Source organism: Engystomops pustulosus, chromosome 6 (genome assembly GCF_040894005.1).
Source record: "Engystomops pustulosus chromosome 6, aEngPut4.maternal, whole genome shotgun sequence".
NCBI lineage: Eukaryota > Metazoa > Chordata > Amphibia > Anura > Leptodactylidae > Engystomops > Engystomops pustulosus.
This window is the reverse complement of record NC_092416.1, coordinates 25,090,086-25,162,174: the sequence shown is the minus strand read 5'-3', so window position 1 is coordinate 25,162,174 and position 72,089 is coordinate 25,090,086. Positions and strand designations below refer to the sequence as shown.

Below are 72,089 nucleotides of genomic sequence, written 5' to 3'. Positions count from 1 at the left end.
AAATCTATTCATCCAGCTTTTCCGCAATCCTGAATAGTACATTTTACTAGAATAATTCCCTAGCACCCAAAAAAGGCAGACTGGCAATTAAGTCCTGAGAAGCTGATGATATGGTGGCCATATTGTTTGTCACCCAACTTTTCCACAACCCTAAACAACCAATCTATGTAGCTCTTATGCAAATCTTTGTAAAATACAGAATATTGGAGAGCTGGGTGTGCAAAGCAGTGAATGTTGAAACCCCTTAAATCATATACAGAGACGGACACCCAGCTGTTCCACCACCCTGAATGGTGCAGCAATAATACAGTGAAGAAGAAGATAGCCTGGCCATATAGTCTGGAAAAACAATATTGTTTGTCACCCACGTTCTTCCACAATACTAATTGGCCAATCAAATTAGAAACTGTTGTTCACCCAGCTTTTCCACAACTCTGAAAGGCTAATTTATATAGATACATCCAGGGGCGGACTGGGAATTTAAAATGGCCCTGGAAAAAACTGTAAAAGTGGCCCCATTTTATGGGCGGGGTCAAAACAACTGGGTGTGGTCAGATAATGTGGGTGGGGTTATAACAGACAAATTGTTGGTAGATGGCCTTAACGCAAAACAAGAACATCTTTTACTAGTAAGTGAATCTGATGTGCAAAGAATGTGACCTGTCGATCAGTAAATGATGCAAACACACGACCCGGTAAGCCTTATATACCTTTCCCCTATGTACAGGAATATAACTACTATAATACTGCCCCCTATGTACAAGAATATAACTACTATAATACTGCCCCCTATATACAAGAATATAACTACTATAATACTGCCCCCTATGTACAAGAATATAACTACTATAATACGGCCCCCTATGTACAAGAATATAACTACTATAATACTGCCCCCTATGTACAAGAATATAACTACTATAATACTGCCCCCTATGTACAAGAATATAACTACTATAATACTGCCCCCTATGTACAAGAATATAACTACTATAATACTGCCCCCCCTATGTACAGGAATATAACTACAGGCGGTCCCCTACTTAAGGACACCCGACTTACAGACAACCCATAGTTACAGACGGACCCCTCTGCCCACTGTGACCTCTGGTGAAGCTCTCTGGATGCTTTACTATAGTCCCAGACTGCAATGATCAGCTGTAAGGTGTCTGTAATGAAGCTTTATTGATAATTCTTGGTCCAATTACACCAAAAATTTTGAAACTCCAATTGTCACTGGGGCAAAAGAAAATTTTTTTTCTAGAACTTCCATTATAAAATATACAGTTTCGACTTACATACAAATTCAACTTAAGAACAAACCTCCAGACCCTATCTTGTATGTAACCTGGGGACTGCCTGTACTATAATACAGCTCCCTATGTACAAGAATATAACTACTATAATACTGCCCCCTATGTACAAGAATATAACTACTATAATACTGCCCCCCATATGTACAGGAATATAACTACTATAATACTGCCCCCTATGTACAAGAATATAACTACTATAATACTGCCCCTATGTACAAGAATATAACTACTATAATACTGCCCCCTATGTACAAGAATATAACTACTATAATACTGCCCCTATGTACAAGAATATAACTACTATAATACTGCCCCTATGTACAAGAATATAACTACTATAATACTGCCCCCTATGTACAAGAATATAACTACTATAATACTGCCCCCCATATGTACAGGAATATAACTACTATAATACTGCCCCCTATGTACAAGAATATAACTACTATAATACTGCCCCCTATGTACAAGAATATAACTACTATAATACTGCCCCTATGTACAAGAATATAACTACTATAATACTGCCCCCTATGTATAAGAATATAACTACTATAATACTGCCTCCTATGTACAAGAATATAACTACTATAATACTACATATATACACAGAAGCGAACATGCAAAAAATCAGTGTTTATCATATACAGCTATAGAAAACACATGAGAGATCCTCCTCACCTATTGCATCCAGTGACATCAGGTGACGTCTCCTCTGATTGTACTCGTTCCTCATCTTTTCCATTAGTTCCACCATCACCTTGTCTCTTCCTCCAGGTACACAGCTTTCCTGCAGAGTTTACCACACAGATGTCTTATGTTCTGCACTTTCCCATTGTCCCTTCTTCTGCTACCACCAATACTGTGCCCCAAATACTGTAATAGAGCCCCCTACAATATTAGTACCACACAAATAGTGCCCCATAATGTAAGGATAATGTATTTCTTCTTTCTCACCTTTAACCTCCTTAACCCCCCACTTCCACCTCACTATTGATAGAGCTCCGACTATGACCCAGGTGTAATAATAATGGCCCCGGCCTACCCCAGTCATAAAATTAATGCCCCCAGCCTGCCCCAGACACAGAATCAATGCCACAGACTGCCCCAGACATAAATTGAATGGCCCCAGCCTTCCCCAGACATAAATTGAATGGCCCCAGCCTTCCCCAGTCATAAAATTAATGCCCCCAGCCTACCCCAGACATAGAATTTATGCCCCCAGCCCGCCCCAGACATATAATTAATGGCCCCAGCCTACCCCACACATAGAATTAATGGCCCCAGCCTGCCCCAGACATAGAATTAATGGCCCCAGCCTGCCCCAGAAATAGAACTAATGGCCCCAGCCTGCCCCAGACATAGAATTAATGGCCCCAGCCTGCCCCAGAAATAGAACTAATGGCCCCAGCCTGCCCCAGAAATAGAACTAATGGCCCCAGCCTGCCCCAGACATAGAATTAATGGCCCCAGCCTACCCCAGACATAGAATTAATGGCCCCAGCCTATCCCAGACATAGAATTAATGGCCCCAGCCTACCCCAGACATAGAGCTAATGGCCCCAGCCCGCCCCAGACATAGAATTAATGGCACCCGCCTGCCCCAGACATAGAATTAATACCCCCAGCCTACCCCAGACATAGAATAATGGCCCCAACCTGCCCCAGACATAGAATAATGCCCCCCCCCCCCGCCCCAGACATATAATTAATGCCCCCGCCAGCCCAAGATATACAATAATGCCCCCACCATATAATTGATGCCCCTTGCCAGCCCCAGATGTAGAATTAATGCCCCCTGCTAGTCCTAGATATACAATAATGCCCCCCCCCCGCCCCAGACATATAATTTATGCCCCTGCCCCAGACATATAATTTATGCCCCTGCCCCAGACATATAATTTATGCCCCTTGCCAGCCCTAGATATACAATAATGCCCCCTGCCCCAGACATATAATTAATGCCCCCCCCGCCCCAGACATATAATTTATGCCCCCTACCAACCCCAGATATAGAATAATGCCCTCCCCCCGCCCCAGACATATAATGTATGCCCCCTGCCAGCCCTAGATATACAATAATGCCCCCTGCCCCAGACATATAATTAATGCCCCGCCCCAGACATATAATTTATGCCCCCTACCAGCCCCAGATATAGAATAATGCCCTCCCCCCGCCCCAGACATATAATGTATGCCCCCTGCCAGCCCTCAGGCCCCCCCCCCCTGCCCCAGACCTATAATTTATGCCCCCTGCCAGCCTTAATGCACTCCCCTCCCGCCCCAGAAATAATTATTGTCCCCATTCTATCATTAAAAACAAAACAAAACAAAACATCATACTCACCCTTTTAAGCACAGGTTTCTTCCCTCGGTCTTCTGTGGCTTGGTGAAGAGGCGCGGGATAGTGACGTCACTGCTCCGCGCCTCCACACCAAGCCGCGGAGCTGCAGGGAGGGCCGGACAGCTGACATGGTAAGTGCCAGCCTCCTCCACGCTACACAGGTCGCGCAATTACGTCAATTGCGCGACCTGTGTAGCTGCCCGTTATACACAGACGCAGAAGCAGCGGTGCTGCGCTGCGTCTGTGTACTAATCAATAGTACCTGCATCGAACGATCGTACGATGCAGGTACTGTAGATTAGATGAAAAGTTGTAGGGAGGGAGTGCGGACCGGCCCCGCACCAGCTCCGGACCGGCCCAGGACCGACCGGCCCACCGGGAAAATTCCCGGTGGGTACAATGGCCAGTCCGCCCCTGGATACATCTTACTGCATCCATAACTCAGAAAAAGACAGATTAAGGAGTGTAGGAAAACTGGGTGACAACTTTTGCAGAAGGCCAACTTTTTAACTCAGCTTTCCCAGTTTTTGGAAAGGAAAACCTACATAGTTTTAAATCCTCTGATACTTTATCACTGCAGAATGTTTAGAGATCTAGGAAAGTTGGGTGACAACTCCAGTAGAAGCTGTAATGATCATATTATTTGGCAACCAGCTTTCCCACTGCCCCAAGTGGCCAATTTACTTGGCTATGAACTGTTCCAGCAAATACATCACTGTAGAATTAAGTATATGGTAAAGCTGGGGCTTTAAAGGGAACCTGTCACCAGGGTTGACCCCAACTAAACTACTAGCCCCTATTAGGTAGGGGATGAAATGTCCTAAAATTTCCTCTTTTATGTGAAAACTCATCTGTTTCCTAAAAAAAACATCTCCCCCAATATCACCTGAATATGACTTTTCTCATCCTATTTGAGATGAGTCAAGTTTACTGGTTGCAGAGGTAGCGTAACTTCAGAAGACCCTAACTTTTGTTCTATGGAACCTAGAAACATGCTTCTTGTGTCATGTAAAAGATAAGAATCTCATCTTTCAGCTCACAACAGGCTGGAAATAGGCAAAGACTAGATCTTTACCTGAAGCTCACATTTCTAGCTATGGTCCACATTCATTAAAGTCTTTGCACCTGTTTTCTGTCTGACTTTGCACGGAGAAGAACGTGTAAACTGCTTGTACATGTAGTTATAAAGTGTTTGCGCCAGTTTTGTGTCGTGGCTGCTCTTTGTCCGACAAGACAGAAAAAATGTGCACCTAAAGTGATGTGCTAGTGATTAGTCGGACCGTGCGCCACATTTATTACTGATGTGCGTCACAATTCTGCAGCATGAACAAAGTGCACCAGAAAAAAATGGTGCCAACACTTTCCAAGCAGTGCAGGGGGTACCAGAACGGGCAGCACAATTCATGAATCTGGCGCCCCCTGCACACTCCACAGGCAAACTGCACATAGAACAGTTTGTACTGTTTTTGATAAATGTGGGCCACTCTCTTTAGCTGCCTATATTTCTGGTTCTGTAGCTCACGAAAGCATAAGCCTGAAATGATATGAAAGATAAAATCCTTATCTTTAATATGACACCATATGCAGTTTTCTAGGTGCTACAGAACAGAAGAAAAGGGTTTCTAAAGCGATCTACCTGTAATCACTAAACTTGACTCATCTCATGTAAAAATTAAATGAGAAGAGTCATATTTGCCTGACTTTGGAGGAGAATTTTTATATGTAAAAGGGTGAGAGGGAATTCTAGAAAGGACATTTCATCCCCTACCTGAGTGGATAGCAGTGTAGTGGGGTAAATTCAAGTGACAGGTTTTCTCTAAGACCCCCCCAAAACTTCCCACAGGGCTAGTCACCCAGCTTTTATTCTACTCTGAGTGGCTGTAATCTAATCTTCCTGATGCCCTGTTGCTGCAGAAGTAGACTGATTGATAATGCAGGAGTCTGGGAAAGCTGGGTGTTACCCTTTATAGAAAGTGTGATGATGGCTATATGGGGCCAAAAAACTGTAGAGTTGTAGAGTGTAACCCAACTTTACTATTATCCTGATTTACAAACTTAGCAAAATAACTTGTCTGGGAGTCAGGGAACATCATCCAGCAACTTTTCCAAATTGTAATTGTGACTTGTTTGCTATGAGTCGCCCCGGTGGTCCTGAGGAGGTGGCTCTGGCTTATCACATGGAGGACCAGATGCACATATAGGATATCGTAGGACAATACCAATAGTAAATGACAGAGGGGGGGCCCGGCACAATGCAGGACGTGGGGGCAAGGGCCACGCAGGAAGTGGCTCTCAGAACTGGGTGTTATGACAGCAGGGAGGAAGTCACTGCTGGCACTTTGTGGATGATGGGTCTTCAGGAGCTGAGATCTAACAATCTACAATCAGGAGCTCGCCATTATTCACAAACACAATGGCCGCAGGGGAGGGGGTCAGGGCCGCTGGGCTCGGGGGTGTATATCACAAACATTACATATATACATTACATATAACATATACTGTCAACATGAAGGGTTGTCACATTTTCTGTATGGCAGCGTTATGTAGACACTATATGACGGTATAATGTAGGCTGTATTGGGTGAAATTATTGACAATATACATCAGTATATGGCGGCATTATTTATACAGTATATACAATGTAGGCGAGTATGTTTGCATTAAATTATGGCGACATTATGTAAATATTATATATGGAAGCATTATATGAAAATTGTATATGGCGGTATTATATGAATATTGTATATGGCGGCATTATGTGAATATTATATATGGAAGCATTATATGAAAATTGTATATGGCGGCATTATATGAATATTATATATGGAAGCATTATATGAAAATTGTATATGGCGGCATTATATTAATATTGTATATGGCGGCATTATATGAATATTATATATGGAAGCATTATATGAAAATTGTATATGGCGGCATTATATAAGTATTATATATGGCGGCATTATGTTAATATTGTATGTGGCGGCATTATATAAACATTTTATATGGCGGCATTATGCGAAAATTGTATATGGCGGCATTATATAAATATTATATATGGCGGCATTATGTTAATATTGTATATGGCGGCATTGTATAAATATTATATATGGCAGCATTATGTGAATATTGTATATGGCGGCATTATATAAATATTGTATATGGCGGCATTAATTGAATATTGTATATGGCGGCATTATATGAATATTGTATATGGCGGCATTATGTGAAACACTGTACATCCCCATACTACTGCACTTGTTTTGCGCCTTTAATGACCATGCAACTTGTCTATTTTATCATCAATACTTTCTACAAATTATACCTTTTTTATTTATCTATCGCTATAGCTGTATGGGGTCTTGGTTTTTGCAGTACAAATTGTAGTTTTTAATAGCACAATTTCTGAGTTCATCACATGTCCTAGTGATTAACTTTTATTAACCCATTTTGCACGCTATATTTTAAAAAGCCAAATTGGACATTTTTTTTAAAATAAAATTTTGCTACATTTATCGTGCAACATGAATCACATACAATCTTTTTTTTTTACTGGGTCAATAAAAATGCAGCGATTTTATAATCAGAGATTTTAATTTTTTTTAAAAGAAATGAAAACCTTGCATTGTCAACTTTCAAGAGTAACTTTTGACAATCTCTGTCAATTTAGCCATATGAGGACTTGTTTTTTGCATAAAGACCTGTAGTTTTCATTTGTACAATGTAGTTAAAAAAAAAGCTTTTTGTTCATTTTTAATATAACAGTTTGTGAAATGGATAATGTCAAAATGTAGCGCCATGGGCATCCTGCAATCACTGCCAGTTGGGACAGAGGGAACCCCCAAGTGTTTAACCCCTTAAACACTGTTTAACCCCTTAAACACTGCAGTCATACACAGATCAGAGCTTTTCTGATCCTTGATGTTAGCATCGCTGCTCGGTTGTGATAACAGTCAGGATCGGCTGCTGGAAGACCCAAAATCCTGCAATCTTCTTCTGAATTGTCACCATTGAAAGGTGGTCCCCCAAAAGACAACCATAGAATCCTCATACAGTGGTCAGTAATGGGATCTGTCAGGTTGATGTAAACACGGTGTATGGTAGTAGTTTGTAGGTGGTATAGAGTACAGGCGGTCCCCTACTTAAGAACACCCAACTTACAGACGACCCCTAGTTACAAACGGACCTCCGGATGTTGGTAATCTACGGTACTTTAGTCTTAGGCTACAATATTCAGCTATAACAGTTATCACATGTGTCTGCAATTAAGATTTATTGTTAAACCTTGTTCTTATGACAATCCAACATTTTTCAAATCCAATTGTCACAGAGAACAAAAAACATTTCACTGAGGTCACAATTATAAAATATACAGGTCCGACTTACATACAAATTCATCTTAAGAACAAACCTACAGAACCTATTTTGTATGTAACCCGGGGACTGCCTGTAATATGTGAACTCTAGTACAGTATAATACAGATACTCTTTGTAAATATTATGAAGTCAACAAAGGGGCAGAAAGTATTTCTCTGTATAGGAGGAAATGATCTGTAATAACAGCGCATCAGCTGAGGCCGTCTGTGCAGGTGGTCATTTATCACAATAAAACTCAGAGATCATTGCACAAAGATGGCAGAAGAATATCAGCCGTTTACCACAGCTGCAAAACCACAAGCAGCAAGTCACACACAATTTCCACATATTACAGCAGCACATAATGTAATGTACAGCAAGAGAGACCTAAAGAGTATACAGTCACCATATATATTCTTGTATATATGCAGTATTATACTAGTTATATTCTTGTACATAGGGGGCAGTATTATAGTAGTTATATTCTTATACATAGGGGGCAGTATTATAGTAGTTATATTCTGGTACATAGGGGGCAGTATTATAGTAGTTATATTCTTGTACATAGGGGGCAGTATTATAGTAGTTATATTCTTGTACATAGGGGACACTATTATAGTAGTTATATTCTTGTACATAGGGGGCAGTATTATAGTAGTTATATTCCTGTACATAGGGGCAGTATTATAGTAGTTATATTCCTGTACATAGGGGGCAGTATTATAGTAGTTATATTCTTGTACATAGGGGGCAGTATTATAGTAGTTATATTCTTGTACATAGGGGGCAGTATTATAGTAGTTATATTCTTGTACATAGGGGGCAGTATTATAGTAGTTATATTATTGTACATAGAGGGCAGTATTATAGTAGTTATATTCTTGTACATAGGGGACAGTATTATAGTAGTTATATTCTTGTACATAGGAGGTAGTATTATAGTAGTTATATTCTTGTACATAGGGGGCAGTATTATAGTAGTTATATTCCTGTACATAGGGGGCAGTATTATAGTAGTTATATTCTTGTACATAGGAAGCAGTATTATAGTAGTTATATTCCTGTACATAGGGGGCAGTATTATAGTAGTTATATTCCTGTACATAGGGGCAGTATTATAGTAGTTATATTCTTGTACATAGGGGGCAGTATTATAGTAGTTATATTATTGTACATAGAGGGCAGTATTATAGTAGTTATATTCTTGTACATAGGGGGCAGTATTATAGTAGTTATATTCTTGTACATAGGGGGCAGTATTATAGTAGTTATATTCTTGTACATAGGGGCAGTATTATAGTAGTTATATTCTTGTACATAGGGGGCAGTATTATAGTAGTTATATTATTGTACATAGAGGGCAGTATTATAGTAGTTATATTCTTGTACATAGGGGGCAGTATTATAGTAGTTATATTCTTGTACATAGGGGGCAGTATTATAGTAGTTATATTCTTGTACATAGGGGGCAGTATTATAGTAGTTATATTCTTGTACATAGGGGGCAGTATTATAGTAGTTATATTCCTGTACATAGGGGCAGTATAATAGTAGTTATATTCTTGTATATAGGGGGCAGTATTATAGTAGTTATATTCCTGTACATAGGGAGCAGTATTATAGTAGTTATATTCTTGTACATAGGGGGCAGTATTATAGTAGTTATATTCTTGTACATAGGGGGCAGTATTATAGTAGTTATATTCTTGTACATAGGGGGCAGTATTATAGTAGTTATATTCTTGTACATAGGGGGCAGTATTATAGTAGTTATATTCCTGTACATAGGGGGCAGTATTATAGTAGTTATATTCTTGTACATAGGGGCAGTATTATAGTAGTTATATTCCTGTACATAGGGGGCAGTATTATAGTAGTTATATTCTTGTACATAGGGGGCAGTATTATAGTAGTTATATTCTTGTACATAGGGGGCAGTATTATAGTAGTTATATTCTTGTACATAGGGGGCAGTATTATAGTAGTTATATTCTTGTACATAGGGGGCAGTATTATAGTAGTTATATTCTTGTACTTAGGGGGCAGTATTATAGTAGTTATATTCCTGTACATAGGGGCAGTATTATAGTAGTTATATTCTTGTACATAGGGGCAGTATTATAGTAGTTATATTCCTGTACATAGGGGGCAGTATTATAGTAGTTATATTCTTGTACATAGGGGGCAGTATTATAGTAGTTATATTCTTGTACATAGGGGGCAGTATTATAGTAGTTATATTACTGTACATAGGGGCAGTATTATAGTAGTTATATTCTTGTACATAGGGGCAGTATTATAGTAGTTATATTCCTGTACATAGGGGGCAGTATTATAGTAGTTATATTCTTGTACATAGGGGGCAGTATTATAGTAGTTATATTCTTGTACATAGGGGGCAGTATTATAGTAGTTATATTCTTGTACATAGGGGGCAGTATTATAGTAGTTATATTCTTGTACATAGGGGGCAGTATTACAGTAGTTATATTCTTGTACATAGGGGGCAGTATTATAGTAGTTATATTCTTGTACATAGGGGGCAGTATTATAGTAGTTATATTCTTGTACTTAGGGGGCAGTATTATAGTAGTTATATTCCTGTACATAGGGGCAGTATTATAGTAGTTATATTCTTGTACATAGGGGGCAGTATTTTAGTAGTTATATTCTTGTACATAGGGGTCAGTATTATAGTAGTTATATTCTTGTACATAGGGGGCAGTATTACAGTAGTTATATTCTTGTACATAGGGGGCAGTATTATAGTAGTTATATTCTTGTACATAGGGGGCAGTATTATAGTAGTTATATTCTTGTACATAGGGGGCAGTATTTTAGTAGTTATATTCTTGTACATAGGGGGCAGTATTATAGTAGTTATATTCTTGTACATAGGGGGCAGTATTATAGTAGTTATATCCCTATACATAGGGGGCAGTATTATAGTAGTGCTACTGGTAGAGTATTACAGGAGTATACATTTAGCATGTTCCCCTCTATCTGTCTTTCTCTTCACACATCATTGTATCATGTGTAAGTCTGTAAACACAGCAGGATTATGTAACAGTGAATTTCAACACCAGGCAGGATTGTGTCACCTGCAATGTGACCTAAGTACTAATGTAGAATTTCAATCTAGGATGCTGTAAGTTAAACACTGTATGTAAGCTTATTATGTGAGAATATTTGTGGTAACTTGCTCAATAACCCCAACTGTTCTTAGCACTTAGTTAGTGGCTTTTAAAGGAAAGTGCTGTGGGTTAATCTTTTTGGGGATTAGAAATCCATGTTTTTAAGTGACTTAAAATGCTGAAGCTACTTAAAAAAAAAGACATAGTTAGAGTCCCAGGATGGGAAATACAACCCTCCAAATACAAATAGGATTAAATGTTAGCTCCACAATAATGTCTAGTAAAACAGTGCCCCTAGTGGCCACTCAAACCACCAACACCTGCTTAATTACTGCATTTAGGGCATAATCTGCATATTAGGAGAGTTTTCACCAAAATGTGTAAGAATCCTCTTATATTTCCATATAGAATATTAAAGGTAGAGCGTCTAGTTAATACAAATCTGTGCTACTGTCTAATAGGTAGATGTACTAAGCACCTGCCTTCATTTACATAGTAAAACTGGACTACACTAATATGTGACAGTCTGCACCCAACATGAGCCAAAATGAAAGTGCAGAATTCTGGTGTAAAGTGATCGTACCAATGGACAGTTTAAAGGGAACCTGTCATCAGGAGCCCCTTATCTGCCTCCCCCAATGTCACCATAGAGAATAGTGTGACATTTTTTATAGAGTTTTTATAGTAAAACTAGCTTTTTCCGCGCTCTGCAATTTCCGTCAGCTCCATAGAGATTAATGGAGGAGAACGGTCATGCGTGGTCGTCTGCTCCATTAGTCTGAGGAGCAGCAAGGGGTCGGTCCGGTCTCTCGTTTTTGCGATCTGTAGGGGTCTTAGCACTGATACCCCCCCCCCCCCCCTCTGATCAGCTTCATGGGAAAACCCCTTTAAGAAATCCAACAGGTGGATTGAGGGCAAGTCTCTCTCTCTCCTGTGCTGTTTGTTACACAGCTGTGAGTGTTAACTCTTCCTGCTCTCTCTCTCTGGCTGTAGTATGCTTTGCAATATTTTCAAAGACCAAGCTAAAAGTGAAGGGGTTAATCCTTCCTTCTCAAGGCTGTTTAAACAAACACAAGGAGATTAGATGTGAGCTCATGCAGCCTGCATAGACACACACTGTACAGGCAGGAATACGCATCTCTATGGGAGGGTGAACCTTGATTTTTTTTAGGCTTTTTTAACTTAGACTACATCACTCGAACGTGTGATTTCTCCAGTCTTTTATTGCAGTCCTGTATGAGTGGGTATTAATCCGTATATACATGACCTTTGTGCATGTATGGCACTGTATCCGTATAAAATACGTTGGGCTGGCAAATGATGGATGGCTGACTATTGGCTGACAGAATGCTCCTCCCACTGGTTCTGGATACTGCACGTATATACAGCAGCATACAGTGCACAACCGTATACAGCCTGTATGCAACCCGTATTTTGACTTCTATGGGGCGTACGGACGCAAAAATATGGTACAGAACAGTGCACTATACGGCCATTCAGTGGAAGGCTGTATTGCTCATTGAAAAGAATGGGGATGTGTGGTACCTGTGTATACCTAAATAATGGTTACGCTTTAAAGATTCACCAAATGTGTAACTACTATGGTAGCAGGAAAATCCGCTGCTCCGGGATCCTACGACTACAGAAGTAAGGTACAGGTATTTACTATCAAAGGGAAAGTGCACCATGACATCACTGTTTACATTATTTTCATACTGTGACATCACTGTGTGTATTATCCCTGTACTGTGACATCACTGTGTGTATTATCCCTGTTCTGTGACATCACTGTGTGTATTATCCCTGTACTGTGACATCACTGTGTGTATTATCCCTGTACTGTGACATCACTGTGTGTATTATCCCTGTACTGTGACATCACTGTGTATTATTCCTGTGCTGTGACATCATTGTGTGTATTATCCCTGTACTGTGACATCACTGTGTGTACTATCCCTGTACTATGACATCACTGTGTGTATTATCCCTGTACTGTGACATCACTGTGTGTATTATCCCTGTACTGTGACTTCACTGTGTGTATTATCCCTGTACTGTGACATCACTGTGTGTATTATCCCTGTACTGTGACATCACTGTGTGTATTATCCCTGTACTGTGACATCACTGTGTGTATTATCTCTGTACTGTGACATCACTGTGTGTATTATCTCTGTACTGTGGTATCACTGTGTATTATCCCTGTACTGTGACATCACTGTGTGTATTATCCCTGTACTGTGACATCACTGTGTGTATTATCCCTGTACTGTGACATCACTGTGTGTATTATCCCTGTACTGTGACATCACTGTGTGTATTATCCCTGTACTGTGACATCACTGTGTGTATTATCCCTGTACTGTGACATCACTGTGTATTATTCCTGTGCTGTGACATCATTGTGTGTATTATCCCTGTACTGTGACATCACTGTGTGTACTATCCCTGTACTATGACATCACTGTGTGTATTATCCCTGTACTGTGACATCACTGTGTGTATTATCCCTGTACTGTGACTTCACTGTGTGTATTATCCCTGTACTGTGACATCACTGTGTGTATTATCCCTGTACTGTGACTTCACTGTGTGTATTATCCCTGTACTGTGACTTCACTGTGTGTATTATCCCTGTACTGTGACATCACTGTGTGTATTATCTCTGTACTGTGACATCACTGTGTGTATTATCTCTGTACTGTGGTATCACTGTGTATTATCCCTGTACTGTGACATCACTGTGTGTATTATCCCTGTACTGTGACATCACTGTGTGTATTATCCCTGTACTGTGACATCACTGTGTGTATTATCCCTGTACTATGACTTCACTGTGTGTATTATCCCTGTACTGTGACATCACTGTGTGTATTATCCCTGTACTGTGACATCACTGTGTGTGTTATCTCTGTACTGTGACATCACTGTGTGTGTTATCTCTGTACTGTGACATCACTGTGTGTATTATCTCTGCACTGTGACATCACTGTGTGTATTATCTCTGTGCTGTGACATCACTGTGTGTATTATCTCTGTGCTGTGACATCACTGTGTGTATTATCCCTGTACTGTGACATCACTGTGTGTATTATCCTTGTACTGTGACATCACTGTGTGTATTTATCCTTGTACTGTGACATCACTATGTGTATTATGTCTGTACTGTGACATCACTATGTGTATTATGTCTGTACTGTCACATCACTGTGTGTATAATCTCTGCACTGTGACATCACTGTGTGTATTATCTCTGTACTGTGACATCACTGTGTGTATTATTCCTGTGCTGTGACATCACTGTGTGTATTATCCCTGTGCTGTGACATCACTGTGTGTATTATCCCTGTGCTGTGACATCACTGTGTGTATTATCCCTGTGCTGTGACATCACTGTGTGTATTATCCCTGTGCTGTGACATCACTGTGTGTATTATCTCTGTACTGTGACATCACTGTGTATTATCCCTGTACTGTGACATCACTGTGTGTATTATCCCTGTACTGTGACATCACTGTATGTATTATCCCTGTACTGTGACATCACTGTATGTATTATCTCTGCACTGTGACATCACTGTGTGTATTATCTCTGTGCTGTGACATTACTGTGTGTATTATCTCTGTAATGTGACATCACTGTATGTATTATCCCTGTACTGTGACATCACTGTGTGTATTACCCCTGTACTATGACATCACTGTGTGTATTACCCCTGTACTATGACATCACTGTGTGTATTATCCCTGTACTGTGACATCACTGTGTGTATTATCCTTGTACTGTGACATCACTGTGTGTATTATCCCTGTGCTGTGACATCACTGTGTGTATTATCCCTGTACTGTAACATCACTGTGTGTATTATCCCTGTACTGTGACATCACTGTGTTTATTATCCTTGTACTGTGACAACACTGTGTGTATTATCCTTGTACTGTGACATCACTATGTGTATTATGTCTGTACTGTCACATCACTGTGTGTGTTATCTCTGTACTGTGACATCACTGTGTGTATTATCCCTGTACTGTGACATCACTGTGTGTGTTATCTCTGTACTGTGACATCACTGTGTGTATTATCTCTGCACTGTGACATCACTGTGTGTATTATCTCTGTGCTGTGACATCACTGTGTGTATTATCCCTGTACTGTGACATCACTGTGTGTATTATCCTTGTACTGTGACATCACTGTGTGTATTATCCTTGTACTGTGACATCACTATGTGTATTATGTCTGTACTGTGACATCACTGTGTGTATTATCCCTGTACTGTCACATCACTGTGTATCTCTGTAGTATGTATATTATGTCTGTACTGTGACATCACTGTGTGTCTGTACTGTGACATCACTGTGTGTATTATCCCTGTACTGTAACATCACTGTGTGTATTATCCCTGTACTGTGACATCACTGTGTTTATTATCCTTGTACTGTGACAACACTGTGTGTATTATCCTTGTACTGTGACATCACTATGTGTATTATGTCTGTACTGTCACATCACTGTGTGTGTTATCTCTGTACTGTGACATCACTGTGTGTATTATCCCTGTACTGTGACATCACTGTGTGTGTTATCTCTGTACTGTGACATCACTGTGTGTATTATCCCTGTACTGTGACATCACTGTGTGTATTATCCTTGTACTGTGACATCACTGTGTGTATTATCCTTGTACTGTGACATCACTATGTGTATTATGTCTGTACTGTGACATCACTGTGTGTATTATCCCTGTACTGTGACATCACTGTATGTATTATCCCTGTACTGTGACATCACTGTGTGTATTATCCCTGTACTGTCACATCACTGTGTATCTCTGTAGTATGTATATTATGTCTGTACTGTGACATCACTGTGTGTCTGTACTGTGACATCACTGTGTGTATTATGTCTGTACTGTGACATCGCAGTGTATTTTCGCAGCAATAGTAAATTTGCATTGTGTGTTGCTGTATCTGGCAGTTTATGTCACCGCTGCTTCCTGGTTACTATTATTGTAAGGAAATATCTTTTTTAATTCTTTACAGATATTGTACATTTTGTATCTGCCAGCAGTGTAGACAGCCCTCTGAGTGGAGCACATGCTTATTGGGCCTGATATGAAAATGAATGTCTCCATTCAATGACAATAAGCAGAGATCTCAGACATGGTTGAGGACTGATCACATCTGTACTGGCATAAGAAGTCGGTTATTTCTGTGTCTCATCCTGAGCCTCCTGGTTCATAAGTAGAATTCTAGAACTACATATAGACTGACAGAGAGAGAGAGAGAGCTAAGCTGCAACCACTCTCTCTGCTCCCCTAAAGCTGCACCCCTCTGTGCAGACTATTCCACTAATGGGAACTGGTTCCTGCAGACCCTCGCACCCCCAGCCCATCCCCCTCCGAGTCACTGCTGCGGCTTTAGCTGTAGATGTAGATATAGCGGTTTAAGTAACAAAGAGACTTATCTTCATCTGTGATACCCTGAACCAAATGTCATCTAACCATGGAAACTGTGAGTCACCCCCAAACAGAGGCGGGGGGTGGGGGGCCGAATAGCACGGAGGCACCCAGAACTAATTGGGTCATTAGATGTTACTAGGGGTATATGACAGGCAGCAGTGTGCAAACATAATATTAGAATCTGTGTATTATTGGTAATAGATGTATCAAGTACTCATGGTTTACTAATCGTACCACTACTGTATCACTATTAATAGTAGGTATAAGCTGGTTAATTGATTATTTAATTAAGAATTGTTAATAGTAGCAACACTAATAGAAGTAGAATGTTGGATTAGTGTAAGTAGTGGTAAGTAAGGAAGTGTAAGGCTAAGTTCACACTGCAGTTCAAACCTCCCTTCCTTAATATCGGAACGCAACGTATCAGTTAAAAACAGTAACTTATCAGAACAGTAAAGTGTCAATTAAAAATGTCATTGTCATCAATGTTCATTTTATGTCATCCCTTATGTTCACTTAGGTAGGTATCAGTTATCCATGTGTTTTTTTTTTCCAACAGACACTGAAGCCATCGTCATTTTTCCGTCCAGAAAACGCATATATAACGGATACCTGCCTAAACATAACGGATGACATAAAATTTACATTAATGTCAATGGGATTTTTAATTGATACGTTAAAGTTCCGCTTTTAAAATTTCTAATTACAGGAGGTTAGAAGGGTAGTGTGAACTTAGCCTTAAGTAGTAGTAATAGTGAAAGCCCCGCCCAGAACTGGCAGGAGTGGCCTTGGATGTGACAGTGGGTGTGGCTTGCACTGTGTTTATTCTGAGTATTCCTATCCAATTTGGGATTTAATAAAATTCCAGATTATGTAAATAGGATTCTTTTTTTAAGGAGTAATTGTAGTATTATGGTTTCTGCATGTAGTAATTCTTAGAAGTACCAGTAACAAATAATATGATTAATGACAGTATAATTATCAGTGGTATGAATAAAAGAAACATAGAATTACAGTACAATGTAATATAACCACTTCTGTGCCTTTTTATTCCTTATTTTTTATATGTTTGCACCATAAAGTACATCAGAATTTGTAGTAACAATGTGATTATTAACAGTAGTAGTATAAGTAGTTTTGTTTAATTAAAATTTTCCAAATTCCAACACTGTTCCAACAACAAATTTGTGTACATTAGTAGCATAATTATTAGTTTTAGTAGTAACATGATTGTTAACAATGGTGTAATAGTACTACATTAGTAATAGTAGCCATTCTATTAGTAGGAGTAGTAGTAATAAGACTATTTTAGTAGTGTTTGTGGTAGTAATAATATGATTATTCACATTATTAGTATACACATTATTAGTAGTAGTTGTATTAATATGACATTAGTACATTACATTAGTAGTAGCAGCCATATTATTAGAATTAGTATTAATAATAATACTTTTAGTAGTATTAGTGGTAGTATCAGCATCAGTAGTATTAGTACTAGAAGAGATTGCAACAGTAGTAAATATTATAAGTAGTAGTAATCAGTGGGAATAACAGAAGTATAATTACTAGCAGCAGTGATATTATTAGAATTCTGTTTATCACCACTATTACTGCCACTTATATGTGTAGCAGCTGTTATGCCTCTGTATAACGTATTTAAAAATATATTTACATAAAAATATATTAATACCAGTAGTAATATAATATCAGTAGCTCCATTGCCATTGGTTAAGTAATACCATTTATAATATGAGTAAAATTAGTATCAATAGTAAAATGAGTATTATTAGTGCTATAATTATCATAATATTTAAAATGGTAATATTGTAAAATTTGTAGTAATATAAGTATTTTTTGTATATTGATTTAAGTGTAGTTTAAAATAGATTATCAGCAGTATTATTATTAACATTATTATATGTAGTAATGTGAGTAGTAGTAAATGTAGTATTGTGTGGGTATTATTATAAATATGAGTAGTAGTAATAGAGTATTATCAGTAGTAATAATAACAAAATGAAAAGTATCTTCAATGGCATAAGTAGTAGTAGTAACATGAGTATTATCATTTGGTGCCCTATCCAAATGGGTATTAGTGCCATTAATAGTTGTAGTAACATCAGAAGTAGCTTTGAAAAATAATGTTTAATCTTAGAAGCAATAATATATTATTATTAGTACAATAATTAGTATTATAATTAGTATTACTAATATTAATAAGTATTATTAATATATAATTACTATTATTATTTTTGTGTTGTTATAATTTTGAGTAAAATTATTATTTTAAGAAGTAGTAATATGATTAGAAGTTGATTATCAGTAGTACAAATATAAGCATCGTCAGTATTATTAGTAATGAGTATTATCAGTACTATTACTATTTTTACAGTCAGTAGTTGTAGTAATATGAGTATGTTCAGTAATAGTAGTAAAATGAGTGTTATAAGAAGTAGTGATATTATTTCCAGTAGTAGCAATATGAGTATTGGTAGTACTATGAGTCATATGAGTATATTCAGTGGTATTAATATGGTAATCAGTGATAGTCCTATCAATATGAGTAATATTACTATTAGTATTTGTTGTACAATGAGTATGTTCAGTAGTAGTAATATATGCATATGATCAATAGTATTAATATGATAATCAGTAGTAGCTATATTTTTGCATTAGTAGTAATAATATGAGTATTATTACCATTAGCCCAGAGACTGTAGAAGTTAAGGGTCCCAACCCCCCCATACACCTGCAGACCCCATCCCTCCTGCCTGTTGAGCTGCGGGCAGCTGATGTAGGACCCTCCATTACCCCTTTCCTTCCCCAGCACCCTCCACCCCATCCTTGTGGGGTCTCTCCTTTCCACCTGCTGGCAGAAGTTTTGGTGAAGTCTCTCCCTGGCTTCTCCTCTGCTTTCTCCTTCTTCTGAGCTGCTGGTTCAGGACTGAAGTTTTGCAGCTGAAGTTTCATTTTTTTCATGAACATCTGTCACCAAGAAGGAAACCAAAGTGACATCACTTCCCCAAAAAGAGGGGACACAGTGAGAGAGCAGCAGCAACAGCCTCACACCCAGCCTGGTCCCAGCTCTGCTGCACAAGCTCACCTGGACATGGCCTCCTCCTGAGGCTCCTCAGCCCCACACCTGGTGACATGGACTGCACCATCAAGGTAGGTGATGCTGGGGCTGCAGGGGGGCCCCCAGGAGCCGGACACCAGAGACTGCAGCCACCCCCTTCCTTCTTCCCCTCTGACACTCAGCCCTGGAGCCCCCACTCTTTCCTTTTGGTACCAGATTTCCTCTTCCTTTAGTGGTTCATGTCTCAGCTTAAATAACAACCAGCAAAACCTCCAGATCTAGAGCTCAGAGCTGGGACCTGGGAGCAGGATGGGGGGACCCACAACAGACACATGGGGGGTCAACATGAAAGGGGGGCTGCATCTACCACCTGCTGCCACTGGACGAGAAGGGAGCGAAAGTCCAGGGGGATCAGGATCCTGGGGGCAAACAGGTGGGTGATAGGAGGATCAGGGATGGAGGAGGCCAGAGATCAGGACACCAGGTGAGTCACAGGACACCTCCACCCCTTACATGGAGGTCTACAGGGAGGGGTCACATATGGAGCTACACTGATCTTATTATCATGACTTCATACATTGCATGTTATATTCTATTATTTTCCTTATATTATATTGCATAATATTTAATTCTATATTATATGATACTATATCCTGTTTTATTGTTGCATAAATGTGTCTATATTTTCTAAAGATTTTTTAGTGTCAATTATTAAAAATATAATAATAATAATAATAATAATAATAATAATAATAAAACAAAGAATATATATATATAAAATTCCTAACAGCATAAACGGAATAAAGAATATGAAGGAATAATAATAGTGTTACTACTACTATTACCAATTATAATAATTATTATTTTTATTATTATTATTCAAGCAATTAATTCCATAATATGAAATAATTTTATATACAGATTATAGTATAGTAAGGTATATAACAAAAAGTATTAATATTCGAATTTGAGAATAATACTAAATATTGAAAAAGGAAGAACTTGTCATTTTTGCTATCATTTCATATATGTTTGTTTATAGATATAAATAGATGGATGTAATAATATACATAAACAATAATATACTACATGTCTATCGATATTCAGAATATTTGTGTGTATAGTACATTACACCCACACATATAAAACAGACATAAAGAAACATAGATATAAAGTAGATAGATAGTAGATAGATAGAACATATATACACGTGTTCAGTATATTCTCAGATTCTTCTGCATTTGTATCAGTTTTACACTTGTTTTTGCCTTTCCTTCTTTCTATATATTTTATGTATTTTGATTTCTTTTATTATTATTATACTGCAGTTTTCTCTATGTTGAATCGTCTTTACATAAGAGCAGGTTTTTTCATGGTTTGTTAGAATTTGTGGATGAAGCTGTAATATTTTTGGTTACATTAAAAGATTAGCAATCTAAAAGTTTATCTACAAATTAGTGATGATGATGGCGGCGGATACAATCTCTATGAGCTTCGGGTGCATTTATTGGATCATTTTTATCTTACTATATTATATATTTGTATATTTATATTTTAATTCAGTTCAATAATTTGGTTACGTGCATATATTTATTTGATACAATTAATTAACTACATATACAGTATCTACACGTTATATTTGTTATTACTGTTTTTCTATGAATAATATATACCATTTCTTATAAAAAAAATTGCATATGTATTTTCTACTTAAATCTACTCAATTTTTTTTTAAACAAAACGTTTTCTACCTATTCCATTATTTTGATTAATCTTCATTTCCCGTCATTTTATCATTTTTATTTGTTTTACTTTTTATACATTTATTCTATTCGATGATTTTTATTCATAGTCACAGTTTCTTCAAGTTTTGATGATTTCATTTTATTTTTTCATATATTTGATCATGTGTTTATTCATCTTCTTTTCGGTAAATGTATCTGTATAGTTTATTATTTTAACCTTTTATTCATTTATCGATGTTTGTAGATGGGGACAAAACAATCTTATTGTACCATTTAATAGAAAAACCGACCTCTTTATCAGCCATAATGACGGATATATTCAACATTCTTTGCTGGGGTAAAACTACACCCCTGGCAGGGCATGTTGAGAGTTGTAGTTACTCCTCAACTAGAGAGGCCACTAGGGTATATTTGATAGATATGAGATAGATAGATAGATAGATAGATAGATAGATAGATAGATAGATAGATAGATAGATAGATAGATAGGTATGAGATAGATAGGTATGAGATAGATAGATAGATAGATAGGAGATATATGTTACATATAGTAAAAGCATAAAGGAAACTTGATGCAATATATCTATATCTGATCCACATTTCTGCGGTGATTTTTGGGGTCACTGCTGGTTCGGGTTGGGGCTTGTTTAAGAGAAAATGCTACTTAGTAACAGTTTTTTGCCAAGTTTGTAGTATGAGGAAGCTGCTATTTCCGCAAAGTGCAGCAAGTTCTGAAAGGGAGGGGTTAACCCTTTAGGGGCAGAAGTGGATCATACAGATGTGTGTGTCATAAAATCATACAACAGATACAACTGTAGTTTTACCTTTTACCTACCTGGACTGGTGCCGAATGACAAACTCAGCACTGCTACATAACTATATTGCATATTAATGCTGAAAGATGTGGAGGCATTAGACAAACTCAGCACTGCTACATCTCCATTTTATATATCTATTTTTAGAGAATGTATTCAACACATATATCTGTTTATTCAATTTCTACAGGTGCAGATGTAGCAGTAAAGACTTTGTCATTTATCTTTTTGGAACTGTGTCTCAAAACTACTAACTACTACTAAAATAGATTTACATGTGTAGCAGAGCTGATCGTGTCTTTGAGCTTTGTAGATTTGTATCAACAATATATGTGCTCTGATATTTTGAGTATTGTCACATGAAAGACTCAACCCAGCTACATATCTAGGTATATGATGCAGTGATGTATATAACGATATATAACACTCTTAGCATGGGTTGTGTTACAGGACACACTCAGCAGAGCTACATCACTCAATAATTGATGCAGTGCTGTGTTTATCCATTTACAATTTGCTGATATCTTGGATTATGTCACAGAACACACTCAGCCCAACTACATTACTGTAATTAATGCAGTGCTGTGTATAACCATATATAAAGTGCTGATATCTTTGGGTGTATCACAGAACACACTCAGCTCAGCTACATTACTATGTAATTAATGCAGTGCTGTGTATAACCATATATAAAGTGCTGATATCTTTGGGTTGTATCACAGAACACACTCAGCTCAGCTACATCACTATGTAATTGATGCAGTGCTGTGTATAACCATATATAAAGTGCTGATATCTTTGGGTGTATCACAGAACACACTCAGCTCAGCTACATTACTATGTAATTAATGCAGTGCTGTGTATAACCATATATAAAGTGCTGATATCTTTGGGTTGTATCACAGGACACACTCAGCTCATCTGTATCACAGGACACACTCAGCTCAGCTATATCACTATGTAATGGATGTACTATACATATGAAGAAGCTCTATATCAAGTGCCACAACATGGAGCAGGTGTACGTCCTATGTAGTAAGTCAAACATGGCGGTTATGTACAAGATGGCGCCAATTTGTCCATAGATATCTATTTACAACCCCCGCACTGTGGCCGCTTTCGGTAGTGCTGCCCCAGATGTTGTAGTGTTATACGTTGGAGTTGGGGTTGTGTAACCTCAGCGCCGCGATCACACAACCTCCTCCCATTTACTGAAACTGCTTACTCAAGACTGCGACGTTAACCCTTCTGCTGCTGCAGGGCAGTATATACAAGTAACAAGGTCGGTGTTGGTGCACGCGGAGAGACGAATAAACGCCAAATATCAGTACGAAAGTAATATCCCGCCACTCACTTCTCTTCTATTTGCTGAAGTGTTTTAATCGCTGTTCACATAATATATACAGAACGCGTTTCGGCTTATACCTAGCTGCAGTTGATAAAGGCTTAAGCATAAGCCGAAACGCGTTGATGCGTATAAGCCGAAACACGTTCTGTATATATTGTGTGAACAGCTATTAAAACACTTTAGCAAATAGAAGAATAGTGAGTGGTGGGATATTTTTTCGGGCAGTATATACCGAAATTTAGATGGAGCTGCACAGAAAACTGTGTGATCCGTTCATATTCATCCCCCTGAGTCAGTACTTTGCAGGACCACCTTAAGCTGCTGTTTGTTGGATGTCTCTAGTAGCTTTGCACATCTAGAGGCTGGATTTCTTCCCAGTTCTTCTTTGCAGCATCGCTCTAGCTCAGTCATATTGGTTGGAGAACTTTTGTGAACGGCAGTTTTCCTTGTCGCGTCACAGATTCTCATTTACTGTGCAAACCTGACTCCCAAGAAGGAGGAGGAGCCTCGAGGAGTCATGGGCGGAGCCAACTCTTTCCCTGCCAATGATTGGCACTGGTCAGTGCTATTTAGTGGACTCAATTGTACCTCCTTTTTCATATTTTACTAGACATGTAGTAGATGACTTGATCTCCCCTGAGACGCACACAGATTATGCAGCGCTGCACAGAGCTTGCCAAATCGGTCCCAACGGGACTAACAATCTAATCAACCTACAAGTATGTTTTGGAGTGTGGGAGGAAACCGGAGGACCTGGAGGAAACCCACACAAACACAGAGAGAACATACAAACTTTTTGCAGATGTTGACCTGGGATTTGAACCCATGTCCCCAGCGCTGCAAGGCTGTAATGCTAACCACTGAGCCACCGTGCTGCCGAATCATTGTAGAATGAAGACCTCTATATCTAGTTTAGAACACTTAAGCAGCAAAGAAATATCCCAGTTATCATAATCATTTGCTATAATGTCGTAGTCCGGGGCATAGAGGGCTTACAATTGTAACAAGTCCTCAGCTGTGAGAAGTATTAGGTTTCGCAGCTTCTTCTCATTCACTGACAGGGAGCAGAGATCTGAGAAATGTTATAGTCTTTTAATGAAGACTATTGCTTTGATATTGCTGGTTAGAATCCTGACTGAGTATTTGCTGTGCTCCGCAGGGGCGGGGCCATAGGTGGTAACGTTATTCAGGGATAGACGTGCTTGATGGACTAAAGTGAAATTGCTTTTCTGTGTTACTTCTTAAAAAGAAGGAATTCTCCAAATTTCTGTCAACTTCTCCTCAAACAGGTTCAGGTACAGAAGCTCGTATACAGTTTCACACACTTAGCAGACAGTATTGAACTCCTGTAAGCAGGGGTGTGACTAGGGGACGCTTATTTCTATACACACATGTGTACAATCATCCAGATTTATACACTTATATACACACACACATACAGTTCTACCCTCATACACACACATTTATACATTCTTAAACACATCCATGCATTTAAACACACATATATAAATTTATACACGTATACATTCAGTATATACACACCATATGTACACACATGTATACAGTATTAACACACCATATTCACACATACAGCATAAACAAACATACATACAGTGTATACACACCATATATACACACACATACCGCATATACACACATACATACAGTACCATATACACATATACAGTATATATACACAAACATACCTATCTATACACACCTCACACCATATATACACCCATACAGCATAAAAACCCATACATATAGTATATACACAGCAGATATACACACATGTAGCATATACACACATAAATACAGTACCATATACGCACACATACATTATATACACTCCTTACACCCCACCATATACATCCAGTATATACACACTTTAAGGGAAAGATGAGAGATCAACAGTCCTGCAATCCCCTCCCCCAACATTTCTCATGTACTATGGAAGATGTGCACTGTTATATACATATTAATCTGTACAATGTGCAGTATAATATGTATATAATGGTGCACATCCTCCATTCTTTACTGTGGCAGGTTGGATTCTGGGGCCCCCTGACACGGTGGGCCCCAGAGCAGCTGCTATGGCTGCTACCACTGTAGTTATACCCCTGTATGTAGGGCTTAGACACATAATTTACCATAGAGTGCCACACATGATAGGCTTAGATACACATCTCACCAGACACTGCCACACATGATGGGCTTAGATACACAGCTTTACAGACAGTATCACACATGATAGGCTTAGATACACAGCTTTACAGACAGTATCACACATGATAGGCTTAGATACACAGCTTTACAGACAGTATCACACATGATAGGCTTAGATCCACAGCTTTACAGACAGTATCACACATGATAGGCTTAGATACACAGCTTTACAGACAGTATCACACATGATAGGATTAAATACACAATTTAACGATTTATATTACACATATTGGGGCGCATACAGGGCTCAAAAGATTGTTTTTTTTTTTAATCTCACATGCTTAGATACATCACACAGTAACATGAGATGATAGGAGGTGTAGTCACCTTCAGTTCACAAGTGCATTTCCAGGTATTAACTATTTCCTTCCTCCTTTAACCCCTGCATTGCTGCAGTCAGCAGAATATTTCGGATCTGTGCTAATAGGATGTCTGGGTCCCATCTACTTGGTCACACTGGGGTTTTTTACTGGTTTCTGCCCCAGTAACAATAATTTACCAGGTTGCTATATGTGACAGTGATGTGGACTTTGAAGGACCTTGTTCACACCTTGTGCAATCAGGAGCTTATGGTAAGATTTTCCTTTTTTATTCAGTATTACTTGTCACAGCTGAGGGTTTGTTACAGTTATGTCTAGTCTAGGCCATCGGTATCTCCTGTGTTAGAATGTATCAGTGAAGTACAATGTAGCAGTCTGGACTGGATGCAATTGTAACAAATCCTGAGCTGTGACAAGTTTTGGTTCAGGACCAGTTTTTAGCCATTGGACAAGAATGTTTTATGAACTGACAGCAAGCAGAGATCCTGAAAATGTTGACTGCAAATTCTTTAGTGATATTTTGGGGTCCCGGGCCATGGAACCCCACTCTTGTATATAGAAATTGTACATATTTCAAAACAATTATATTGGGGAATTGCTCATAAGGTAATTGCTGAATACTTAAAGGGGTTCTCCATCCATGTGACTATTATTTTGCTGGGATTTGTAGTGCACGGCTCTCTGCGGCCCCCCTTATCAGGACTGTGTGTCCCAGTCTGGAGGGCGCTCACCACACATCTTCTCCCAGCACAGGAAGTTGTGTGTCCATTGTGATAACCGGCTCTTATCTGCAGCTCCAGACGGTAGGAAATTTCCGTCCCAGTATCCGGAGTATCCCCCCCCCTGCACCCAGCACCCCACCCTCCACAATCAGGGAGAGGCCTGTACCCAGAGGAATGCAGGATCTGCACACACGTATAGATATCCCCCAAACCAGAAACTTTCATTTATTCTTTTATTCAACTGAGATTGTCCATTTTTGTGTCCAGATCCCCAGGATGTCATAGAAAGTGCTTCCCTTATAACATAGTAATAGTGGTTTAAAGGAAAGCTGGGTGATGCTGCCGTTACAGCTGTCACAGACTATGTCACCCTACTTTCCCAGATCCCTGAATATGGCATATTAGCCTTCTGCAATCATAGTGATGTCCACAGTAGCTAGCGTTCACAGTAATGCCCCCCCGTAGCCTATAGTCACATTGCTTCCCCCAGTAGCCTGCAGTCACAGTGATGTTCCCAGCAGCCATTAGTCACAGTGATGCCCCCAGTAGTCACAGTGATGCCCCCAGTAGCCAGTTGTCACAGTGATGCCCCCAGTATCCAGCAGTCACAGTAATGTCCCACAATAGTCAGTAGTCACAGTGATGTCCCTCAGTAACATATGAAAAAAAATACAATAAATCATTCTTTTTTCCTCTTTCTGTCATCCATTGAAAGCACTGTTAAAAAAAGGAAGGGAAGGAGTGTTCCGTTAGCCTTCCGTTACTTCAGATGAAAAAAGAAATTTCAGCCGCTCACTTCCAACTATTCACTCAAACGTGGAAGTCCTAGCGGAAGGTAAAAACAGATACTGACACCATTATAAGTCCATTGAAAACATTGGGAAAAATGGATCTGTTATTAATGGTAACCAAAAAAAGGAACCCAGAATGCAGATGGGAACTGGCAGTAATGTCTAAAAATTGTAATTTCTGACTCAGTGTCAATATCTGGGAAAGCTGAGTGATATGGACAACATCATCCAACTTTCCCAGACTCTAAATGGTTATTGTAATATCTAAATAAAAATGACAATCCTCAGTTGTTGATACTAACTAAACAGGTTGGTGATAGTTACAAAGTTTCGAGACTACTCAGGTCTCTTCATCAGGTGTCAGGTATAAGACAACTTCTTCTATCTCTCTATCTGATGTAATTACTGATACGGTTTCTGACTATCCGTCTCCCATTGACTTCAATGTAAAAGTAATAGCATCCGTTATCCATGCGTTTTCTTTTCAGTTGGACAAAATTTAAAATTGACAACTGATGCCTTAAACCTTAGTTCTTTGCTTTTTTAACGGATATAAGGCTAAGTTCACACTACCATTCAAATCTCTGTTCCTTACCTCCGTTAAAAAAAGGTAAAGAACGGAGTTTTAACGTATCCGTCAATGTAAATTTTACGTTATCCGATATGTTCAATTAGACAAGTATCCATAATCCATGTGTTTTTTTTCAAACGAAGAAAATGTACTGCAGCCTCCGTCATTTTTTTTGCTGTCCAAATAGAATGCATGGATAACGGATACCTGTCCAGATGGAACCTAAGGGATGACAAAATATTTACATTGATGTCAAGGGGATTTTTAATTGATACGTTAAACCTCCGTTCTTTACTATTTTTAATGGAGATAAAGAATGGAGGCTTGAACGGTAGTGTGAACTTAGCCTAAGGAACGGAGGTTGACAAGGTAGTGTGAACTTAGCCTAAGAAGAGTAAACACTAGTAACATCACAGCCATGGAGCAATAAACCCATCACACCCTAATGTTCTACAGGATCTACTACTATTAGTGTTTACTCTTCTCCTCACATGGATCGTTCTGTGTTCTTTCATGTCCCATCATCCATAGTAATACTGCCTCCTGCTGTGTATAAAACGGGGCTCATTTACTTACCTGTCCTGACGCGTTCCCCGAAGGTGCATTGTCTGACGATAATGCTCTCTGCCGCGATTCATTAAGATTGTGCGCCCGATATCCTGCATGTGTCGCTTCCCCGCTCTGGTCCACCGGAGTTCCCTTCTTCTTCCCGGTGCATGTAAGTGCATTGGATGAAACACAGTGGGGGTCATTTACTAAGGGTCCAATTCACGTTTCCCCGACGTGTTACCCGAATATTTCCGATTTGCGCCGATTGTACCTGAATTGACCCAGGATTTTGGCGCATGCGATCGGATTGTGGCGCATCGGCACTGGCATGCGCGCGACGGAAATCGGGGGGCGTGGACGAACGAAAACCCGACGGATTCGGAAAAACCGCCGCATTTAAGAACGGAAAATGTGTCGCTCGGGACGCGCTTACCTTCACTCAGCTCGAGGCGGTGAATTCCAGCACGTTCAGATGCTTTTCAGCGCAGCAGAGCCACCTGGTGGACGGCAGAGGAACTACCTTATTAAATCCCGGCTGGACCCGAATCCAGCGCAGAGAACGCGCCGCTGGATCGCGAATGGACCGGGTAAGTAAATCTGCCCCATTTTGTAAGTTAAATCCGGCGCTCATTCCGAATCTGTCGGATTGTCCAAGGCCACGCCCCCCGATTTCTGTAGCATGAAAGCCGGTGCAGCTACGCCACAGCCCGATCGCGTGCGACACAATCGCCTGTTAAATACCCTTTTCAGTCGGGCAAAACCCAAAAACGTCGGAAAATCCGACCAAAAGTGTGATCTGCAGACCCCTAGTAAATAAGCCCCAATGTGTTTTATTCAGATGTATTGTTATACCCGATGCCTGATGAAGTGTGGAAAGCTTGGAAATCATTAACCAATAATAGGTATCAACAACTGAGGATTCCAGCTTTTTAACTATTTAACCACTGGCTAACAACACACAAAGAATTTGTGATTTTGCACTCCAAAATTCCAAATTCTAATTTTAATCTGAAAAAAAACCTTCATTCTAATTCTAATCTCTACCATTCTAAATTATGTTTTTTTGTGGCAGGTTAGTGTCTGGTAAAGCGGATTTATATGGGCAACATCACCTGACCTTACCAAAGTTTCACCTGTCTGATTATGCTCAAAATTCTAATTTTAAAGGACATCTTCCACCAGGATGCAAAGCACGCTGACTTACTGGTATGTGTCACCTCTGGCAGGATCTTGTTTTAGCTTTTTATTCCCTGGTTACATTTTTTATTTTTTTAATTATGCAAATGAGCCAGAGGGGCAACGGGCTCCATAGGTGTTAATGGAGCCCCTCAGGCTCATTTGCATAATGTGTAAAGCATTTATTTAAAAAAAAAGGACATAAGAAGCTCAAAGCTGAGAAGATCCTACCAGAGGGGGCACACCGGTATATCAGTGTGCTTGGTTTACAATCCTTCATCCTGGTGTTAGATTTAATCTCTAAAATGATACATATAAAATCCAGGTGACAGGTCAGTACTTGGGAAAGCTGGATGATATCTGCAACATCAACTTACTTTCTCAAAGTCTAATCTGCTGGTCTTGCTGAAAATTCTTATACTAGTCTCAAACATTCTAAATTCTATTTTAATCTCTAAAATTCTAAATTTGATTTCTCTAAAATTCCACATTTTTATTCAGGTAACAGGTCACTACCTGGGAAAGGTAACCTCACTGAACATTATGCCGGGTCATGATAAAAATTGCAATTTTTATCTCTTAAATTCAAAATTCTAATATTTTAAATTTAAAATTTTGACATCAAACTTCCTAAATTATTTTTCTAACTCCAAATAGTAGTTTGAGTTGTTTGGGTGACATCATCCAAGTTTTCTGCATTAAATCCAGAATCTCTAAAATTCCAAATTCTAATTTAGAATGTTCCCTGTGACGGGGTGCTTGGGGTGATATAATTATGATGGGGCGATATGAATCAGTCCATGTCCATGGCTACGGTTGCTTCCAACCCTTGCTATGGGTGACATCAGGCAGATGTCGTTGTGGCAGGGTGAGGCTCGGGTGGGGCGGCTCTTGTGGTTATTCAGATTTCGTAGCTGGGTCACATGATGTCTGATCTCTTTCCAGATCGCTGATACATAGAATTGATTCCTATTTCTGAATAAGTAACAAAAATCTCCCATAAGTCACCATCCACCTCCTGAGCCTCCCCCAGTCACCTGCTAGAGGGGTCCTAGTAGTTTGCCTAAAATTTAGCATCATTGTAACTGATGTCTGTGGGTTTTTTTTTTTTGCTGTTTTCACATATTTTTAGGTACAGCATTTTCCCATCTGGAAACCATCAGCAATCTGCTGTTATCACATCCGCTGTAGCCGTCATCTCCTTATAGACAGCAGATTTACGGTCCGCCACCTGTATTATGTCTTCATTGATATTTTTTTGTTGTTTTAATTTATTGTTCAGTTTTTACATCAACCAAAGTAGAAAAACCTCCTTTGTATATGTAAAAACGATCAGTGAGGTGCGTTTGATGGGTCTAAATATCACACGTATTTCTAATTTCTGCTATTAATACATTTTTTTCGCTGCTATTTTATGTTATTTCAATGACTTTTTTCACACTATTCAGTATACAGGTGGTCCCCTACTTAAGGACACCCGACTTACAGACGACCCCTAGTTAAAGACGGACCCCTCTACCCCTTCTAATGAAGCTCTCTGGATGTTACTATAGTCCCAGACTGCAATGATCAGCTGTAATGTGTCTGTAATGAAGCTTTATTGATAATCCTCGGTCCCATTACAGCAAAAAATTTTGAAACTCCAATTGTCACTGGGGCAAAAAAATTTTTGTCTGGTTCTACAATGATAAAATATACAGTTTCGACTTACATACAAATTCAATTTAAGAACAAACCTATTGAACCTTTCATGTATGTAACCCGGGAACTGCCTGCATTCCCTCTGGAAACTTCCTGCAAGCTTCTGTTGCCATCTTTTCTACAGTATTATACTTAACATATTTATTGAGATCAGATACACAATACATCACATGTATCCATTTTTATGTTGTTCTGCTTATTACCATATATACTCGAGTATAAGCCTAGTTTTTCAGCACAAAAAAATTTGCTGAAAACCCAAACTCGGCTTATACTCGAGTAAAAAATATATAGGTTTTACCAGGTAAAATTAGGGGCCTCGGCTTATACTTGGGTCGGCTTATACTCGAGTGTATATGGTATTTAGTTTTTACCCCATCAAAAGTAAGAAAGACCTCGTATTACTACATAGAAACCGTCAGTAAGTTGCTGCTGATGGATCTGAAAATCACATGGAACTCTAATACATAATTGCTATAATTGTTATATATTTTTGCAACATTCTAACTTATTTTAAGTTACTTTTTCACTCTATACAGTATATCTCCCTTGTCACTGTTGTCACATACTTTAGTCTCTGTTTATGGAGAACAGATTACTAATCCGTCATCTATGTTAAGTTTTGCCTTTTTAGTTTGTTCTTTCACTTTCTTGTGCAGTTTGTACATTACCGTAGCCCTTCTTCAGCTATTCAGAAACTGTCAGTAAGATGCTGTTCATGGACATAACAATGTCATCGTTTTGTCTTTGTTGTAACACATTTCCAGTGTTTTGTTGCTGTTTTCACTTATTTTAACCCCTTAGGCCCCTTCTCCACTGGCGTTTTTCACGCGCGAGTTCTGCGCGTGCATTTGACGCTCAGAACTCGCATTGCACTCTGTCCCATTGTATTCAATGGGTCTTTCTCCATTTGCGTGGTTTTCAACGCGCGTGCTTGCGTTCGTTTGCACGCGCGTCAAAATCGCAGCATGCTCTATTTTTGCGATTCACGCGCATTTTTCACGCCCCATTCAAGTCTATGGGGACGTATCAAAAACGCATTGCACTCGCAAACATTGCAAGTGCAATGCGAGTGCAATGCGTTTTAAACGTAAGGGTTGCTAGGTGACCAGTATAACAGTATTTCCCCTGCTCGCGAACGATCATTTAATTAAAAAAACACAATGAAGAACAGTGAAGAATAGAATAAAACCAGTGAACACAGTGAAAACAGTGAACACAGGATCATTTAAGTGAAAAACACAGTGCAGAACACAGTGCAGAATAGATTACAGATGTTCGGCACATCTGCTTACTTGTCGGGAGATACGCGCGGAGCGGTGCGAACAAAATAGCATGTGAAGAACAATATATATGTGTGAAGAAGACATTGCAGATGTATGGAAACATCTGCAATGTGTTCTTTACACACATATATATTGTTCTTCACATGCTATTTTGTTCGCACCGCTCCGCGCGTATCTCCCGACAAGTAAGCAGATGTGCCGAACATCTGTAATCTATTCTGCACTGTGTTCTGCACTGTGTTTTTATCTTAAATGATCCTGTGTTCACTGTGTTCACTGTTTTTATTCTATTCTTCACTGTTCTTCACATCTGCTAAATTGTCGGGAGATAATATACGCGCGCGGAACAGTGAAGAATAGATCGCAGATGTTTGCAACTTATCAGAAGACATTATTTTTCAATTAAATAAAACATTTTATTCCCGAACCTTGGTCCCTTTGAAAAAGTCCCATTGACTTAAAAAAACGCGCGTGAAAAACGCAACGAAAACGCAAAAAAACGCGAACAAAAATGCAACAAAAACGCAGCAAAAACGTCAGTTTTTCACGCATTGCACCCGCACGTGAAACGCAACGCTAGTGTGCAAGAGGCCTTAAGGACACAGCCTTTTTTTGCTAATTTTTCCAAAATCTATAACTTTTACATTTTTCTGTGCACAGAGCTGTGTAAGGGCTTATTATCTGCGTAACAAATTAACAAATTTTTACTTCTCAATTACGTTATTTATTATTCCGTGCCATGTACCGGGAAGCTGGAAAAAAATTCCAAATGTGGTGAAATTGGTGGAAAAAAGCATTTGTGTCACTTTCTTGAGGGCTCAGTTTTTACAACTTTCAATGTACGTTCCAAATGATGCGTCTACTTTAGTCTTTAGTTTGGTATGATCACAGTGATACCAAATTTATACAGGTTTTATTGTGTTGTAATACATTTTCACACATTAAAACAATGTGTACGGGGAAAAAAATACGGTATATACTTGAGTATAAGCCGACCCAAGTATAAGCCAAGGCCCCTAATTTTACCACAAAAACCTGGTAAAACCTATATTTTTTTTACTTGAGTATAAGCCGAGTTTGGGTTTTTCAGCACATTTTTTTGTGCTGAAAAACTAGGCTTATACTCGAGTATATATGGTAATTTTTTTTCCATCTTCTGACGCTAATAACTTTTTCATACCTTGCTTTACGGAGCTGTGTGAGGGTCATTTATTGCAAGATAAGCTGACATTTTCATTGCTACCATTTTACGGACTATGTGACCTTTTGACCACTTTTTATAAAATTATGTTTCAGATATTTGGGCGCTTTGAGGTTCACCGCCAGGAATAACTGTTTTTATATTTTGAAAGATAAATATCTGGTATGTTTGTGATTTTTACAGTTTATTTAGTTTTATATGAGTTCTAGGGAAAGGGGGGGGGTGATTTGAATTTTGAATTTTTTTTTTCAACTTTGTTTTTTGTTTTTTTTTTTACCATTATTTAGACCTTCTTTAACCCTAGATCAGTAATGACGAACCTTCTAGAGACTGAGTGCCCAAACTACAACAGAAATCCACTTATTTACCATTAACTGCCATAGGTTTGCCACCACTGCCCTAGATGGTCAGATTGTATCTACTGTATTGCAGTATATTTGGCGTTTTTACATAGGATTCATTACAGTGGGCCACTGGCTCATTGTAATGAATCTTCAGAAACCATACAGCCTCGGGTCTGATGAAGACCCAAGGCTATCGTGGCAACTGATCTGCGCTCTCCGATGACATCACAAGGAGTGGCGATCTCAACCAAGACGGCAGCAATCAAGGGGTTAAGACCGATCACGTGCGTCAGCGATGGGTGTTTGCTTCAATATGCAGCAAACCCCATATCTGTATGAAGAGGGCTCAGCCCGTGAGTACTCTTCATACATCCTTAATAGCTCATGACGGATATATCCGTCAGTGAGTGTTAAGGGGTGGAAATCTACCATGAAAATCCATCATGATAAACCAGGGACTTCTACTTTTAGATCCAGGTACTGTGACTGTGGTAATATTCTTATATTAGTCATCCATTGCCTCCCTCTTTCTATAACCAACTTTTAAAATCATGCTAATGAGCTGAGGAGCTCTGGGGGTGGTACCAGAGCCCCTCTTTGCAGGCTGTTACAATGTCTCAACCCCCACCACCTGCTCCCTTAGTACTTCCCACCTCCCTCTTCCTGTTATATTCTCATACAGTGGGAGGGGGGCAAGTACAAAGTGTGAGACATTGTAACAGCCTGTGAAGGTGCAGCACAGAGGAGCTCTGTTAACACCCCCCAGAACCCTTCTGGGTCATTACTATAATTTTAGAAGGAAGGAGGCCAGGGATAACAAATATAAGAAGATACCACAGTCCTGGTGCCTGGATCTATGAGTAATGAGCCCCTGGTTTATCAGGATGGATTTTCATGATTTCCTTTAATAGGTTTTTTTTTTTTTTTTTACTCATTATTCAGTATTTTCCTCCTGTGGAAACCACCAGAAAGCTGCTGTTATCACACCTACTATATTCATTTCTTCATTCTTAATACAGAGAATATTCACAACCCATCACCTGTATAGTGTCCTCATAGATTTTTATGTTGTTTTACTTTATTATTCAGGTTTTACATTGTCATAAAGTGGAAAGTCCTCCTGTTGCTACATGGAAACTATCAGTAAGATGCTGTTGACAGATCTTAAAAAATCAAACTTTAATCAAACTTTTAATTTATACTTTGAGGGAGCCAAAAGGCCTCCTTGACAAGTATTACATATAGGCACTGGTATTATAAATTGCGCATTAATGGCGGACGACCCTGTTCGAAATTTTGCACTTGGGGGGCACAGAACTCATGGTTAACCCTTTAAATATTATTTATAAGCCAGGAATCCATGGCCTAATCATTAGTTGCTATGAAAACAAACTTGAATTAAGATCTGTCAGCAGAAGTTATCCTGCTTGCTGACAGTTTCCACTTTCAAAAGGAGCCTCATCTAAGATGAAGTAGCCCTTTATGACGTCTTGTCATGTCGAAATCCACAGGTTCTTGATATGATAAATTTCAGATGCTACATCCGGGACACAATCACCTTGATATGACTCGGGGGCGCAGGTCTGGCAGGAGAGGAGCGCTTGTGGTTTCCTCGCTCTTCCTGTTTACCAGGGAACCTTCTATCTGTTCAGTAATCGTCAGTTTTTGCACATTTGGCTATTTTTGTCTGCGCTGCGATCCACAATGAGGGGAAGTGACGGTTTCTGTAAAGCGGCTCCTGTAACATGGGGCTGCAGAACTGTACAAGAACAAGATACGGATCTATGCGACACTCACAGCACAACAGAGGATTTCAGGAGAGGATGGTGCTGATGCTGTGACATCCTAATGGGTGTGCGTCCAGTTAGTGAGAGGTCACAGATCAAGACTAACGTATAGAGGGACCACTGCAGCACAGAGGATTTCAGGAGAGGATGGTGCTGATGCTGTGACATCCTAATGGATGTGCGTCCAGTTAGTGAGAGGTCACAGATCAAGAGGATAGAGGGACCACTGTAGCACAGAGTATTTCAGGAGAGGATGGTGCTGATGCTGTGACATCCTAATGGGTGTGCGTCCAGTTAGTGAGAGGTCACAGATCAAGACTAACATAGAGGAAAGAGGGACCACTGCAGCACAGAGTATTTCAGGAGAGGATGGTGCTGATGCTGTGACATCCTAATGGATGTGCGTCCAGTTAGTGAGAGGTCACAGATCAAGACTAACGTATAGAGGGACCACTGCAGCACAGAGTATTTCAGGAGAGGAGAGTGCTGATGCTGTGACATCCTAATGGATGTGCGTCCAGTTAGTGAGAGGTCACAGATCAAGACTAACGTATAGAGGGACCACTGCAGCACAGAGTATTTCAGGAGAGGAAAGTGCTCATCTTGAGGGATGTCACACATAGTTAAAGGAGTGGGTACATTTCGATGTAAATCCAGGGGGTGTCTCTATTATGTAAGAGGTCACAGATTGAATATTAGATAGAGAACCACTGCAGCACAGAGTATTTCAGGGGGAGCATATTGATCTTAAGGGAGGTCACACATACTTTAGTTAATGGAGTAGGACACCCCCCCCCCCCTATCATGTAAATCCAAAGCCTTAGTAGTAGGAAGGATAAGGGACCGCTGCAGCACAGAGTATTTCAGGAGAGGAGAGTGCTCATCTTGAGGGATGTCACACATAGTTAAAGGAGTGGGTACATCTCAATGTAAGTCCAGAGACTGCCTTTATTATGTGAGAGGTCACTGATTGAGTATCACATAGAGAAAGGATAAGGGACCACTGCAGCACCGAGTATTTCAGGAGAGGGGTGTGCTTATTTTGAGGGATGGTACACATTGTTAAAGGCATTGGGACATCTCAATGTAAATCCAGGGACTGTCTATATTATGTGAGAGGTCACAGATAGCGGAAAAACATAAGGAACCACTGCAGCACAGAGTATTTCAGGAGAAACGTGTGCCGATCTTAAGGAGGGCTTCTCATATTAAAAGAAGATGGGAGGTCCTGATCTCCATCCAGAGGATTGTGTTCTTTTTGTGAGAGGTCACAGATTGAAATTTACATAGAGGAAAAATAAGGGATGGCTGCAGCACAGAGTATTTCAGGAGTGTGCTAATCTTGTAGTCCATGATAAAGGAAGCAGGAACCTCCTGATATAGATGGAGAGGTGTGTGTGTCCTTTGTGTGACATCACTAATTGAGACTTACTTGGAGGAAATGGTCCCAGCAGCACAAAGGATGTCAGGAGAGGATTGTGTTGATCTTATGGGGAGGTCGCTATTTGAGGGTTATATTTTGACCCCAAGCAGCAGAGATTAATTCAGGAGAGGGATATGCAGATTTCTTATGAGGTCCTATCTGTAGGAGCAGGAGCCACAGCAGCACAGAGTATTTCAGGAGAGGATGGTGCTGATGCTGTGACATCCTAATGGATGTGCGTCCAGTTAGTGAGAGGTCACAGATCAAGACTAACGTATAGAGGGACCACTGCAGCACAGAGTATTTCAGGAGAGGAGAGTGCTGATGCTGTGACATCCTAATGGATGTGCGTCCAGTTAGTGAGAGGTCACAGATCAAGACTAACGTATAGAGGGACCACTGCAGCACAGAGTATTTCAGGAGAGGAAAGTGCTCATCTTGAGGGATGTCACACATAGTTAAAGGAGTGGGTACATTTCGATGTAAATCCAGGGGGTGTCTCTATTATGTAAGAGGTCACAGATTGAATATTAGATAGAGAACCACTGCAGCACAGAGTATTTCAGGGGGAGCATATTGATCTTAAGGGAGGTCACACATACTTTAGTTAATGGAGTAGGACACCCCCCCCCCCCTATCATGTAAATCCAAAGCCTTAGTAGTAGGAAGGATAAGGGACCGCTGCAGCACAGAGTATTTCAGGAGAGGAGAGTGCTCATCTTGAGGGATGTCACACATAGTTAAAGGAGTGGGTACATCTCAATGTAAGTCCAGAGACTGCCTTTATTATGTGAGAGGTCACTGATTGAGTATCACATAGAGAAAGGATAAGGGACCACTGCAGCACCGAGTATTTCAGGAGAGGGGTGTGCTTATTTTGAGGGATGGTACACATTGTTAAAGGCATTGGGACATCTCAATGTAAATCCAGGGACTGTCTATATTATGTGAGAGGTCACAGATAGCGGAAAAACATAAGGAACCACTGCAGCACAGAGTATTTCAGGAGAAACGTGTGCCGATCTTAAGGAGGGCTTCTCATATTAAAAGAAGATGGGAGGTCCTGATCTCCATCCAGAGGATTGTGTTCTTTTTGTGAGAGGTCACAGATTGAAATTTACATAGAGGAAAAATAAGGGATGGCTGCAGCACAGAGTATTTCAGGAGTGTGCTAATCTTGTAGTCCATGATAAAGGAAGCAGGAACCTCCTGATATAGATGGAGAGGTGTGTGTGTCCTTTGTGTGACATCACTAATTGAGACTTACTTGGAGGAAATGGTCCCAGCAGCACAGAGGATGTCAGGAGAGGATTGTGTTGATCTTATGGGGAGGTCGCTATTTGAGGGTTATATTTTGACCCCAAGCAGCAGAGATTAATTCAGGAGAGGGATATGCAGATTTCTTATGAGGTCCTATCTGTAGGAGCAGGAGCCACAGCAGCACAGAGTATTTCAGGGAAAAGCTCTTGTAGAGAGCAATAACCTGACAGTAAGACACAATAAAAAAGGAAGGGGGCGCCAGCAGCACAGAGGATTTCAGGGTTAGGGTAGGGAAGAACACATCACTAGCAGCACAGAGGATTTCAGGGTTAGGGTAGGGTAGAACATATCACTAGCAGCACAGAGGATTTCAGACCCTTGCTAGCCCATTGTTTTACTGGAAACCCCCAAAAATGTGCAGTGTTGTAAGTGTAAGTTCACACATCATCGCACAATGTACAGGATGATCTATATATACAGAGTCCCAGTCATTGTGAAACTGCAATATGAGACCGAAGCTTCTGCTTCACAAACCTGAGGATACAAGGCGATAAATGCTTTATATTCCAGGATTGTAGCTCCTCTAAGTGCATAGGAGGTGTGTCCTCACACTGCTGTGTTCTTAGCTCTCTGCAGTATGCTGCCCCACAATCACTCCCTTCTATTCTGAGTAAAAGGTGCCGAAGTCTTCAGGTTGGATACCACAGCAGTCACTCAGAGCAAAGAAAAAGGAGCTGCACAATGCAGAGCACTAAGAGAACAGCCCCCAGTGCACTCCGAGAAGCTACAATCCTGGAATATAAATCCATTTTTCACAGCCCTGCTGCTGCTACTAACAACACACAGAGATTAAAGCACATTGCCATACATAGTATTGTGGTTGTGCTTGGTATTGCAGTTGCGCACCATTTACCTGAATGGGAGTGAGCAGGTCATGTGACAAGTATATGTGTAGTCAATGGCACTGACAGAAGCGCTACAACCACAGCAGCAGGGCGCAGGGTGTCAGACCCCTGCTGATCCCAAATTGATCACCTGTCCTAAGGATAAGTGATCAGTTTTAAAGACCCAGACTATCCCTTTAAACTAACACCACCTGCACGTCTCAATGGAAAAAAAACTCCTGACTGATCCCCTTTAGGATTAGGGTCACCGCCTGCATCCATCAAAATTCATAGGGAAACTATTGTTTCCAAACACAACCAGCAGAATTGTGAATGCAGCTCTGGGGTACAATATAATATATTGCATATACCCAGTGACTGCGCCAATTGCAAAGATGATATTGGAACAGAAGTATAGAATCTAAGGATAGTCAAAGTACTGTATATATACTGTCAGACATACAGGCAGTCACCCAGCTTTCCCAGGAGCTGATACTCTATTCAGTCCTTGTTTCATGTGTATCTAAGCCTGCGAGCTGCAATACTGTGTAGCTGAGCTGTGTATCTAAACTCACCCTGCGCATCTTAGCCTTGTAACTAAGCATATCATGTGCGATACAGTGTGTATCTAAGTTTATCCGTAATACATTAAGGCCCCGTGCCACAATATAACATCTCAGTGCGAATCACCGCTACAATTGGGCGCCAAAAACAAATAATAATATAAGACCTAGAACCAAAAATAATAAATGCCCCCCTATGTATCTAAGCCTATAATGTGTTATACAGTGCTGCAGAGCTGGTTATCTGCGTGGTACCGTGCAGGTGACCTGGGTATCCAAACCTATAAATGTGTGATACGGGGCTGCATAGCAGTGTATCTAGGTTGATTGTGTAACACAGTGTATCTAAGCCCATCATTTGTGATACAGCGATGCAGAGTTGGGTATCAGTAACTGTGTGAAACTGTCCTGCTGACCTGTGTATCTAAGCTTATAATGTGTGATACAGTAATGCAGAGCTGGGTATCAGTAATTGTTTGATACTGTCTTGCTGATCTGTGTATCTAAGTTTATAATGTGTGATACAGTGAGGCAAAGCTAGGTGTGATGATATTTATGACTTTCCTGTGTGATACGGCGCAGCTTTAATCTTATCATGTGTGATACAGTGTGTCTGAGCTGAACCTAAAATGTGTGATACAGTGCAGACAGAACTAGGTATCGGCATGATAATGAGCAGTGTATCTGTGTATCTAAGCTTATAAATGTATCTCAGTTTACCATATAAAAATGTATCTAAACCTAAAATATGTGGTACACTACTTAGCATTACTGTATCTATGCTATGATGTGCAGATAAGCTCTATAGATTTATGACTTCTGTGATACAATGCATCTGAGCTGTGTATCTAAGCCTGGAATGTGTGATACAGTGCATCTGAGCTGTGTATCTAAGCCTAAAATGTGTGATACAGTGCTTAGCATTACTGTATCTATGCTATGATGTGCAGCTAAGCTCTATAGATTTATGACTTTCCTGTGTGATACCGTGCGTCTGAGCTGTGTATCTAACCCTAGAATGTGTGATACAGTGCATCTGAGCTGTGTATCTAAGCCTAAAATGTGTGATACAGTGCTTAGCATTACTGTATCTATGCTATGATGTGCAGCTAAGCTCTATAGATTTATGACTTTCCTGTGTGATACCGTGCGTCTGAGCTGTGTATCTAACCCTAGAATGTGTGATACAGTGCATCTGAGCTGTGTATCTAAGCCTAGAATGTGTGATACAGTGCTTAGCATTACTGTATCTATGCTATGATGTGCAGCTAAGCTCTATAGATTTATGACTTTCCTGTGTGATACCGTGCGTCTGAGCTGTGTATCTAACCCTAGAATGTGTGATACAGTGCATCTGAGCTGTGTATCTAAGCCTAGAATGTGTGATACAGTGCTTAGCATTACTGTATCTATGCTATGATGTGCAGCTAAGCTCTATAGATTTATGACTTTCCTGTGTGATACCGTGCGTCTGAGCTGTGTATCTAACCCTAGAATGTGTGATACAGTGCATCTGAGCTGTGTATCTAAGCCTAGAATGTGTGATACAGTGCTTAACATTACTGTATCTAGGCTATGATGTGCAGCTAAGCTCTATAGATTTATGACTTTCCTGTGTGATACCGTGCGTCTGAGCTGTGTATCTAACCCTAGAATGTGTGATACAGTGCATCTGAGCTGTGTATCTAAGCCTAGAATGTGTGATACAGTGCTTAGCATTACTGTATCTATGCTATGATGTGCAGCTAAGCTCTATAGATTTATGACTTTCCTGTGTGATACCGTGCGTCTGAGCTGTGTATCTAACCCTAGAATGTGTGATACACTGCTTAGCATCACTGTATCTATGCTATGATGTGCAGCTAAACTCTATGTATTTATGACTCGTGTGATACAGTGCATCTGAGATGTGTATCTAAGCCTAGAAGGTGTGATACATTGCTGCAGAGCTAGTTATCTGCATGATCATCTGCAATGGATCTATGTATCTAAATTTATGAAGGTGTGATACGGTGCCTTTGAGCTTTGTATCTCAGTTTACCATATAACACTGTGTATCTAAGCTCATAATGTGTGATACAATTCTGCGGAGCTGGGATTCTGCGTGATAATGTGCAGATGATAATTATAAGATACAATCTATGCAGATTCCTTAAATGCACGGATGCACCATGGCCAATAGTGTGGTCCCGGATCTACCCTCTCTGGTGATGAGAGTTATGGGGTAACATCGGCTTGTGTAACCTGAGGTCAGTGGGGTAACATCCTCTGCTGGCACAATGTACCAAACACACAGAAGCGATACAGCCAAGAAGAGGCTATTATGTGTTCAGGACAAGGTATAAAATCTACATAGGATGACATGAGGATGTCATGTGACCACATAGATATGATGTCATTTATAATAAAAATTCACCTTTAAGTGGACAATCCCTTTAAGGAGTCCAGGGTTTGCTAGTTAAGGATCTGCTGACTTTTTTGGAATTTCCGGAGATATAAAGAATCAAGGCTCCGATAAAATATATTTATATTTGGATAATAAGATCTCGAACTTTCTTGGCCGCCGGAGCTTCCATTGTTGCCGCTTCCCCCTGGGAAAACTTCATTGTTCAACCGCTTTTAGGACTATTTACTGATTTACAGTAATAAAAGGCTTAAGGTGGGAGGGGCGGCAGATATAAGGAGAGCGGATGGGGGGGGCAAATACTTCAGAAGGTTAAAATAGAGCTCCATTGTGAGACCTCTCAGGCATTCGTCATGTGAGGAGTCAGGGGGGTGGGGCTTAATCCATTTGACCTCCTTAGATTGAAAGGTTTGGTGACTGTAGACGAATTCCCTTAAAGGAATCACAAAAAATCAGTGTTAGGACTGTAAAAAAAATTGGCTGTAGTTTCTTCAAATGCACTGGGCAGTGGGGTCCTCACACTGCTGTGCTCTTCACTCTCAGAATAAAACACCTTTACATCCCCAGTGAGAACTACTTGTACTATGGATTAGCAGAGAGTACAGCTGTGTGAGGACATGTCATTTCATTTTCACATGGTCGAAACTCCTCTGATATTATTTTTATGCTTCACATGTCCTCTTTAAATTAAAATTTCTAATAGGCTTCTGGTTAAATACTACAGAAAAGAGGGGAGGGATTAGCCCAGAGTACAGCACTGTGAGGACATGCCATTCCAGTGTACAATTCCTTAAAGTAATTTTACCATGGTCGAAACTCCTCTGATATTTTTTAAAGGCTGGGATTCTTCACATTCCCTTCTTCTCTGAGTAAAAGTTACAGCAGGCTTCTGGTTAAATACTACAGCAGCCCCCTTTCCAGAATTGGGGAGGTACTGTAGATTAGCACAGAGTACAGCTGTGTTAGGACACAACCCCAGTGAACAGTTCTGCAATTTAAAGTCATTTTTATATGGTCAAGACTCCTATGGATTAAAACCCACAGGGCTTCACTCCCCTTCTTGAGTATAACGTTTAGCAGGCTTCTGGTTAAATATTACAGCAGCCCCTTTACAGCATTGGGGAGGTACTGTAGATTAGCACAGAGTACAGCAGTGTTAGGACACAACCCCAATGAACATTTCTGCAATTTAAAGTCATTTTCATTTGGTCAAGACTCCGATGGAATAAAACCCACGAGGCTTCACACCCCTTCTTGGAGTATAACGGGTAGCAGGCTTCTGGTTGAACACTACAGCAGCCACAGAAGAGGGAAGGTACTATGGATTAGCGCAGATTACAGCAGTGTGAGGACACACCCAATTCTTTAGTGTACATTTCCATGGGGATTATATTTTTAAAGTCTTAGAGATTAGTCTTGAGGTTGTTTCCTAAACTGGACAAGCCCTTTAAGCCCTACATTATTATATGGTGTATAAGTAAATCTTGTCCATCTTGGTCTATATGGAGAGAAGATTTGGATGGATGTCTCATCATTTTGTTTGTCTTCTCTAGGAGGCCCTTGCGGTGGTCAGTGAGGACCACACTCTCTTCTCTCCTCTTCTCATGAAGACAGAGATGCCCGATGAATATTCACCCAGCATTAAAGAACGGGCGAGCCTTCCGGAGGCTACGTGGGTGTCCAGCGGGGACCGCCTGCAAAATATTAAGCAGGAGACTGAGGAACATTCCAGGAACCGGTGAGGGGTCATCAATAAATACATGGATAGTTCTAGAAGTTTTGGTTATTTCATAGATTAGACTGAATACACCACTGAAGGTGATGGGCTGAAAGAATACAAGCTGCAATGCCTGACACAACCCATAGACAAGAGTGGCGCTATTTCAGAAAGAAAGCAGCCATGTTTGTATTCTCTCACACATCCCCTTTAATGTAACAATGCTTTTCTCTTGTTCTCTCATGTAGACTACCCCCGGTTGGGGTATTACATGGGAATAAAACAGAAGAAGACGATGACCCCCCACACACCCACTACCAGACCACCTACCCGGATACCACGAGTAACGGGACTGAGTCACCCACTCACATCAATGGCAATGAGGAAAAGAGGGTGATCGTACCTGCAGGTAAGAAACTAAGTATTATACCATGGTATAGCAGTATTATAGACATATAACATAGGAGCAGTATTATAGTAGTTATATTCTTGTACATAGGGGGCAGTATTATAGTAGTTATATTCCTGTACATAGGGAGCAGTATTATAGTAGTTATATTCCTGTACATAGGGGGCAGTATTATAGTAGTTATATTCCTGTACATAGGGGCAGTATTATAGTAGTTATATTCTTGTACATAGGGGGCAGTATTATAGTAGTTATATTCTTGTACATAGGGGGCAGTATTATAGTAGTTATATTCTTGTACATAGGGGGCAGTATTATAGTAGTTATATTCTTGTACATAGGGACAGTATTATAGTAGTTATATTCTTGTACATAGGGACAGTATTATAGTAGTTATATTCTTGTACATAGGGGGCAGTATTATAGTAGTTATATTCTTGTACATAGGGGGCAGTGTTATAGTAGTTATATTCCTGTACATAGGGAGCAGTATTATAGTAGTTATATTCCTGTACATAGGGGGCAGTATTATAGTAGTTATATTCCTGTACATAGGGTGCAGTATTATAGTAGTTATATTCCTGTACATAGGGGGCAGTATTATAGTAGTTATATTCTTGTACATAGGGGACAGTATTATAGTAGTTATATTCTTGTACATAGGGAGCAGTATTATAGTAGTTATATTCCTGTACATAGGGGGCAGTATTATAGTAGTTATATTCTTGTACATAGGGGGCAGTGTTATAGTAGTTATATTCTTGTACATAGGGGACAGTATTATAGTAGTTATATTCTTGTACATAGGGAGCAGTATTATAGTAGTTATATTCTTGTACATAGGAGGCAGTATTATAGTAGTTATATTCTTGTACATAGGGGGCAGTGTTATAGTAGTTATATTCCTGTACATAGAGGGCAGCATTATAGTAGTTATATTCTTGTACATAGGGGACAGTGTTATAGTAGTTATATTCTTGTACATAGGGGACAGTATTATAGTAGTTATATTCTTGTACATAGGGGGCAGTATTATAGTAGTTATATTCTTGTACATAGGGGACAGTATTATAGTAGTTATATACTTGTACATAGGGGGCAGTATTATAGTAGTTATATTCTTGTACATAGGGGGCAGTATTATAGTAGTTATATTCCTGTACATAGGGGGCAGTATTATAGTAGTTATATTCTTGTACATAGTGGGCAGTATTATAGTAGTTATATTCTTGTACATAGGGGCAGTATTATAGTAGTTATATTCTTGTACATAGGGGGCAGTATTATAGTAGTTATATTCTTGTACATAGGGGGCAGTATTATAGTAGTTATATTCTTGTACATAGGGGGCAGTATTATAGTAGTTATATTCCTGTACATAGGGGGCAGTATTATAGTAGTTATATTCTTGTACATAGGGGGCAGTATTATAGTAGTTATATTCTTGTACATAGGAGGCAGTATTATAGTAGTTATATTCTTGTACATAGGGGGCAGTATTATAGTAGTTATATTCTTGTACATAGGGGGCAGTATTATAGTAGTTATATTCTTGTACATAGGGGGCAGTATTATAGTAGTTATATTCTTGTACATAGGGGGCAGTATTATTGAAGTTATATTCTTGTACATAGGGGGCAGTATTATTGAAGTTATATTCTTGTACATAGGGGGCAGTATTATAGTAGTTATATTCTTGTACATAGGAGGCAGTATTATAGTAGTTTTATTCTTGTACATAGGGGCAGTATTATAGTAGTTATATTCTTGTACATAGGGGGCAGTATTATAGTAGTTATATTCCTGTACATAGGGGGCAGTATTATAGTAGTTATAGTCTTGTACATAGAGGGCAGTATTATAGTAGTTATATTCTTGTACATAGGGGGCAGTATTATAGTAATTATATTCTTGTACATAGGGGGCAGTAATATAGTAGTTATATTCTTGTACATAGCGGGCAGTATTATAGTATTTATATTCTTGTACATAGGGGGCAGTATTATAGTAGTTATATTCTTGTACATAGGGGGCAGTATTATAGTAGTTATATTCCTGTACATAGGGGGCAGTATTATAGTAGTTATATTCTTGTACATAGGGAGCAGTATTATAGTAGTTATATTCTTGTACATAGGGGGCAGTATTATAGTAGTTATATTCCTGTACATAGGGGGCAGTATTATAGTAGTTATATTCTTGTACATAGGGGGCAGTATTATAGTAGTTATATTCTTGTACATAGGGGGCAGTATTATAGTAGTTATATTCTTGTACATAGGGGGCAGTATTATAGTAGTTATATTCTTGTACATAGGGGGCAGTATTATAGTAGTTATATTCTTGTACATAGGGGGCAGTATTATAGTAGTTATATTCTTGTACATAGGGGGCAGTATTATAGTAGTTATATTCTTGTACATAGGGGGCAGTATTATAGTAGTTATATTCTTGTACATAGGGGGCAGTATTATAGTAGTTGCATTCTATGGTTTAGAGTAATAAGATTATCTTTCTGACTACAGACCCATTGGCTTGGACGCAGGAGCACGTGGCTCAGTGGTTGGACTGGGCGGTGAAGGAGTACGGTCTCTGTGATGTGAACACCTCATTGATGCATGGAGTAGATGGGAAAGAGCTGGGCAGGATGACCCGGGAGGACTTTCTACGGATGGCATCCGCTTACAGTACTGAAATGCTTATGTCACACCTAACATTTCTCCGCCAAAGTATGTACCCCCAAATGTCAGCATATTTTTAGTGTGAAAAGCAATTCCATCTCCTTCCTGTCATGTATTACCCCATATTATCTGATAATTCTCACAGGCATTCCAGCCTTCACATATTCTGCGCCCCCTGCTGCTCCGGCTCATCCAGTGACCCCGAGGAACCCAGTCAAGTCTGGTAAGTGATGCCGCCATATGCCATGCCATTGATTCACACGCTCTGCCTCTATGATATCTGACCATGACTCTTATACTATATCTGCAGAGCCAACGTATGACGATGTGCGCAGGTCCAGCTGGAATTCCATTAACAATACAATCCACAGAGGTAAAAAATGGCTACTTCCCATGACTATGCACAGAAGGTAGTCACAGCCCCGCCCCCTTTTTAAAGCATCGCTGTAAATTCTTGAGCGGTAACAGTATATTTATAGTTTCATAAAACAGAATCCAACTATAGGGGAACAGCTCAGTAAAATGTATCGCCAGCACCTTAAAGGGGTGATTCAATTTTATTTTTAAAGTGAAATGACTCCATAAAAGTTTTTTGTATTTTACTCCAGGCTCCCCATCACCCACTCCGGCAATCAGCATACGCAGCACCCCAGGTGAGCGGGGACTTGTATGTTATTAAAAGTTTGGCTACTTTACCTTTAACCTTTGTGAAAAGGCAGATTCCTATTTTACTCTGAAGGTCGGAAACCTGTACAAGTCTAATACTTCTCACAGCTGCAGTTTTGCTGCAACTGTCCCATCCAGGCTAGACAATCTGGACTACAAGTATGTGTTTAGGTCCAGGATGGATGCAATTGTAACAAACCCTCTGCTGATTGAACGCTACTATAACATAATGAATAAATGTGAATCATATTTACCTCTATTCCTTGACAGGTAGCAGAGATCTTTTAATGAAATTATACAATGAAGTTATTTCATAGGCTGAAATGTTTTTCTTGCAGATCCATATCAGGTGCTGGGGCCGACAAGTAGTCGTCTATCTAATCCAGGTGAGAGATCCCACACACATATTGAATATTTGCCTACATTTTACAAAAATCTAATTAAAAATATAGTTTTCCAAAGTGAGAATCCATTCAAATCCTGGGATGAGAATGGCCCAAGGAAATGTTACTTAAAGGGCAACTCCGGACACAGATAATATTTACAGTGCCTATACATAACATGTCCATGAGTCATGTAGCAAAGTCAAAACATAGATAAATTTAGCAAAATACCTTTAATTCTGTTCAGGAATTCACTCTCATCATACCTGTGGGTGGAGCATAGATACCTGGTCTCTTCATGCTGGGAGGAGCTTATTCTGATGCTCTTTGCTGCCCCCTGCTGAGTGATGCACAACATAGCAGTAGTCAATAAAGCTGGATGGGTCTCAAAATAAAGTTCTTGATTTGTAATCTTGACAATAACGTTGATGTTTTACTCCACCCAAAGATCTATGATAAGGTTCTTTTAAAGGGGTTGTCTGGAGGTTAAAAAACATGGCTGCTTCCAAAAACAGCGCCACACCTGACCATGGTTTATGCCGGTATTGCAACTCGGCTCCATTCATCTCTATGCAGTTGCAATTCCAGCACAAACCATGGTCATGTTTTGCTGTTTTTGGAGGAGAGAAGCCATGTTTTTAAACCTCCGAACAACCCCTTTAATAAAGAAGGAAAGCAATTGAATGTGTAGACCCCAAGGATTAGCCGGATGGAAGTACGGCATGGTGGCTGAGTGGATAGCACTTCTGCCTTGCAGCGCTGGGGTCCTGGGTTCTAATCCCACACAGGTCAACAAAGAGTTTGTATGTTCTCTCTGTGTTTGCGTGGGTTTCCTCTGGGTCCTCCAGTTTCCTCCCACATTTCAAAAAACATACTGTTAGATTGGGGACCAATTTGTCATGCTTTGTGCAGCGCTGCGTAATCTGTAAGCGCTATATAAATAAAGAATTATTATTATTATAAGGGTGATGGCACACCCTTGGGCGTGGCGTTTTTGGCCCGTTTTTAAGCAGTCCATCAAAAAACCGCATGGATAAAAAACGCATGCATTTTTGAAAAACGTATGCGTTTTTAACAGATTTGCCCAATTATCTTGATTGAAACTAGTCAAAACGCACAATTTTTTTGACGGACTACTCAAAAGGGGGCCAAAAACGTGTTCAAAACGCCACGTGTGCCATCACCCTAATCCATTTTTATGGATTTGAAGACATGGACTGTTGAACCCAGCAATCAGGAGAAGTGAGGACCAAGAGTCGTAATAAAGTATATAACATCTTTTGGTCCCTGATTCCACCAATTGGTTGGGGTGCAAGCGATCAGACAGTCATCAGACATCAGTGATGTGCATTTTGTGGTACCACCCCTTTAAGTATTTAGGTACAAGTAATACATTAATTAAGAATCCGCGGGGGGTCTTGTGCAGATAACACAACCTCTGTAAGCCGGGGGTAAAGCTGTGAGGATTTAGTAATACCTCACAAGCGGCTCTGTTGACTCAATATTGTGTAAGTAAACACGGCCATGTTGTAACGCTCATTAAGGACCGACATCTCTCCTTAACCTGATGACTGCTGATGGTTTCCTAACGTCTCTGGTTTCGTCACCCCCCCTATACCCTTCCTCCACCATTGATCACTTGTACCCGCTCAGCTGGCAGCCACTTGTCAGATGTGAGTATGCGGAAAGCAGATTACGGCACTCCGCATGACGTCTGGCCCTTTAATTAGTTAGAGCCCCAGGTACAAATGTGTCAGTGTTGTTATTAGGCCTCCCCTAATAATCCGGCTCGTAAGTCATTAGCTGGAATCACCTGATAATGACTAGAAAGCTGGGCTACAATTCAGCCATTTTGGCCAACATCAAAATTAGGGGGAAAGGCTGAATCTGTCTTGTCTAATACAAAAATAAATCCTGTTGCCCAAAGCAACCAATCACAGTGCAGCTTTCTTTTTATTTTCTGTCAGTGAAATATATAAGCTGCGTTATGATTGGTTGTTATGGGCGATAAATGGCTCTGACACATATCAAATGGCCAAATTTGTCCCAAATTAATTAGTCATATTAATTCATCAACTACAACTCAACTCAGAATGTCCAACCAGTTTAGCTGAGCTGTAGTCATATACACAAAGCAAGTTTACCAGCTAATGTTAACCCACACTGAAAAGGATGAGGCCATTTTCAATTTCCTTCTATTGTGATCATCCATAGACTTGTCAGCTCATAGTGCTCCCAATACACATAACTGATCTGATATATGAATAGTCATGTGCCATTTTACATTTTATGTCACCGTATATACATTTCATACCACAAAGTCACATCCTATCTGTGGTCCCAAAAGGACTGTCACTCAGCTTTCCCATGTTCCTGACTAATAGCGACACATTCCAAGTTATCTAAAATATGACTTGATATTCGGGAGCATTAGAAAGTCACTCACAGCTTTCCAAGAAGCTCCTATAGGGTGGGGGTCACACGTTGTGCTTTGGTTGCGTTTTCATTGCGTTTTGAAACGCAATACAAAGGCTGAGAAGAGGAGATTTGCTGTTAACATTTGCGTTTACCGTTTACAAACTGTAATGTAAATGCGATGTAAATGCATATGTAAACGTTATGTTAACGTAAGTGTACAGTGTAAACGTGATGTTAACACTTGTGTTAACATCATGTTTGCATTGTATTTTGTAAAGTAAAATGTTAACAGTAACGCAAATCACCTCTCCTCAGCGGTTGTAATGTATGTTCAAAACACAATGACAATGCAACCAAAATGTAACGTGTGACCTCAACTTCATTTCATTTGAAATTCACTCCCATCATGCCAAGAGTGGAGCATATTTCAAAGGGAACCCATCTGCAAGTGTGACTGTATAGACTTCAGGAGGTGTTAGTATCGTCCCTGGAGAGATGTGTAATCATTCCTTTGTGTATGATGTTAGTAGCAGCAGGACTGTGAAATATGCATTTATATCCTGCTGTCACAGTTCACGTTATGTCCTCACACTCCTGTGCACTTAGCGCTAAGCATTGAACTGTAAGTAAAAGATGCTGCAGGTAAACACCACAGGAGTCATTAGGCAGGGAGAATGGCTGTGGAGCAGTTTACTGCAGAGAGCTCAGAGCACAGCAGTGTTTGGACACACCTACAATGCACTTGGAGACACAGTGTGAATGACAACTGTATGTGACGTCATTGCTGATTTTTTAATGTTAATTTTTTTTAGGGAGCGGCCAGATCCAGCTGTGGCAATTCCTCCTGGAACTCTTATCAGACAGCGGGAATGCCGGATGTATCGCCTGGGAAGGTGTGAATGGAGAATTCAAGATGACGGACCCTGATGAGGTGGCCCGGCGCTGGGGGGAGCGCAAGAGCAAACCCAATATGAACTATGACAAGCTGAGCCGGGCTCTGCGCTATTACTATGACAAGAACATCATGAGCAAGGTGCACGGGAAGAGATACGCCTACAGATTCGACTTCCAGGGTATCCAGGTGGTCCAGCAAAACCACAACAGCGACCCTTCAGGATGCAAATACCAGGATGCGAACTATTATACCCAGCAAGCCAAGTCAGCTGTGCCACTACCCACCCACCATAACCAGTCACCCGCCCTCCCTGCCATCATCCCAGTGCAGTATTTCAGCTCGCCCCCTGGTGGTGGACTCTATCCGGGGCAGACACGGCAACCTGGTGGCCAACTGGGGTCACACCCAGGGATCTACTACTGAGGGGACAATGGAGATTGAACTGAAAAAAAACAGTGGAAGACTGGAGAACTCTTAAAGGGATGTGTACAGTGACTTTATTAAAGGGCAAGCCTATCACAAATCCGGAGTTACTGACCAGTTTGGCTACAGACATTGTCACCCAGACTGTACCGGACTCCTGAATGACCAGTGTTGCCACTGGCTCTATATCTAGAAAAGCAGTGTGGCTACTCCTTATATGAAGGGATTGTCACCCAGCTTTCCCAGATGTGGAAATTGTAACCCCCTGAAGGAGGACTGATTTTTATTGAAGATTTGTAATTTTTTTATGGGGATGTTCTTAATATTGGGATGAAGGGACACCATGTGCCTGTGCTCTGCTCTGTGAATCTTGTATTTGGAGATGTCTTTTTTTTCAATTGTCATTTATGTTATTTGTATTTTTTATTGTATTTTACCTATTAAATGCATTAGGCTTTGACTTTTCTTGTACATTTGTGCCTATGACTTATTGCAGGTGAAGAGCAGCAGGAAAGCAGGAGATTGCCGCAAATATTTGCAAGGAGGTGAAAGGTTCTGGATGTTTCCTTTTAAAGGACATCTACCCCAAGGAGGAAAGACTGTATGCAAATGAACCTGAGGTGCTCCAGGCTCTATTAACACCCCTCAGGCTCATTTGCATACAGTCATTCATACTGGTGGTAGATGCATGTTAAAGGGGTTATCCGGGTTTAATTTTTTTTTTTATGGCCGGGCTGGGGAGGGATAGTTAAACATAATAAACATGGACTTACCTCCTCCGGCGCCGCCGATGTCCCGCGCCGCGGTCACTTCGTTCCGTGCCCCTGTAAACAAACAGGGGCACGGAAGCCGCGCACAGGGAGCTTCCGGTCCGCGTTGTGGACGGCTCCTCCCATCCGTCCCTATCTCTCAGCGTTGTAAGCGCTGGGAGATGGTGCGCATGGGAGCATCCGGCCGGCCGGAAGCTCCCTGTGCGCCGGTGTAATGAAACCGGCGCACGGAGAAGACGGGCCGCGGCGCGGGACATCGGCAGCACCGGAGGAGGTAAGTACATGTTTATTATGTTTACATAGCCCTCCCCAGCCCGGCCATAAAAAAAAAATTAAACCCGGATAACCCCTTTAAGGTTGTGCGGCTACTTACATCAATCTACAAAACAGCATAATTGAGTTTTAAAAGAACATGCTCTGAAGTATTTCAGGATATTGTAGTTCTGGTTCTCCACTGGCATCACGGCCATTAGTCACATGTCCTGCTTGCAGGTCAGTCCAATTACAAGTGAATGGGGCTGAGCCGCAATATCAAGAACTACCACTGTACAATGGACTGCGCTGTTCTTGGTACACAGTAAAGATGCTTTCACATCTGTGGTTCACTCATTTCTATGGGCGTTTTCACATTGGCTTGTATTTTCACTGATACGATGTCCTATTTTTCTTTTCATGGATGCGGATCACGGAAGGCAATAGAAGTCTATGGATCCACAAAAAAAACTGATTAAACATAGGTGTTTTTTTTCACTGACAGCTGGAAAACCAGGTGTGATGTTTTCAAAGCAATGTTAAACCTTCAGTTTTCTTTTTGCGGACAGAGACAAAACGGAAGAAAAACGGAGACAAAACGCAATGGATGTGCAACTGAAGCTGAGCACCATCGCAGTGCAGTGTTCATCCAAATGCTGCTCTGATAATGAAGGTCTGAGGTCTGATAATGAACACCTATCCTAATAAATCTTGGAACACCCCTTTAACCCCTTAACGCTCTGCGCCGTAGCTCTACGGCGCAGAGGTATAAGGGAGGTATGAAGAGGGCTCACGGGCTGAGTCCTCTTCATACAGAGGTGGGGGTTTTTGCATTTTGCACAAAACCCCCACCGCTAATAACCGCGGTCAGTGCTTGCACCGATCGCGGCTATTAACCCTCTAAACGCCGCCCGCAAAGTCGCGGGCGGCGTTTAAAAGACGGCGGCGCGCGGGCGCCGCCATCTTTTTTTCGATCGCCACGCCCCCGAACGTCATCGGGGGGCGGCGATCGGTTACCATGGTAGCCTCGGGTCTTCTCTTGACACCAGGCTACATGGTTTATGCAGGTTCGTTACAATGAGCCAGTGGCTCATTGTAATGTAAGACCTGCAAAAACGCCATATATTGCAATACTGTAGTATTGCAGTATATGGTAGGAGCGATCTGATCATCTAGGGTTATTGTACCCTAGATGGTCTAAAAAATAGTGAAAAAAAAAAGAAAAAAAAAAGTTTAAAAAATAAAAAAAATTAATAAAATATTAAAAGTTCAAATCACCCCCCTTTCCCTAGAACGGATATAAAACATAACAAACAGTAAAAATCACAGACATATTAGGTATCGCCGCGTCCCAAAATGCCCGATCTATCAAAATATAAAAACGGTTACGGCCGGCGGTGACCTCCGAGGCGGGAAATGGCGCCCAAATGTCCGAAATGCGACTTTTACACCTTTTTACATAACATAAAAAATGAAATAAAAAATGATCAAAATGTCGCACAGACCTCAAAATGGTAGCAATGAAAACGTCGCCTCATTTCGCAAAAAATGACCCCTCACACATTTCCGTGCGCCAAAGTATGAAAAAGTTATTAGCGTCAGAAGATGGCAAAAAATTTTTTTTCTTTTTTGTACACATTCGTTTAATTTTTGAAAATGTATTAAAACACAATAAAACCTATATAAATTTGGTATCACCGCGATCGCACCGAACCAAAGAATAAAGTAGGCGTGTTATTTGGAGCGAAGAGTGAAAGTCGTAAAAACTGAGCCCACAAGAACGTGACGCACGTGCGTTTTTTTTTCAATTTTTCCACATTTGGAATTTTTTTTCAGCTTCGCAGTACACGGCATGTTAAAATAAATAACATTACGGGAAAGTAAAATTTGTTACGCACAAAATAAGCCCTCACACAGGTCTGTACACGGAAAAATGAAAAAGTTATGGATTTTTGAAGTTGGAGAGCGAGAAATGAGCCGGAAAACCCTCCGTCCTTAAGGGGTTAAAGGGATCTCTTATTTGTACGTATTGTGCCATCATTACGTTCATACAACATTACACCCCAATGTTGCACTTTTACATTGCACCTACTCATATTGAATGTGATTTGACGGGTTTTAAATTGATATAATTGGAAAAACCGGACAAAAAAAAGGATCAGTTGAACGGACTGCTTAAAAGTGGGCCAAAAAGGGGTTCAAAACGCCACGTGTAACCACACCCTTGGGGTCTTGGTGGGTTTCTACATATTTGATATATGGGGACATACACATCACATCGCTGAAATGAGGTCTGAGGACTATATGAACATGCATAAGGCATCCCCCAATACCGAACAACAGTGGGTAATGTCACACTAAGGGGAGGGGTGATAAGCACAGACTTTCCTACAATGGGTCTAGTGACCCCATTGTGAGGTTTCTAATAAGGTCCCCAACTATACATGGCACAGGTCTGGGTCCTTTACCTTAGGGGAAGACTTAGCGTGACGGATGAGTGACATAGACATGACGCCCCCATATCCTGTGTGATCGTACACCCTGCAGAACATCCTGTATACATCACATACACAGCTGCCTTCCTGTTTATCAGGAAATGGGACAATGGACAGAACATGCTCCCACAATGCCCTGTAGATGTGGGGCATACATGTAGGACTTTCCTAGGAGGAGGGTAATGGGCAAAGAGTATACTTCTATAAAGAGATATTTGGAAGGGGGGGTGCTGTAGAATATAGACTATCTAGTTATTTGGGTATAAGGGCACAAGGGGGTACACTACTACATGTTGAGATTCTAAGTGATATATTCGATTTTAATATATCAGTTATAGGGGTGCAATGATACAAGACTGCTTAAATAGGGCAAGGTTGATGGGTGCAGGATGAAAAAGCAACCCCCTAATCACACTGGGGGCAGTAGAATAGGAAAACCCCAATATTATATAATTTGAGTGTAGCACGCTTGAAGAGTCCCCAGGATATAGTTGATAGAAGAGCCCTAATCCTGCTCTGTAGTTAAGGGGTGCAGTGTGGTACAAGTGTCCAGTAATGGGATTTGGTTATTTGGGATTTGGTTAGCATGGTAGAAAATTCTTTCACGGGGCTAAGTTATTTAATGCAATGTGGGAATAGAGTTCCCAATCATGCTGTATAGTTAAGGGGTGCAGTGTCCTACAAGGTCCCGAGTCATGGGGTGATGTTGTAGGGTGCAATGAAGCAGGAGAGACCCAACTCATACTGTTTAGTAAAGGGGTGCACGGTTTCGGAAAGCGCCCAATTATGTATAGTGTTTGGGTGTAGTGTGATAAGAGAAGCTGCAAGTCATGGTATTTAGGGGCGCAGTGTGATAAGAAACTTTAAAATCCAATAACACTTTGCAAAGACCGTGGCAATATGTACCTAGAATGCAGTGTGATAAAGGGGTACATAGCAATAACACAGTCATGGGGTTCTGGCCATGATGTTTTAGAGTAACAGAAATGAAAAGGGAGACAAAAAACTCATCAAAATCCACATTTATTTTATTTACACTGTACATCAGTCCAGCACCTAGCACACAAACAGTTAAGACCAATAATTTTGGGGAAGGAGGGGCGCAGGGGAATAGAATATAAATATACTGTAAAAACCAAATAAGGAAACTATAATTTGCTTGAAGATTAACCAATTAATATCTATGTAGTAGAGGGGTAACGTGTGTTATTTCTCATGTAAGAATACAGTGCCACCTGCTGGTCAGGAGTGGAGTCGCAGCTCAGTGACTGCTAGACAAAATGGACAAACGAGATCACAACATTGTTTTTACAGCTCTAAAGATGGGTCCAGAGCAGAACCACTAAGGAATCATACCCGAACTCTACTAACATGAATAAAGGGGAAGTGATGGTGCGGCTGGATCAGGACCTGTCACACTGGATCTCTACCACAGTTCATACGGCTCCTCCTGTTATCTGAGGCCCAGCTTCTTCTTTTCCCTTTGCTTCTTGCGGACGACATCGATGTTGCGGTCCTTCCACATGCTCTTCCTAAGCTTGATGGGGCGAGAGCCGACGTATTTACCTGCAGAATACGGAATAAGTTGGTCACCAGCGCAGACCTCCATTACACCAGTAACAAGGCCGCTATTATGTATTAGTTAGAAATAATAAAAACCCCTCACCATTCATCTCCCTCATAGCCCGGACATAATCGTTGGGGTCTTTGAAGCTCACAAAGCCATAACCTTTGGTCTTGCCCGTCCGCTTGTCCCGGATGACCTTGGCCTTCAGGAATGATGGGTAGCGGCTGAAGGCCCGGGCCAGGATGTCGTCATTCACCTCGTTTCCCAGGTCCCCGCAGAATATCCTGAAGTCATCTGATGGGTACAAGACATTATAAGACGCCGCGCCAAACACCAGATCAGGAGATGATGGCACAGGGAGAGGGAGACCTCATGGGATTAGGCTTCTCCACTCCCTATGGATAGTCCAATGATTAATGGACCCTGAAATATTCTTTTTCCTTTACAAATATTAGACAATAGAGAAGGGTATAGTCTCATTTTTGATACAGCAATTGAGTCTAGGTTGAGTAAATATGACACAGTAATAACCAGCGGATAGACAGAGCAGGGGCCAGACTGCAGCAGCGCTATCCTCTTCAATACATCACTGATCAGGCACAATATACACTTAGGACATTGGAGCTAATCTGCTATTCCCAAATCAGATACATTGTAGACTCACGGCTGGAATTTTCACACACACAAAATTCGATATCGGATCCCTAGTGCAGTGTAACTGATGAGGCTTATCCTGATGCTTAGGAATCTGCCTTGTATCTTAAAGGAAACCTACCACTTGAAGTGGCAGGTTTCAGATGGAAATACCGAGCACCAGCTCAGGGTGAGCTGGTACCGGTATCGCGGTTTTAAAACACTTTTTAAACTTTATAGCCGGCGCAGGGAGGTACGCGCTCGGCACTTACCATGCGCGCGGCTCTCCTTCACTTCCTATGTAGCCGCGCGCACGGTAAGCGCCGAGCGCGTACCTCCCTGCGCCGGCTATAAAGTTTAAAAAAGTGTTTTAAACCGTGATACCGGCACCAGCTCACCCTGAGCTGGTGCTCGGTATTTCCATCTGAAACCTGCCACTTGTTTCTGGCTTTAACCCCTTAGTGACCACCCAAAAAAATTTCTCCGTTGGTCACCAAGGGGCCTTAGGCAAGGCCGAGTGGTTTCCCCATCTGCCTAACCTAATGTCTGCAAGGGCTCCCTGTGCAGGGAAGAGCAAAGACAGCCGGGACCCCACTCTAACAACTGTTAACCCGTTAGATCCTGCAGTCAATGCTGTGACCGCAGGATCTGTGTACATGTAGAAGGAGGGGGCTCCATTCCTCTCCTCCTAGAACCCCGCGATGCAATCGCAGGGTGCAGTCTTCATTGCCGGGCACCTACTGAAGGTCCCCAGGTCTGCCATCGGCATGTGCCTGCATAGGCTGACACTTCTAATGCTCTGAAATACATGGTTATTGCAGTGCATCAGTATGAATTTGTGACCACTATCTCCTATGACAGTATTGTAAAAAAAATTGAAATTTATAAAATTCATTAAAAATGTTCCAAATGCCCCTAACACATAAAACCATAAATAATAAAATAAAGTGGAAAAAGGTAAAAAAAAACAAAAAACAACATATTAGGTATCACCGCGTTCTAAAATGATGCCAAGACAAAGCTGAGATATGGGAAATGTTAGTTAGTAACTAATTTGTGTAGCAAGACTAAGGCCTCATTCACACGCCCCGTTTGTGGGGATATATATGTGGGCGTAAATTTGCAGCCGCATATACGTCTCCATAGAAGGCAATGGTGGCAGTACAGTGCCACACGTGTGGCACCGTTCCGCCCTGTACACTGGAAAAAGATAGAGCCTGCTCTATCTTTCCATGTGTGCCGCTGTTTTCTATGGAGGGGTCCCCTCAACCTCGTCTCGAGCGCGCTGAGGGCATACCGCTGTGTAAATGTACCCTAACAGTTAGAAAAACAGAACATTTTGAAGTTTGAAAATAGCTAATTTTTTAAAAAATGCTTACCAAAGTCACTTTTTTACATAAATAAATGCCATATATAGCAACAAAAATTTCCCACTAACTTAGTACAAAATGTCATGGAAAAACTCTCAAAAACACTTGGGGTAAGATAAAGCCTTTTAAAGTTATAACCGGATCAAGTGACACATGCTGGTTCTGAAAAATAGGCCTTGGTCATCAAGGTGTAAATGAGCTTGGTCACTAAGGGGTTCAAAAATGGATGGTGCCACAGCCACCCTCGCTCTCAATATGGAGGAAAGTGGCGAACTCTGTCCTTCCCTTTCATGATTTAATATATAGAAGGGGGTGCCCTGTTATGGTATGGGGACAATGGTGCAATTCTCCAGCTTTATTCAGTGAACTCATTTGCCTCTTAATTAGGAGCATTGTAGACTAACAAATAGAGACAAGGAGAACTGGGGAGGGTCGGATATTGTGCAACATAAAAAAAAAAAAAAAAAAAAAACTGTGGGTTTGTTCTTTTAGGGATTATGACCGGTACCTAGTGTTTGTCTACCTATTAATGCCGTCGACCAGCGGCACTAGGAAATCTTTGTTTTGGATGTTCTTCTTTCTGTAATACTGTGTACATGGATGATGAGTAGATACCATGCTTGTAAGGAAATGTTATTAGGTCTAATGTACACTTTCCATAAAGCGGGTTTAAAAAAAAATAATTCTGAGTTGGATTTTCTAATTTGACTTATAAGACCTACAGTCTGCCAAGGACAAACACCATTACTCTGCTCTCCTCCTTCCTGATCTGTCCTCTGCTTCTGACCTTCCATTCTCTCCTACTGCGATTGCTTTGGTACCTTAGCATCAGTGACCTGGTCCTCTTATACTTCTCCAATCGGATGCTCAGTCTCCATCACTCTCACACCACCTCTTCACCTCACACCTTGCATACCCCCTTCTCCATTAGCGTCCAACAAGGCTCGGTCCCGAGACCCCTAAACTTCACCTGCAACACCTCTGGCTTTGGACAGTTCATGGTTTTCAATACCGATGACACACAGATCTATATTTCTGGCCCATAATCTCCTCTCTTATTAACCAGAATTGCAGTGTGTCCATCAGCCATATCCTCCTCCAGTTTTTCTTTTTTTAAACTAACATGGGCAGAATAGAACTCAATCTTTCCTCCCACCAGACTTCACCCTCGTAATTCATGGTTCAACACTCTCCTAAACGTGAAATGCTACACAACAGCGCCACCATGTGGTGCAGTCAAACAACTCTAAACCAATGCAAACCTGCTTTCCAAAATAAAAGGCACCCAATCCATGTTTCCATGATTAAGCCCACAAGAGGTTTTGCATTCTACCTAAACACTTCAGTTACAGATTTGCCATCTACACAACATACTACAAATTATTGATTCGGGTCTGTGGCAAAGTTGCAGCATACAGGATCACCCAGCCTTCTGCCAAGTAACTGGACACAAGATGAGGCCTATATGCATTACTCACCAGTGTCCCACTCCAGTAGACTCTGATCTTCCCAGGTTGTCCCGGCTGCAGTACGGATAGAGCGTTTCAGCTTTTCTGGCTTCATCTTCTTTTTGTCTTCCTGCACCGGCTCCAACACGATCTACAAAACAAAGACTGTAAACAACAGAGTAGACTACAAACCCCATCATCTCCTGCAATAACAAACACGAACCTCAGGCTGCACAGGCTCTATCTCCGGCATGCTGGGGCCGATCACTGCCTCCTCGTAACTCATGTCCTTGTCCTCCGTTAACGCCGGCGTTTCTGGGATTTCCTCCTAAAGACAAAGTGAGTGATGTGATGAAAATGGCGCAGCAGAAGGACAAAGCACGAGGTTGTGAAGTGCCTACTCACCTCGATCTTCCTCACGGGAGGGGCTGTATACACGGTAGGTGCAGCTTGAATGACGGTGGGGTTGATCTTTGGAGAAGACTGTACAACAGGGCGAGGAGGAGGCGGCATTGGACCCACTGGCGCTGGCTACAATAACAGACAAAAATAAATGGTTATTCCTTTACTTTATCAGGCTTTTTTGATTCCATTAATTTTTTATATTACAAAAAACAAAACAAAACAGAAACCAAAATGTTTTATGTTTCAATAAAAACGTATTAAGAAAAAACACACAAATGGAATAGAACAACATGGGCAACATGTCCAGGACGCAGCCACATAAGGAAGGACGTGGTGAAAGGGAAGAGGAGTGGGAAAAGGGGAAGGAGGGTAGGACTCTATGGACCATGCATTGAAGCAGAAGAACGTAAATGAAAAAAGGGTCCGACTTTCGGCCTCAGGAGCCACTTAGAGAATGAAGCGGAATTCCTGAACTGCATCTATTTAGACCAGGTGATGTGATAAGCACATATCTGACATATCTGATCACCTACAGCTCCGAGCTCCTCTATTCGGCGAATGTGGACAACTTCCTCTACCCGCATTAACCTTGTGGGGGAGGTCTTGGTCTTCCAGAGTCTGGGGATCGCTGACCTCATAGAGACAAAGAATTGTTGGAGTTGGGCCTTTCTTGATGTCACTGAGGTGACCCAGAAGCATTGATAAAAGTGCAACAGCTGGAGGAAGAGGTCCCCCGAGGCTCTGCAGACACTTCTGTATAGGTCCCAGACAGCAGACTAGATGGAGGGCATCACCATACAGTCCCACAAGACGTGTAACATGGAGCTCAGAGCTGGGTGGCATCGAAACACTCCGGTGTCACAGAGGGGAACACACAGCGCAAATCACGGTAGTGGTGAGGATCTTATTATTAGTTTCCTAGATTTTACCAGATATTGACAATTTGAGGGTCAGGGTAAGTGAGTTCTTGTAAGGTTGTTTAGAGAACTCCTCCTCCCATTCAGACATATCGCACCCCGATAGCATCCTATACAGGAAAAATACACCATGCAGGGGAGCCAACTGCAGAAGACAAAAGGTTCCCAAACAGGGTAGAAACAGAGCAAAACCATTCCACAGGGGTCAGGGAGGAGGAGGCAGCTCCTCAACAGTAACCCCCACTCCCCCCGGAGATCAGTAAGGGGGCGAACTCCAAATTCCATAAGAAGATCTCTAATCCTCCGCTGTCGCCAGAAGATAGAAGGGGACAGGCCTTTAATACTGGCGGAAACCCCAGGTAATGCCATGTTGGAGATAATGGACCAGGAATGGTGGCAATTTTAGAATGGGGCTGCAGACCGACCACAGGGCCCTCAGCAACCCCCAGTCAGTCCTAATAAGTAGCCAGTACATACCATAAGGTTCCCCAGGAGAAGGAAAGCTACATTCCATGGAGGCCCAAAGTTTGTCCTTACTTTGCAAAATCATACGGATTACAAATTGTTGACCTGTGGTAGTGAGTGAAGTCTGGGAACCCTGGTCGCCATCTTTCTTGCGTCTTGTCAACATGATGTGTGCCCGGCGAAAAGAGGACAAGTTTCTTGACCATCTCACGCAGGCCAAGCAAAAAGGATGGTGGCAGGTCTAATGTGATGGTTTGGAAAATGTATAAGATCCATGACTTAAGGTCAGTCTCTATGGACTTGAACAAGGATTCATAATTAAGAGCATAATTGGTTTGGGTCAGCCAGAATCTGGACGCTTAGTTGATTTACATGCCCAAGAGAAGGGATCCTAAAGAGGCAACCATTGGCTCGGAAAGGGAGGATGTTAAGAATCTCCGATTTTTGGATGTTTAAAATTACTGACTCTACTATAAGAGTCAAATTTCTTTAGAATGTTAGATAAGTTAGTCTCGGGTCCAAAACGTTTATAAGCCAGCCATCTGCAAAAAACGATAACTTGTGAGTTGTAAGCTCTAATCTCTAGTTCCAGTAACGATGGATTACCCCTCAGGGCAATTCCATAACCAGGATGTACAAGAAGGGAGAGCCCTGACGTGTGCCATTGGGAGGAGGGGGAGCCATTCATACCAACACTAGCGGATGGACCCCTGTATAGCGCCATGATCCTTTCCCTCATGCAACAGCGAAGTCGTAGCCTCAGGAGCGAAGAGTCCAGGAACCCCCCCATAAATCCTGTTAACCAATGTTTAAAGGCTGATACACTGTTTTCAATCCAAAAATATACAGCTTATGTCTTTTTTTTTTAAACTTCTATTCTCCTCTATCCTCTGCTGCTGACATTGAGAAGTTCTCTCTGTTCGGCATCAAAGCTCCATGCGTGCACTCATCTTTCTAAGCTCCCAGGTCATGTTCTCTCCTCTCTGTAAATATCATCCACAATAAGATTCCAGTCAGATACCAAGTATAGTTCCAGATGGGGTCCTAGATGATCTCCTCCCCCCCTCTCCCATTTGGTAGAAGTAAATAGTCCCTGATCAAACTTTGCCTTCCTCTGACAGCCATAAATACAGTCCTAATAAGTTTTTAGTCTTCTTCCTTTGCCATTAGTGGTAAATATAGTCCATAGTTATCATCCAATGCGGCTTTTAAATAAGTTCTCCAAAAAAAAAATCTCCTTCCATCTCTGGCAGCCAGGACATCAGTCAGGATCATTCTTTCATTTGTAGTCACAGTACAGTCTACAGTAGCCATAAATATGGTCCTCACTAATTTGTCAATTAATCAATACAAGCATAGTAGCCACTCATCCTCTCCCACAGGCATCTGTAAAATAATCAGTCTCCTTCCCCTCTGGCAGCTATTAATATTTGACATAAGGAGGGACCACGGAGGCAAGAAGCTTTTTTTTTTTTTTTTTTAAGGCAGACCCCCTTCCAGATATTTCATAGGTCCCGTAAAACCCCTTTAAAGAATGATTAATTTAAACACTGAGCTCACCGGAGGACCAGCTCTCATGTTCATTGGAGGGGGAGGCATGTGACTCATGAGCGGCGGCGGAGGACCATGCATCGGATGTGCCATTAGAGGCTGTGGGGGAGGCATCCCGGGGTGTCTAGGTCCCACTGAAGAAAGAAAAAAGGAAAGATTACAGAACTGTAACACACAAAGGAGATGTTTCTTAAGACAAGTGGAGAGTCACTTACTGGCTCTGTGCTGTTGCAGGACGTGTGGGATGAATGATGGCCGGGGCATCACATGGTGAGGGTCTGCAGGTCTCTGCAGTGCATGCGGGATGAAACTGGGCCTCATAATTGGAGGTCTTGGGGGTGGAATTGCTGTAAAAATATTAGAAAATGATTAATGCAAAAGATTATAAGTTGCAAAATTACACACTAAACCAGGAAGCCCTATACATTGTTTGTTCACCACTGCACCTCTGTTATATAGTTTATACATAGAACCCCGATCAGACGGTTTTAAAGGCAGAAGGATACTGAGTACAGCTCTGGCATACAGTCCAGTATGTAACTCAGGATCAGTACAGGATAAGTAATGTCATGTATGTACACAGTGACTGCACCCGCAGCAGAATAGTGAGTGCAGCTCTGGAGTATAATACAGGATGTAACTCAGGGTCAGTACAGGATAAGTAATGTCATGTATGTACACAGTGACTGCACCAGCAGCAGAATAGTGAGTGCAGCTCTGGAGTATAATACAGGATGTAACTCAGGATCAGTACAGGATAAGTAATGTCATGTATGTACACAGTGACTGCACCAACAGCAGAATAGTGAGTGCAGCTCTGGGGTATAATACAGGATGTAACTCAGGATCAGTACAGAATAAGTAATGTCATGTATGTACAGTGACTGCACCAGCAGCAGAATAGTGAGTGCAGCTCTGGAGTATAATACAGGATGTAACTCAGGATCAGTACAGGATAAGTAATGTCATGTATGTACACAGTGACTGCACCAGCAGCAGAATAGTGAGTGCAGCTCTGGAGTATAATACAGGATGTAACTCAGGATCAGTACAGGATAAGTAATGTCATGTATGTACACAGTGACTGCACCAGCAGCAGAATAGTGAGTGCAGCTCTGGAGTATAATACAGGATGTAACTCAGGATCAGTACAGGATAAGTAATGTCATGTATGTACATAGTGACTGCACCAGCAGCAGAATAGTGAGTGCAGCTCTGGGGTATAATATGGGATGTAACTCAGGATCAGTACAGGATAAGTAATGTCATGTATGTACACAGTGACTGCACCAGCAGCAGAATAGTGAGTGCATCTCTGGAGTATAATACAGGATGTAACTCAGGATCAGTACAGGATAAGTAATGTCATGTATGTACACAGTGACTGCACCAGCAGCAGAATAGTGAGTGCAGCTCTGGAGTATAATACAGGATGTAACTCAGGATCAGTACAGGATAAGTAATGTCATGTATGTACATAGTGACTGCACCAGCAGCAGAATAGTGAGTGCAGCTCTGGGGTATAATATGGGATGTAACTCAGGATCAGTACAGGATAAGTAATGTCATGTATGTACACAGTGACTGCACCAGCAGCAGAATAGTGAGTGCATCTCTGGAGTATAATACAGGATGTAACTCAGGATCAGTACAGGATAAGTAATGTCATGTATGTACACAGTGACTGCACCAGCAGCAGAATAGTGAGTGCAGCTCTGGAGTATAATACAGGATGTAACTCAGGACAAGTACAGGATAAGTAATGTCATGTATGTACACAGTGACTGCACCAGCAGCAGAATAGTGAGTGCAGCTCTGGAGCACTTGGTTGAGATAATATAATGACTATAGAGACTTTCATACTAACCTGGTCCAACAAATGGCACATGGGGAACCACTAGAGGGGCCACTACATTTGTTGCAGCCGCTGCTCGGGCCTCCAAACTCTGCTGCACCTGTAAGAGCAACACATAAAAAAATTGATTAAAACATGTGATTGGAAATGCACAATTAAAGGGATGAGACAACTAGGAGGAGCAGTCACCTGACTATAGGTGTTGGTGGCTATGATGGGGCGGATGAGGGGCATGGCGGGCATGGCCATGGGTACCGGCAGTGGCACCACTTCTCCTGCGGGCAGCGCTACAGGGGCGCCCAGGACCTCCTGCTCAAACCTGCAAAACAAAGAGTCAGTAAGGTTATGGTGGATTCAGTAGGGGATGAGGTAATGATGGCTGCAGGGATAGGACAGGTGTAGAACTACAACTCCCAGCAGAGCGCCCAGGACATCACTCACAGCGCCATCTCGGCCTCCATCTCCTTCATCTTCTCCTCCCCGCTCTTCCCCGCCATGACGCCGCTTCACAGGTAAGGAACACTCGGGAAACTTCTCTCCAGCGTCCTCCTCGCGGCGCGCAGTTTCTACGTCACTTCCGGCGCAGGACGGGCGGCGGCTCGCTTTACTTTACGTGTCGCGCATCAGGGCGCCGCCATTTTGCTCTTGGGCGAAGTATGGGCAAGACTGTGAGCAAACTATGTGGAAGCAAACGCGAAACTGAAATATGTAGGATAAATAGAGGACTACTGGTATCCATGCAGATATACATTATATATACATATATAATCTTGTAGAATGAGAGTGTGGCTTTCTCTGTCATAGCAATCATTAAAAATACAGCCTTAATCATTTTTTTCCTGCCCTGGTATACTGAAAAATGCACTTCAATTGGTTAACAAACATTGGTCTATAAGGTTCACGTATAACAACACACTGGCTAATTAGAGAAAATAGTAAAAACTAGATTCGCTCACCCAATCACTCGTATTGCATCCTCTTCCAATACGTCCTTGTGGTGGTGCCCGCCACCGAATCCTTGACTCCGAAACTCCCAACTGGAAACAACAAATGTAGCGGAAGGCAGCACTCTAAATCCCACGCTGGTACGTATTGAATGGCAGAAAATCCTTTATTCAATAAAACATGTGCATATACACACAAGCGCCTAGGATCAACGCGTTTCGACGCTATCGTGTCTTAGTCATGATTTCTACTACAATGTGCAAACATATGCCTTAAATACACATAAACTTACCAGGTGTTTGAATCTAGAAAACGGAAATGAAGTATGTGACAGTGGGAAAATGAAACATCCAATACGGTTGTACTCTGTTGTAACCCGGCCCGTCGCTATCCCATGATGTGACAAGGCGCGGTCAGGTGACATGGTCACGCGGCAGCAATCACATGACCGCGTCCATGTGACAGCAATCACGCTGGCTAATAGTTCGGATATAATTTGTCATTCCTTGTGCAGCGCTGCGTAATCTGTGTGCGCTATATAAAATAAAGGAATTAATTATTACAGTACAGAAACAAAAGTTTGGACACAATGGGGCAAATTTACTTACCTGGTCGTGTCGCGATCCCCGGCGTGATTCCCGTAGCTCGTGCGCCCGATTTGTGCATGTGCATTTGTGATGAGTGCATGTCTTGTGACACAAATTGCTTTGTTAAATCCCACGTGTTGTGCGAATCCGTCGGATTGTCTGCCGACCCGCCCCCGATTTGTGTCGCGTGAAAGCCGCCGCCAATGCACCAAAATCCGATCGCGTGCACAAAAAACCCTTTCTAAATGCGGCGCACACCGGAAATCATCGGGTATTCGGACGATAGTGCAGACCGCGGAGCCCCACTGTCTTCATTCAAAGATAATGGGGGACATTTACTTACAGTGTCGGTGTCTGCATTGGCTTTGTTACCGACCTGCTCTCGGTAAGAAGACACACATTTAATATTGTGGAGCTGTGCAGAGACATTTCTGGCGCCGAGACTATTTTCTGTCCCTGGGACCAAAATCTGTCCCGAGCACCAGAAATGTGTCCAACAGTCCCTGCTAGACCAGTTTTCTTTTGGTCTACTTTCCGCCAGTTTTCAGCGCCCAAAAAGGGCTGCGACACATAGTAATTGTGTCTGAGTTTCCACTCCGCCAAAGCCACGCCCCTTTTCGGAGAAGAGTCGGAGCAGGCGGAAAAAGGCATTTTTTCTGTCCCCGACAGCTAATAAATAGGTCGGAGAGCAGAACATGTGGTGAGAGCGCCACAAAACTGGCGGAAACGCCATAGTAAATGTCCCCCATAGTGTATTTTCATCACTATTAAAACGGTAGATTCTCACTAAAGAAATCAAAACTAACAAAAAAGTGTGAAACAACTGAAAACATATCTTATACTCTAGGTTCCCTTTCCTTCTGATTACTTCTTTGCACACTCTTGGCTTCTCTTGATGCGTGCCAAAAGGTAGGCACCAGAAAAGGTTTAATACAGGTTTGATAAGTGGGATTTCTTGTCTTATAAATGGGGTTGGGACCATCAGCTGTGTTGTGCAGAAGTCAGGTGGATACACAGCTGATTGTCCTACTGAATAGACTGGTCGAATTTATATCATGGCTAGAAAAAAGCAGCTAAGTAAAAAAAAAAACGAGTGGCCATCATTACTTTAAGAAATGAAGGTCAGTCCGTCCGAAAAATTGGGAAAACTTTGAAAGTGTCCCCAAGTGCAGTTGCAAAAACCATCAAGCGCTACAAAGAAACTGACATGAGGAGCCCCAGGAAAGGAAGACCAATAGGTGTCACCTCTGCTGCGGAGGATAATTTCATCTTAGTCACCATCCTCAGAAATCACAGGTAACAGCAGCTCAGATTAGAGAACAGGTCACTGCCGCACAGAGGTCTAGCAGCCGACACATCTCTACAACAACTGGTAAGAGGAGACTGTGTGCAGCAGCCTTCATGGTAACATAGCTGCTAGGAAACCTCTGCTAAGGAACGGTCAAACAGTCCTTACTTCAGTTGTAAAGGTCCCTTTCTAATTAACCCTTTAATGGCTCCCGGTAGCGGGACAAGAACAAAAACTAAGACTCACCAGTCTCTTAGACAATGCAGAAACTCCCCGTTTATTCACACGCAGGCGCAAATATCAATCATAGAAAATCAGTTTTTATAGTGGCGTGAAGAGGTGATAGAATACTGCAATGCTATTGGCTATAATGAATATACCCCCATAAATTAACTTTCCCAAAACATGTAGGTGTACATATTATTTTTCACACCGGGCAGCGGCCTGCAGGGAGACATACTAATTGGCCTTGTGTTATCTCTGTATAAGTCACAACATGGCCTTCACACAGAGAAACTGAAAAGATAAGGTAGCTATACTGAAGACACAGTAATTTCTAACAGTTTCACACAAAAAATCCTGACATGTCAGTACACAGGTCAACATAATCCCCAACTAAGACTAAAATCTCCACTTGATCTCCAAAATGGTGTCTTGTAGAGGAATATATCTTTAACAACAATGACCCCAAACACACCTCCAGGCTATGTAAGGGCTATTTTATGAAGAAGGAGAGTGATGGGGGGCTACTCCAGATGACCTGGCCTCCACAGTCACCAGACTTGAACACAATCAAGATGGTTTGGGGTGAGCTGGACCGCAGAGGGAAGGCAAAAGGGCTAACAAGTGCTAAACTTCTCTGGGAACTCCTACAAGACTCTTTGAAGACCTTTTCAGGTGACTACCCTTTGAAGCTCATCAAGAGAAGCCATGAGTGTGCAAAGCAGTAATCACAGCAAAAGGAACCGAGAATATATTTTCAGTTTTTTCACACTTAAGTTATAATTCCACATGTGTTAATTTATAGTTTCGATGCCTTCAGTGTGAATCTACAATTTTATAGCTCTTAAAATACAGACAAATCTTTGAATAAGAAAGTGTGTCTAAACTTTTGGTCTGTTCTGTATACATACCCCTTGTCTTGCCTATTTTCCACAATAATGTCCATGCTATTTTTCAGGAGCTTTTTTTGGAAATGCCTTCTACAAGCTATATTTTTTCGTATCCATAGTTTTCAAGTCTTATTTTTTGTGGGAGTTTTTAAAATCAGAATTTTGGGTTTCCGCACAGAATATTCAGACAAAAAAACTAATCTGACATTGTTTTTTCTAAAATTAAAAATCACATTTTTTGCATTTATTGTGGGACCTAAATAACATAACCAACTTTTTTTTGTCTGAGTCAATACGCACACAGCAATACCCAATTCATAGAGTTATTTTAAAGCAAAAAAGAAACAGTGTTTGCCAGGAGTTCCATAGATGAAAAGTAAAATCTTAGCTTTTATTGGAGCATGTTAAAAATGTGCTGTACATCCACATAAAAAAAACACAGATTTTTTTTAAAGAGGACCTGTCAGCTATAAAAACGGCGCTAGGAACTGCTTACTAAATGGATGTACACTAGAAACACACTATAAGCGGTCCAGCGTATTCATGAGGGGGCGGTCCGAGGCGCTGCCTCTTCCCCGGACCGCCCTTCCCACTCCATAGGCCGGCGGTGACTGCCGCCCACCATGCGGCAGTCACCGTCCCTAATCCCGTCCCCTTGTTTCTAGTGGACATCGAGGCAGTGTCTGTTTCCGATAACGCTAGCAGTGTAACACTGCTGCGTCTGTTTTAGCACTAGGAGAATAATTTAGGGAACAGGAGACTGTTTTAGTTTCAGAATTTTTAATGCCACCACATGAGTTCACTGCAGGCTCTAACACCCAGGGGCCTACTGAAACCTGGTGCCGACCCTGGGAATATGTCATAATCATAATATGTCTGGGACCCACAATTACCTCAAGAATGGGAGTTCACTAACCCTTTTCCCCGCATACGGGCTGAATAGAGAATGTTCTTTGCATTCACAGCATATACGCTTGGTGCTCCCATAGAGTAGAATGGAAGTCACGGGCGCACCCATGTTTCTCCATGTGCCCCCACTGCAGCCCCTGCGCCACACCTGTCCTGGTTCCTGCTCGCCATCAGACTGTCATGCACGCAAGTTCCCGCCCCCTCCCAGGGCACGTGCGCGCCAGCTGTCGAAAATTTAAAGGGCCAGTGCACCGCTGATTGGTGCGCTGGCTGAACACCTCCACCTTATAATCCGGCACCTCCCTTGCTGCCTTGCCGCATCTTTGTGCTTTTGCCATTGAGAAAGCTTCCTTGCGACATTGCTAAGTTTTCCTGCATTCTCGTGTGTTCCTGCTCCCAAGTCCTGTGTTGCCGTGTTCCTGTGTTACCAGAGTCCCTCCGTGTTCCTGTGTCCTGTGTTCCCGTTCCCATCTGCTTGGATCTCCCGTTGCTGACCCCAGATAGAACTTGACCTTGCATCTCTGCCGCCTGCCCTGTGCCTGGACCTGACCCTGAGACCATCTCCTGCTAAGGTACCTCGACCTTGCTGCCACCGCGGACTAGTCACACCTGTGGAATGACCTGGTGGTATCCTGCCGCAGCAAGTCCATCCCGCTTTGCGGCGGGCTCTGGTGAAGGTGCCACTTAGACTCCGGTCCCAGGTGTCGGCTAGTACCACCTCCCACGGTGGTTCAGTGGATCCACGCATCCCGCATCCTGACAGTAAGTTCCGGCCATGGATCCCAATGAGGTTCTGCTTCCCAGTTGGCCCAATCATGCCACGATCGTGGTCAGATTGCCGCGCAGTATGAACAACTGGAACAAGTCACCACCATGCTGCATCAGCTGCTAGCTACCCAGCAACAGTGACAGGTCGCTGAGACTGCACCTGCGACTCCTGCTACCCAGGCTTGCCTTCCTGTTGCAGAACCAAGGCTATGACTGTCCATGATGGGGACCCCAAGTTGTGCAGGGGCTTCATAACCCAATGCTCACTGCACATTGAATTCATGCCAATACAGTTTGTCACGGGAAAGCCCTGGCCTGGGCTACCCCTCTTTGGGACAGAGATGACCTGGTCA

The 72,089-nt window shown here is 41.3% G+C and overlaps 2 protein-coding genes and 1 long non-coding RNA gene across 5 annotated transcripts; 1 reads left to right on the top strand and 2 right to left on the bottom strand.

Moving 5' to 3' along the window:
* The first annotated feature begins 19,657 nt into the window (after positions 1 to 19,657).
* On the top strand, positions 19,658 to 52,859 carry LOC140134674 (Friend leukemia integration 1 transcription factor-like). The gene is made up of 9 exons (XM_072155159.1): positions 19,658 to 19,783; positions 44,361 to 44,545; positions 44,773 to 44,933; positions 47,459 to 47,662; positions 47,760 to 47,837; positions 47,925 to 47,987; positions 48,223 to 48,267; positions 48,619 to 48,666; positions 51,894 to 52,859. The coding sequence occupies exons 1-9, from the start codon at positions 19,766 to 19,768 to the stop codon at positions 52,397 to 52,399; spliced, it is 1,308 nt and encodes a 435-aa protein (XP_072011260.1). The 5' UTR covers positions 19,658 to 19,765; the 3' UTR covers positions 52,400 to 52,859.
* Positions 44,415 to 50,574, bottom strand: LOC140134675 (uncharacterized). 2 transcript variants are annotated; one of them, XR_011856370.1, is made up of 4 exons: positions 50,477 to 50,574; positions 48,930 to 49,003; positions 48,535 to 48,699; positions 44,426 to 44,501 (listed from the first exon to the last, which is right to left on the bottom strand). It is a non-coding gene; the product is annotated as an uncharacterized lncRNA (long non-coding RNA). The 2 variants fall into 2 exon arrangements; XR_011856371.1 differs by lacking the exon at positions 48,535 to 48,699 and having other exon boundaries at positions 44,415 to 44,501.
* Positions 52,860 to 56,923: 4,064 nt separating the features above from the next.
* On the bottom strand, positions 56,924 to 66,729 carry RBM42 (RNA binding motif protein 42). Of its 2 annotated transcripts, XR_011856369.1 has the most exons (11): positions 66,569 to 66,729; positions 66,317 to 66,446; positions 66,140 to 66,227; positions 64,488 to 64,619; positions 64,282 to 64,406; positions 61,340 to 61,465; positions 61,158 to 61,262; positions 60,965 to 61,085; positions 57,583 to 57,777; positions 57,304 to 57,482; positions 56,924 to 57,256 (listed from the first exon to the last, which is right to left on the bottom strand). XR_011856369.1 is itself a non-coding variant. In XM_072155158.1 (10 exons), exons 1-10 carry the CDS (start codon positions 66,622 to 66,624, stop codon positions 57,370 to 57,372), a joined length of 1,191 nt encoding a protein of 396 aa, XP_072011259.1. In that variant the 5' UTR covers positions 66,625 to 66,729; the 3' UTR covers positions 56,924 to 57,369. The 2 variants fall into 2 exon arrangements, 1 of the variants encoding a protein (XP_072011259.1); XM_072155158.1 differs by having other exon boundaries at positions 56,924 to 57,482.
* Positions 66,730 to 72,089: the final 5,360 nt, after the last annotated feature.

What these genes read in the sequence shown, in the direction of transcription:
- LOC140134674 (XM_072155159.1), top strand. An exon ending in GAGGAACCCAGTCAAGTCTG is followed by an intron (nt 47,838 to 47,924) that starts GTAAGTGATGCC and finishes CTATATCTGCAG; the next exon opens with AGCCAACGTATGACGATGTG. An exon ending in TAACAATACAATCCACAGAG is followed by an intron (nt 47,988 to 48,222) that starts GTAAAAAATGGC and finishes ATTTTACTCCAG; the next exon opens with GCTCCCCATCACCCACTCCG.
- RBM42 (XM_072155158.1), bottom strand. Translation starts at nt 66,624, where the DNA reads ATGGCGGGGAAGAGCGGGGAGGAGAAGATGAAGGAGATGGAGGCCGAG. An exon ending in CCACCAACACCTATAGTCAG is followed by an intron (nt 66,228 to 66,316) that starts GTGACTGCTCCT and finishes TTGCTCTTACAG; the next exon opens with GTGCAGCAGAGTTTGGAGGC. An exon ending in TCTACTGGAGTGGGACACTG is followed by an intron (nt 57,778 to 60,964) that starts GTGAGTAATGCA and finishes TGTACCCATCAG; the next exon opens with ATGACTTCAGGATATTCTGC.